A 60,948-nucleotide genomic window follows, 5' to 3' on the forward strand; every position below is an offset into this window, starting at 1 on the left:
AAGCAACAAAGAGGTACAGGGAAAGGGTACAGTGTGGCCGCTGAGGAGGGACACAGCCCAGGAACTGGGCGATGCAAGTGAGAAAGGGATGTCAAGGAGAGTTTAGGATCAGGCTGCTCAAGGAGTAATGGGTTGCCTACAACAAAGACCAGATGGCAGGCCGGGCATGGTGGCTCACACCTGTAATCCCAGCACTTTGGGAGGCCAAGGCTGGCAGATCACAAGGTCAAGAGATTGAGACCATCCTGGCCAACGTGGTGAAACCTTGTCTCTTCCAAAAATACAAAAATTAGCTGGGCATGGTGGCATGTGCCTGTAGTCCCAGCTACTCAGGAAGCTGAGGCAGGAGAATCGCTTGAACCCAGGAGGCAGAGGTTGCAGTGAGCCCAGATGTTGCCACTGCACTCCACTCCAGCCTGGTGACAGAGCGAGACTCCATCAGAAAAAACAAAACAAAACAAAACAAAAAACCAGATGACTGTTTGTCAGGAGGTGGTAGAGAGGATTCAGATTATGGAAGGGTAAATGGATGAGATGACCATTAAGGTTTTGCCGTTGTCCACCAGGGGCGGCTGTCAGTAAGTCTGCAGAAGGGCTGGCAGGCTACATAAGGAAGATCAGAACTAGGGTTGTAAACTCAAAGGACTACAGGGCCAGCAAAAGATGAGAAGGAGGACTGCAGGGCTGGGTGGGGACTGTGGCTAACTGAAGAGGGCACACCTTGTTAAAGGGACCTCAGTGCTCGGCTGTTCCTACAGTGCTGGCCCGGTGTTGCCAAATTGTCTGCCTTCTCAGAGGCCAGAATTCTGACTTTTTACATGAAATAGGATTTTTAAATGCTGGGGATCAGTTCGAAAAACTTAAAAACCCAATATAGGCGAGAGAGGATGCCAGTTTGCAATCCCTGAAGAAGAGAGAGCTCATGCTGGGGAGAACTCTGCCAAGATGCTTTGAGGTGGGATGTATGAAAGTTCTGTTTCCGGCTGGGTGTGGTGGCTCACGCCTGTAATCCCAGCACTTTGGGAGGCCAAGGTGGTGATCACTTGAGGTCAGGAGAACAGCCTGGCCAATATGGTGAAACCTTGTCTCTACTAAAAATACAAAAATTAGCTGGGTGTGGCGGCCCGTGCCTGTAATCCCAGCTACTTGGGAGGCTGAGGCAGGAGAATCGCTTGAACCAGGGAGGTGGAGGTTGCAGTGAGTTGAGATCGCGCCACTGCACTCCAGCCTGGCAACAAAGCCAGACTCCGTCTCAAAAAAAATAATAATAATAATAAAGAAAAGAAAAAGAAAGAAAATTTTGTTTCCCAGAGCCAGGCTGGGCCGGGGGAGGATCCTTGCAGCTGAGGAGGAGAAAAAGCCACTGAGTCCCCTCCCAGAGCGGGACAAACCAGAGACCCTTTGCAGTTGCTGGGTCACCAGCAGGGATGGCATTGAATAAAAACAGTGCAGCTCTTGGCCTGCCAGCAAGACGGATGGTGCCTTCAAAGCAAAGAAAGAGGAAGGGAGGCCAGAGCCAGGGATGCCTTTGCCCATGAGAGTGCCTGTCAAGGAAGGCGCCACAGGTTGGCAGCTCTTCAAACCAGCAGCTCTTGGCCCAGAGCCAGACCCAGCAGGTCCTGGCCAAAGGCACCCTGGGAGTCCAGCTGGTCAGTCCTTTGCCTCCCCAAGTTCCTCCTGGGATCAATGGGCCTTGGGGAGGTGCCTAACCTAACTCCAGCCAGTTTTTCATGGAAAGGAGAGGAGAATAAGAAGCCATCATAGAATATCAAACTAAAGTTCGATCAGACCTTAAAGAAACTCCACTACATGATGGAATAAGGCTGTTTGTCGATGGGTCGTCCCGAGTGATAGATGGTAAAAGACACAACAGCTATGCTGTTATTAATGGAAACAAACAATCCTATGTGAAAAAGGTAGATTACCTAATAGCTGGTCAACCCAAACCTGTGAATTATATGCTCTTAACCGGGCCCTAAAGCTCCTAGAAGGCCAAGAAGGCACTATATACTAATTCCAAATATGCCTATGGAGTAATACACACCTCTGAAAAAATCTGGACAAAGCAGGGCCTAATAAATAGTACTAGAAAGAACTAGTACATGGAGAACTGGTCAAACAAGTTTCTAGAAGCCTCCTGCTTCCAGCAGAGACAGCCATAGTTCATGTAAATGGCCATCAGAAAAGAAACACTATAGAAGCTGTAGGGAACAGGCTTGCGGATGAAGCTGCTAAGCAAGCCTCCCTGGAGGAAGAAGTGAGACTGTTTAGCCCAATACCAGATATCCCTAAGGTGGTATTAAGACCCCAGTTTTCTAAAGAGGAGGAGGAAGAACTGGGCAAGATAGGAGCCACTCAAACTAAGGATGGAAGGTGGGTGCTCCCTAACGGGAGAGAAATGATAAACAAACCCCTTATGAGACAACTAATGTCCATACTGCATAAGGGAAGTCACTGGGGTCCCCAGGCCATGTGTGATGCAATACTCAAAAATTATGGGTGTATAGGGGCTTATACCCTTGCTAAATAGGTGTGTGGGGGTTGTGTAACCTGCCAACAAATAAACAAAAAGGTAGTTAGAAAACAGTACCAGAGGAAGACCTCCTGGGTTAAGACCATTACAAAGCATTCCTGTATTTAGGCAGAACTACTGACCTTCCTACTATGGAAACCAAAGATCAATTTTTAAGAAATTATAGCCTGTAATCCCAGCACTTTGGGAGGCCGAAGCGGGAGGATCACGAGGTCAGGAGATTGAGACCATCCTGGCTAACATGGTGAAACCCAGTCTCTACTAAAAATACAAAAAAAAAAAAAATTAGCTGGGCGTGATGGAGGGCACCTGTAGTCCCAGCTACTCAGGAGGTTGAGGCAGGAGAATGGTGTGAACCCGGGAGGTGGAGCTTGCAATGAGTCGAGATTGTGCCACTTCACTCCAGCCTGAGTGGCAGAGCAAGACTCCGTCTCAAAAAAAAAAAAAGAAAAAGAAAAAGAAATTATACACTGCCCATATCCTCCACCCTATTGTCCCTTAGGTTAAAAAGACTTCTAACTCAAACCCTGCCTCTTGAATTCACAGGTCACCACTTCCAGCATGGCAATTAAAGACGACAATCTCCACCCAAGCTGGGAAGGTTCCTATCAAGTGCTCCTGATCACTGAGACAGCTGTAGGAACGGCTGAACGGGGGTGGACACATACACTCAGATCAAGAGACTGGTAAAAGAAACCCCAGAAGGAAGGGAAAAAGGTGAATGGGAAGTGTATAGATCACCTAAGGAACCCTTAAAGCTAACTCTAAGAAAAACCTAAAAGGAAACTATAAGCAGGCTCCGTCGTTGGGGGTGGATATGGTTAGGATTAATCCTAACACAAGGGGTGAAAGGAGACCTACATATTGAATAGGGCCCAGTACTAGGGGTGAAAAGTGGGGAATATCCAAACTAATAGTCAACAAAACCAAGACCTCCACCCTGCCCCAAACTATGAAATGTAATACCTGCCAAGTCTTACTTTGAGGGAATTTAGGGAACCACAGACTGTTGTCACAAGCAGACAAAGATCTATGTCCTAAAACAGACCGTTATTGGGCCCTCTCAGAAAAGCCCTGTGCTAGCTGGAATCAGGTCTGGTGGACCACTCAATATCAAAGCTGGGTGAATCATTCTTCCAAAAACAAACCCTTATGGAATGAAATACATTTGTGTAAGGGCGCTACGCCACCTAACTGTAGAAATTTAGAATGCAATCCTATATTAATTACCATAAACAATCCAGCTACTCTAGACCAAGAACCTTGGAGGTATGTATTAGGAATAGATATCTCAGGAAGCAATCCCGTGGAACAGTTTACTCTTAGGCTAATCACCAACTCCACCCCGAGCCCACCCAGGATTACTATAACTCCTGGTCCCACTACCTCCTTTAATCCACCAGACAATAACTCTAAAAGAATAAAAATAATTAAGGTAACTGACTTGAGGCAGACTTTAGAAATTGAGACTGAATATAGGAATGTAAATGCCTGGGTTGAATGGGTCAAATATTTGGTACTAGCTCTTTTTTTTTTTTTTTTTTGAGATGGAGACTTGCTTTGTTGCCAGGCTGGAGTGCAGTGGCACGATCTCAGCTCACTGCAACCACCACCTCCTGGGTTCAAGCAATTCTCCTGCCTCAGCCTCCCGAGTAGCTGGGACTACTCAACTACTCGCACACTGCCATGCCCTGTTAATCTTTTTTTTTTTTTTTTGTATTTTAGTAGAGATGGGGTTTCACCATGTTGCCCAGGCTGGTCTCAAACTCCTGAATCAGGCAATCCACCTGCCTTGGCCTCCCAAAGTGCTAAGATTACAGGATTGAGCCACCGCACCCAGCCAGTACTAGCTCTTAATAAGACCAACTGTTACGCATGCTCTGCTGGGCAGCCTCAGGCACAGGTGGCTCCATTTCCCTAGGATGGGATACCAATCCTGACGGAATGTGTTGCATGTTGGCTCTATACCAGGACACGAATGCATGGGGAAAAAAGACTTACAAAAGTCTATCATTGCTGTTTCCTGCCTTGCAGAGATCAGACCCTAGAGCAATCCCCTCATTCTCCAAAGGGAATATGAACCACTCCTCTTGCCTCTCTAGACAGGTGGCAGAGTTCAGCAAGCCCGTGGGAAAACTCTCAGCTTGTACCTACATCCTAAACGTTACTGGTGAGTCAAATAAAGGCAATTACTCAGCATTTCATATACCCCAGGCTGATGTCTGGTGATATTTTGGGAAGAGAAACCTTCCTAACCTGTTACCGTCCACTGGAACTTGTGCTTTAGTTCAAGTGGCCATTCCCTTCACTCTGGCATTCCATAAGATTCCCGAGAATCCACATGGCCACTGAAGTTGGAGAGATCTAACAAATTATTTTAATCCAAGCACTTATATTAACTCAGTAGGAGTCCCTAGAGGAGTACCTAATAAATTTAAGAACCAAAGGACACAAAAATAAATGTGAAAATGGGACCAATAGGAGTAAAAAGAAATAGAGGAGGGAATTGAAGGAAATAATGCATACACTGGTCCATTTCCAAGACAAAGTGCCGTGAATTGGCTTGGGTCAGCAAACTACAGAAGAAACAGGATATACTAGGCCCCTGCTTGGATAGCCAGTGCCTGCTTGTCGGCCTCCCCACCCGCCTGAGTTGCCTTCGCCTGAACCAAAGAAGTTTATTCTAAGATAAAAATTTACTAGTCTGCAAATAGCTCACTTTGTCTGTTTTTATCAGTCTGTCCAGCTACTTAGGTCGTAAGTCAAACACTTAAAGAGCAACATCTGGGAAGATTGTGACCCCATAGTACTCAGCCTATGAGGAACTGGGAGAGAGACCTGTGCCCGAGGGGATAAATTGCTTGTTGAAACTGTGCTGGGTGTACCGGCCTATCAGACACCCAATCTTGTAAGACTGTCATCAAAAGTCTCACTTTCACTGTTCTCTGGGTCTCTGAGGCCATTCTTTGGGTTTGGATGGGTGAGTTTGTTTCTCACACTTCTTCCTTTCTTCTTTCTTTCTATTGCCCAGGTCAGAGTGCAGTGGTATGCTCATGGCTCACTGCAGCCTCAACCTCCTGGACTCAAGCAGTCCTCCTACCTCAGCCTCCTAAAGTGCTGGGATTATAGGCATGCACCATTGCACTTGGCCTAATTCTGGCACCTTTCTACTTCCCTTCCCTACATAGGTGGAAGCACAGCCAAATCATATCATGGAATGAGTGATGAATTGATGACATTGGATTGTGTCTTCATGATGATTAATAGAGGCAAATGTCCCCAATAGTTTTGAGGGATTCCTCCATGTCTTTACTTTGGTTTTCTCCATAATTTCCTATGATTGGCTTCTACCTCCACCCTTGACTAAAATTGCTCTTGGTGAGGTCACAGAGCACCCCTTTCCATCCAAATACAAAGACCACTTCTACTCGCCCTAGAACTCTCCAAAGCACTTAGCACCTTACCTTTCCCTCCTCAAAAACTCCTCCCAGGCTTCCTCAAGGCTCTTTCCACTGCCCTGGGCCATTCCTTGATCTCTTGTCTAACCATCGCTCTTCCTTTTCCTGCCCTCTAGCTTTGGCCAACTGCAGTAGACATTTCTTTTCTGGGAGATGGGGGTGGAGGCTGCTCAGCACATGACAATTTCCCACTTTAAGAATCTTATAGGCCGGGCGCAGTGGCTCACGCCTGTAATCCCAACACTTTGGGAGACCAAGGCGTGTGGATCACCTGAGGTCAAGAGTTCGAGACCAGCCTGGCCAACATGGTGAAACCCTGTCTCTACTAAATACATAAAAACATTAGCTGCTCATGGTGGCGGGCGCCTGTAATCTCAGCTACTTCCGGGAGGCTGAGGCAGGAGAATCGCTTGAACCCGGGAGGCGGAGGTTGCAGTGAGCCAAGATCACGCCATTGCACTCCAGCCTGGGCGACAAGAGTGAAACTCCGTCTCAGAAAAAAAAAAAAAAAAAAGAAAAAAAAAAAGAATCTTATATAGGCCAGACACGGTGGCTCACGCCTATAATCCCAGCACTTTGGGAGACCGAGGTGGGCAGATCACTTAAGGCCAGGAGTTCAAGACCAGACGGGCCAACGTGGTGAAACCCCACCTCTACTAAAAACACAAAAAATTAGCCGGGCAGGGTAACACACACCTGTAATCCCAACTATTTAGGAGGCTGAGGCTGAGACATGAAAGTCAGTTTAACCCAGGAGGCAGAGATTGCAATGAACCAAGATCACACCACTGCACTCCAGCCTGAGTGACAGATCGAGACTCTGTCTCAAAAACACAAACAAAAAAGACCCCAAGAATCTTATATGAAGCAGATCCTACTTATCACTGAAGAGATGCTGAAAACACCAGATCCATGCTTTCCCAGCCTCCTTTGTGGCCAGAGCTGGCACTGTCCTAGGCTGGGCCAATCAGATGCAGCTATCCTAGCCTTTGACTCTGGAGTTAACTGACGAAAATAAGCAGAGTTAAGGGAAGGGTGTTCCTGGTGACAGAAACTTCCAATTTTCATGCAGCTCTAGCAGCAGTGCCAAGCTCAGGTCCCTGGCCTAATGGTGTCAGTGATGTGAGACATGGCATATAGTGGACAGCAGAATCTTCACCAAACACTGTTTTTTGGAGTGGTTTGGTTATGGTTATTATCTGCTTAGGCTCTGAGCCTGGTTCTCCAGGTTTCCCAGTGTTTCTGTGAACTGCTCAGTAGCTTAAATTATTCAGAATCTATTTCCGTTGCTTGCAACTGAGAACTGACAAATATAGCATTTCAGAAAGCTGTCCTCAATTCTCTTTCCCTATACCACCTAAAATCACACCGATCTCTATATTTTCTAAACTTCTATTGCATTATTAAAGAATCCATGCAATTTAGCGCTTTATCATTTACTATCTTACACTTTTTCATTTTCATGTTTATTTACAGTCCCTGTTATATCTGTAAATGATGTCTCTCCAACAATACCATGAATCATGAAAGAAATTAAAATGTCATATCAGGCTGGGTGGGGTAGCTCACGCCTGTAATACCAGCATTTTGGGAGGTCAAGGCGGGCAGATCACTTGAGGTCAGGAGTTCAAGACCAACATGGTGAAATCCTGTCTCTACTAAAAATACAACAAATGAGCTGGGCCTGGTGGCAGGCACCTGTACTTCCAGCTGCTTGGGAGGCTGAGGCAGAAGAATCACTTGAACCTGGGAGGCAGAGGTTGCAGTCAGCCGAGATATCGCCACTGCACTCCAGCCTGGGTCACAGAGGGCAACTCTGTCTCAAAAAAGAAAGAAAAAAGTCATATCAAATATATGTTTAAAATCATGAGAAACTCAAGGCATACTTTAAAAAAAAAACAACCAAAAAGATGCTTTTTGGTATCACAGTATTTAATATTTATTTTTTCCTTCATCAAGTTTTTCAATATTTTGATGCGTATTGAGTGCCAAGTACTGCAAAACTGATAAGGATAGAGACGAATAAGACATGTCTCTGATTTTCAGGAACTTTGCTCTGGTGAAGGAGACAAACATGGACACATTGTGATAGTTCCAGGAAGTGGCCACTTGGAGGTGGTTTCAAAGTGCTGTGCGAATCCACTGGGGATTGCTGGGTATTTCACTATCAAGGGGAGGGAGTTGAGTTTCAGCTTGGTCCTTCAGGACAGCACATGGAAAGGGCATGGGCCATGGTCATGTTTCCATAGGACCAGAGATAGACCTGGGTTCAAATCCTGACTCAAACTACTTATTAGCTTTATGATAATGAGAAAGTTACTTACACTCTCTGAACTTCAGTTTCCTTATCTATGAAATTGAGATGATAGCATTTACATATATTGCTGGTTTATTGCGAATATTTTAAAAGACAGTAATTGTATTAGTCCATTTTTTGCTGCTATGAAGACATACATGAGACTGGGTAATTTATAAAGGAAAGAGGTTTAATTGACTCAATTCAGCATGGCTGAGGAGGCCTCAGGAAACTTACAATCATGGCAGAAGGAAAAGCAAACATGTCCTTCTTCACATGGCGGCAGGGAGAAGAAGAATGAGTGAAAGGGGAAAAGCCCCTTGTAAAACCATCAGATCTTGTGAGAACTCACTATCTTGAGAACAGCATGGAGGTAACCACCCCCATGATTCAATTACCTCCCACTGGGTCCCTCCCATGACACGTGGGGATTATGGAAACTACAAGATGAGATTTGGGTGGGGATACAGTCAAACCGTATCAATAATATATAAAGAATCAAGCCCTCCATAAATAGTTATTAGTAGTACTATTATTGTTGCAGGTCCCATCCTCCAGGGAAACCTTCTTTGATTGCTCTCAATGATCTCTCTCCTCTGAATTCCAGGAAAAGCCATTGTGCTGATCGCTTGGCTTTATTATACACTGCTTTGTATTATTGATATTGTGAGTTTGAATCTCAGTGCACAAACTTATACATGCCGAAAATATCTAATTTCCTCACATTCTAGATATCAAATTAATTTCAACCTTTAGTCTCTATCCCACCAAAATGGCTGTCAATTCAACTTAGGAGGACTTCCCTGAATTGTGCCGTTCTGTGACTCCTGCAGTGATATGGCATTAGAGGAGCCTCCTAATCTACTGTCCATCCAGGTTACCACTTAATGTCCCAGCCCTCATCACCTTGATTCGTGGCTGTACTTCATAGCCTGCCATGCCTAGGGAATCTTTGAGTTGGGAGAATAAGGTTAAGGATGCAGCATCTCTGGGGTCTGACATGGCCATTCATCCTGGAGTCCAGCCACATCACTGGTGTTTTTTCATCTGAAAAATAGTATAATAATAATGAGTTATTAAGCAACTATTATATCCCAGGCAGTTTGCTAGATCTTTTGCATATATTATCTCATTTAATCCTCCCACCAACTCTGTGAAAGAGACTCTACTATTACTTTCAGGAACTTTGCTCTGGTGAAAGAGACAAACATGGACGCATTGTGATAGTACCAGGAGCTGGCCATTTGGAGGTGGGATCTATTATTAACCACATTTAGGACTCTTCAAGCTCAAAGAACTTGCCCAAGCTCACATAGTTACAGAGTAGCAGAGGCAAGATTTTAATCCTTGTCTCCAAAGTTTGGTTGATTAACTACCATGCTCTATACCCAGTTTGCAGGGTAGTTCTAAAGATTAGAACTAATGTGTGAAAGTGCCAAGAACAGTATTGGACACATAATAGGCACTCAATTAGGTACAGATATTGTTGTTATTTTTCAAGGGTGATATTTCTAGCTGCTGCTATGAGCTTGCCCAGTTTCCCACTGCAGGGCTGTTGGGAGAATAGGTGGGAACAAGGAAGCTTTTTATAGGTTGGCCCAGTTTCCCCTATTAATGAGTTCATTTATTCATTCATTCATACCCTGTGTCTACTAAAAATACAAAAAATTAGCCAGGTGTGGTGGTGGGTGACTGTGGTCCCAGCTACTTAGCGAGGCTGAGGCAGGAGAATGGCATGAACCCGGGAGGCGGAGCTTGCAGTGAGCTGAGATCGCACCACTGCACTCCAGTTTGGGCGAAAGAGGGAGACTCTGTCTCAAAAAAAAAAAAAAGCAGCAGTCCCTGTCAGGATCCCAACTGACTTCTCTGGAAATTGACTGATTCTAAAATCCATGTTGAATTTCAAGGGACTCCAAATAGCCAAAATAATCCTAAAAGAGAAGAACAAAGAGTATTCACAATTTCCAAATTTCAAACCTTGCTACAAAAGGTACAATACTGTAGACAGAATAGCAGAAGGATAAGCATGCAGATTAATGGTATAGAGAGCCCAGAACCTGGCCAGATTCTTAGATATGACACCAAACTCACTAGAAAAAAATTAGATAAATTGGACAAATGGGATCTAATTAAACTAAAGAGCTTTTGCACAGCAAAAGGAACTATCATCAGAGTGAACAGGCAACCTACAGAATGGGAGAAAATTTTTGCAATCTATCCAACTGACAAAGGGCTAATATCCAGAATCTACAAGGAACTTAAACAAATTTACAAGAAAAAAGTGGGTGAAGGAGATGAACAGACACTTTTCAAAAGAAGACGTTTATGCGGCCAACAAACATGAAACAAAGCTCATCATCACTGGTCATGAGAGAAATGTAAGTCAAACTACAATGAGATGCCATCTCATACCAATTAGAATGGCGATCATTAAACAGTCAGGAAACGACAGATGCTGGAGAGGATATGGAGAAACAGGAATGCTTTTACACTGTTGGTGGGAGTGTAAACTAGTTCAACCACTGTGGAAGACAGTATGGCGATTCCTCAAGGACCTAGAACTGGAATTACCATTTGACCCAGAAATCCCATTACTGGGTATGTATCCAAAGGATTATAAATCATTCTACTATAAAGACACATGCACATATATGTTTATTGCAGCACTATTCACAATAGCAAAGACTTGGAACCAACCCAAATGTCCATCAATGATAGACTGGATAACGAAGATGTGGCACATATACGCCATGGAATACTATGCAGCCATAAAAAAGAATGAGTTCATGTCTTTTGCAGGGACATGGATGAAGCTGGAAACCATCATTCTCATCAAACTAACACAGGAACAGAAAACCAAACACCACATGTTCTCATTCATAAGTGGGAGTTGAACAATGAGAACATATGGGCACAGGGAGGGGAACATCACACACTGGGGCCTGTCAGGGGGTGGGGGGCGAGGGGAGGGATAGTATTAGGAGAAATACCTAATGTAGATGACGGGTTGATGGGTGCAGCAAACCACCATGGCACATGTATACCTATGTAACAAACCTGCACATTCTGCATATGTATCCCAGAACTTAAAGTATAATAAAAAGATTTTTAAAATTTACATAAATTGGACTTCATCAAAATTAATAGCTTTGGTGTCTCAAAGGACACTATGAAGAATGTGAAAGAAAAATGTGAAGGGCCAGGTGCAGTGGCTCACACCTGTAATCCCAGCACTTTGGAGAGCCAAGGCAGGCAGACTGCTTGAGGTCAGGAGTTCAAGACCAGCCTGGGCAACATGGCAAAACCCCATCTTTACTAAAACTACAAAAATTTGCCAGGTGTGGTGGTGGGCACCTATAATCCCAACTACTTGGGAGGCTGAGGCAAGATAATCGCTTGAACCAGGGAGTTGGAGGTTACAGTGAGCCAAGATCGTGCCACTGCACTCCAGCCTGGGTGACAGAATGAGGCTCTGTTCTAAAAAAAAAAAGTGAAAAGGCTGGATGTGGTACTCACACCTATAATCTCAGCATTTAGGAAGGCTGAGGCGAGAGGATTGCTTGAGCCCAGGAGTTCAAGACCCACCTGGGTAATATGGCAAAGGCCTGTCTCTACAAAAATAAAAAAATTAGCCAGGCGTGGCATGGTGGCACGTACCTGTGGTCCCAGCTATTTGGGAGGCTGAGGCAGGAGGATTGCTTGAGCCCAGAAGGTGAAGGCTGCAGTGAGCCATGTTCATGCCACCACAGTCCAGCCTGAGTGACAGAGAGATACTCATGTGAAAAGACAAACCACAGAATGGGAGAAAATATCTGCAAATCACATATGTGATAAGACACTTGCATTTAGAACATAAAAATAACTCTTACAACTCACTAATAAAGAGACAGCCTACTTAAAAAAATAAGCAAGGGATCTGAATGTGCATTTCTCCAAGAAAGATATACAAATGGCCAATAAGTGGATGAAAAGATAGTAGACATCATTACTTATCAGGGAAATGCAAATCCAAATCACAGTGAGATACCATTACACATCCTAGGATGGCCAGAATTAAAAAGTCAGAAAATAACAAGTGCTGGTGAAGATGTGGAGAAACTGGAACTCTCACACACAACTGGTAGAAATGTAAAACGGTGTGGTTGCTTTGGGAAACAGTCTGGCAGTTCTTCAAATGATTAAACATGGAGTTAACATATGGTCTAAAACTTCAACTCATAGGTATATACCCAAGGAAACTGAAAACATATGCCCACACAAGACTTGTACATGAATATTTACAATAGTGATGGCAGCAGCAGCTCCAGATGACTGGCCACTGCCAAGACGCCATCTGCACCAGGGAGGCCTGGACCCCACTCTGCATGGAACAGGCAGGAGCCCCACCCTCCCAGGGTGCTACTGCAGCAGCCCAGCCCCAGCTGTGGACCCAGGCATCTCTGTGCTCTTGGGGGTCCAGGAGGCCCCCTTCTTCCCTGCAGCCTCAGAAGTGCCTGCTGCTGCTGCCTGCCCTCTCCCTGCTTCCAGCACCAGCTCCAATCATGGGACAAGGTTGGGGCTGAGCCTGGACACTGTGGCAGCCCTGCCAGGTGGATGCACACTCAGGGCAGCACTGACATGCCAGCCCCCTGCTGCCTCGTCCCCCTCCAGACTTTGGGCACCAATGAGCACAGGAGGGAAGCTGAGGGGGTGCTGAGGGCAGCTCAGTGCTGGCCTGCAGGTGCCCTTTGGCACAAGCAACCTGAGTGCCATGGATGGTGGTGGCAAGAGGCAATGGCTACTGGGTAGAATAGGGCAATCCCGGTTAAGCCCCACCTTCAAGCTAGGGGATGCCTGTGGCCTGGGGGCCAGGCTACCAGTCCTGCCAACGGGAGGGGGAACTCATAGTGTTTTTTCCTGGGCCCATACATGGCTGCCCATGGACCAATCAGCATGCACTTCCCCACTGAAGCCCATAAACACCCTGGACTCAGCCAGAGCAGAGCAGATGCCCAGGTGACCAGCAGCAGAGAGGAGCTTCCCACTCCAGGGATGACCTGCCTGCAGAGAGGAGCAACTCACTCCAGGCCCTCTCTGCTAAGAACTGCAGAGATGAGGGGACAACCAGCAGCAGAGAGGAGCCACCCATCCCAGCACCTCGTCCTCTCTGCTGACGGCTGAACACTCATTGGAACACCTTGGCTGCAAAAAGGAGCTACCCATAGCAGACCTCTGAGCTGTTCTACTACTCGATAAAGCTCCTCTATATCTTGCTTACCCTCCACTTGTCTGCATGCCTCCACCCTCCACTTGTCTGCATGCCTCCACCCTCCACTTGTCTGCATGCCTCAGTCTTCCTTGTGGCAGGATAAGAACTTGGGACCCACCAAATGGCAAGCCCTGTAACACAAACAGGGCTGAAACATGCCCCTTGCTCGCCACATTGCAGGTGGAGAAGAGAAGAGCTGCAGCCCTTCAGGGAGCCCAGACCTGGGAGCTCCCCAAGCCAGGGCTGTGACTCCCTCTTTGAGGCCCTGTGGTTCCTGGTGTTTCCAAGCTTCCAGGTGCTACTGCATTCCCAGTGCTAGCCAGGGAAGCAGCCTGCAGTCCATTTGGTCCAGCTGCAGCCTCGCAGACAGCCGCCACCTGTGCCAGCACCTGGAGCTGCCCGCCCCCTGCAGCAGCCAGCATGCCTGACTGTGCACAGTGCCTGGACCCCACGCTCTCTTGCTCACATACCCCTTGCCATTCCACACCTGGCTTACCCTTGGCAGGCATGGGATCCAGACTGGTAGCGTTAAGTCAAGCACAGCCCGACAGCCTGAGTGGGTGGAAGGAGCTGAGCGGGCCTGAGTCAGGCAAAGGTACCACTGGCCCCAGAGGTTTCTGGCCAGAAAAGTGACATCTCAAAGATCCCATAACAATAACATTATTCGGCTGGGCGCAGTGGCTCATGCCTGTAATCCCAGCACTTTGGGAGGCCAAGGCAGGCGGATCACGAGGTCAGGAGATCAAGACCATCCTGGCTAACACGGTGAAACTCCGTCTCTACTAAAAATATATAAAATCAGATGGGCATGGTGGCAGGCACCTGTAGTCCCAGATACTCGGGAGGTTGAGGCAGGAGAATGGCGTGAACCCAGGAGGCAGAGCTTGCAGTGAGCTGAGACTGCATCACTGCACTCCAGCCTGGGCGAAAGTGCGAGACTCCGTCTCAGTAAATAAATACATAAATAAACAATAGCATTATTCATTTGGGCTAACAGATGGAAACAATCCAAATGTCAATTAATAGAGGAATGAGTAAACAAAATGTATAGTCATCCATAACCATCTATAAACAAACGTTGATCCAGACAATGGAATATTATTTAGCTATAAAAAGGAAGTCTGACATGTGCCACAACATGGATGAACCCTGAAATAGGCCAGTTATAAGAGAACAAATGTTGTATGATTCCACTTATGAGGTACCTAGAGCAGTCAAAGTTATAGAGGCAGAAAGTAGAGTGGTAGTTGCCAGGAACTAGAGAGAGACGGAACAGGGAGTTGTTTAATGGGTACAGAGTTTCAGTTCAGAAAGATGAAAAAAATACTGGATCTAGTTTGTCCCTGGATCTAAGAAAAAAGAAGAAAAAGTATGGAAGATGAATGGTGATAATGGTTGTGCAATATTCCGAATATTCTTAATGCGACAGAACTATATGCTGAAATGATTAAAGTGGTTATGCTACATATATTTTACCACACACACACACAAAATGAAAGAGGTACTGATGCCTGCTACGACATGGGTGAACTCCAAAAACATTATTCAAAGTGAAAGAAGCCAGAGCAAAAGACTACATATTGTATGATTCTATACATATGAAATGTCATCTTTAGAAAAGAGAAGCAGATGACAAGCTGGCCAGGCCTAATTCCAGCCTTAAGACTAGCATCGGCCGGATGCAGTAGCTCACGGCTGTAATCCCAGCACTCTGGGAAGATGAGGCGGGCAGACCGCCTGAGGTCAGGAGCTTGAGACCAGCCTGGTCAACATGACGAAACCCTGTCTCTACTAAAAATACAAAAATAGCTGGGTGTGGTGGTGGGTGTCTGTAATCCCCACTACTCGGGAGGCTGAGGCAGGAGAATCACTTGAACCCAGGAGGTGGAGGTTGCAGTGAGCTGAGATTGCGCCACTGCACTTCGAGCCTGGGCAACAGAGTCAGACTGTCTCAAAAAAAAAAAAAAAAAAAAAAAAAACTAGCATAATTGCAGGTGACGTCATAAATGGTGACCCAGATGCCACTACCACCCACTATAATGGGTATAATAATAACTCAAACAATAGGTGTCAGTGAGGATAGAAAGAAATTGGAACCCTTATACATTGCTGGTAGGATTTTATTTTATTTTATTTGTGACACAAGGTCTCACTCTGTCACCCAGGTTGGAGTGCAATGGTGCCATCATAGCTCACTGTAGCCTCGAACTCCTGGGCTGAAGCAATTCTCTTGCCTCAGCATCTTGAGTAGCTGGGACTACAAGTGGGCACCACCACTCCTGGCCATATGTGTGTATATATATATACTTATTTATTTATGTTTGTATATATATAAATATATGTATTTATTATTGTATATATATAGTTTCATTTTGTTTTGTAGCGACCAGGTCTTGCTTTGTTGCCCAGACTGGTCTTGAACTTCTGGGCTCAAGCAATCCTCCTGCCTCAGCCTCACAAAGTTCTGGGATTAAAGGCGTAAGCCACCATGCCCATTTGCTGGTGGGATTTTTAAATGCTGCTGTCACTGTGCAAAACAGTTTGGTAGCTATTCAAAATGTTAAAATTGGAGTTACCATGTGGCCCAGCAATTGCACTCCTAGCTGCAAAAAAAAAAAAAAAAAAAGAAAAAAAGAAATCCTATATCCACAAAAACCTTGTACCTGAATAACTTATAGCAACATTATTCACAATAACTAAAAAGTAGAAACATGAATATTCATCAACTGATACATGGAAAATCAAATGCAGTATATCCGTACAAAGAAACACTATTCAGTGTTAAAATGAAGTACTGACACATGCCACAACATGGATGAACCTTGAAAACATGCTAAGTGAACAAAGTCAGATGCAAAAGGATACACATGTATGATTCTATTTACATGAAATGTTCAGTATAGGCAGGAAAATCTATAGATACAGAAAAGTGTATTCATGGTTGCCAAGCACTGCGGCGGGTGGGTTGAAATGGGGATTAATTGCTAATGGATATGGAGATTTTTTAGGGGGTGATGAAAATCTAAAATTAATTATGGGCTGAGTTTGGTGACTCAGGTCCGTAATTCTAGCACTTGGAGAGGCCGAGGCAGGCAGATCAACTGAAGTCAAGGGTTCGAGGGCTGGGTGCGGTGGCTCACGCCTGTAATCCCAACACTTTGGGAGGCTGAGGCAGGCAGATCACGAGGTCAGGAGATCGGGACTATCCTGGCTAACACGGTGAAAGCCCGTCTCTACTAAAAATACGAAAAATTAGCTGGACATGGTAGTGGGCACCAGCTACTCAGGAGGCTGAGTCAGGAGAATCACTTGAACCCGGGAGGTGGTGGTTGCAGTGAGCCAAGATCACACCACTCCCACTCCCTCTAAGAAAGAAAGAAAGAAAAGAAAGAAAGAAAGAAAGAAAGAAAGAAAGAAAGAAAGAAAGAAAGAAAGAAAGAAAGAAAAGAAAAGAAAAGAAAAGAAAGAAAGAAAGAAGAGAGGGAGGGAGGGAGGGAGGGAGGGAGGGAGGGAGGGAGGAGGGAAGGAAGGAAGGAAGGAAGGAAGGAAGGAAGGAAGGAAGGAAGGAAGGAAGGAAGGAAGGGAAATGAGGGGACCACGTCCTCTCCCAACTACTTCAGAGGGCTGGTAGGACTAGGGTCCTCCCTACCTGAGCACCAGCTTAGAGTGAAAGGGAGGAAGAGGAATCCTTAACAGAAGCATTATCTGTCCCTCTAACCCTCCTTTCAGAAGTGGCCGCTCTAAAAAGTCCTCTTGTCCTCTGACTCTTAGATCCCTCATACTTTTTACCTCATCCAGCTGTATACATGCAGTGAAACACACTTTAACTGTCCCAGATACTTGGGAGGCTGAGGCAGGAGGATCACTCGAGCCCAGGAGGTGGAGGTTGCAATGAGCCATGATCACGGCACTACACTTCAGCCTGGGTGCACAGAGAAAGACCCTGTCTCAAACCAAAACCAAAACTAAAACCAAACAAAACAATAACAACAACAAAACCATACACACATTTTAGGACAGACCTCTGTAGTAGGATGGTGTATTTATGTACAGTGGCTAAAACTCGCAAGGAGCTGCTTACCCAGTCAGCCAGGCAGTCATGGTTTGTTTGTTTTTGTTTGTTTTTGTTGTTGTTGTTGTCGTCGAGACGGAGTTTTGCTCTCATTGCCCAGGCTGCACTGCAATGGCGCCATCTCAGCTCACCAAAACCTCTGCCTTCCGGGTTCAAGCCATTCTCCTGCCTCAGCCTCCAGAGTAGCTGAGATTACAAGTATGTGCCACCACGTCCGGCTAATTTTGTATTTTTAGTAGAGGCGGGGTTTCTCTATGTTGGTCAGGCTGGTCTCGAACTCCCGACCTCAGGTGATCCACCCACCTTGGCCTCCCAAAGTTCTGGGAATACAGGCGTGAGGTACTGCGCCCGGCCACAGCCATGGTTTTTAATCACTAAGAAGAGAAAGGGAGGCTGAGGCAGGTGGATCACCTGAGGTCAGGAGTTTGAGAGCAGCCTGGCCAACATGGTGAAACTCTGTATCTACCAAAAATACAAAACTTAGCTGGCTGGGTGTTGTGGCGCATGCCTGTAATCCCAGCTACTCAGGAGGCTGAGGCAGGAGAATCACTTGAACCGAGGAGATGGAAGTTGCAGTGAGCTTAGATCATGTCATTGTACTCCAGCCTCGGTGACAGAGACTCCGACTCAAAAGAAAAAAAGGGGCCGGGCGCGGTGGCTCAAGCCTGTAATCCCAGCACTTTGGGAGGCCGAGACGGGCGGATCACGAGGTCAAGAGATCGACACCATCCTGGCTAACACGGTGAAACCCCATCTCTACTAAAAAATACAAAAAAAAAAACTAGCCGGGCGAGGTGGCAGGCACCTGTAGTCCCAGCTACTCGGGAGGCTGAGGCAGGAGAATGGCGTAAACCCAGGAGGCGGAGCTTGCAGTGAGCTAAGATCCGGACACTGCACTCCAGCCCGGGCAACAGAGCGAGACTCCGTCTCAAAAAAATTTAAAAAAAATTTAAAAATGGGGGGTTCGTTTTTTTCTAACTTTCTTATTTTCTTGGGTTAAACTAGCACTCTTAAATTAACCTGCCTGCCTATAGGCTTTCCAGACCAGGAGTGATATATATAACTTACAAGTCTTACTGGGGACCTGAAAGCCCCAACATGCTCTGAAGCCTGGAAAAGTAGGTGGAAGAAGGAAAAGATAGAACTTGGCACAGAGAGAAAAAAAACATCTGTGCTGGGCTAAAAAATATATGAGTACGAATGTTAGATTTTGTGAGTTACATCAGGGACACATGTGCATATCTGCATTTGCTGTGTGTGCAATTGTGTGGCCAAGAGGGTGTCTGTGAGTGAGAAGACACATCTAAAGATTTAATGAGAAGAATAATGATTTGGGATCCATCTGCCTTGCTCTCAGTGCCAAGAGGAATAGTAGGCACAGGATTCACTGCAGGGGTAGATGGTGAAAGCAGTCAGAAAGTGATGGGTTGTTTGGGGTACCCCTGAATAATGTCTCCCGCCTAGCTGGCTCTTGCTTGAAATTTAGCAGTTAGCTAACTGTGTCTCTAAGGATTTTAAATTTTTCTTCATACTTTTCTTTATTTCCACATTTTCAAGACATACCCGAGACTGGGTAAGTTATAAAGGAAAAGAGGTTTAATGGACTCACAATTCCACATGACTGGGGAGGCCTCACAATTATGGTGGAAGGTGAAGGAGCAAAGGCACATCTTACATGGTGGCAGGCAAGAAGTGCTGAGGGTATTGCAATTATAAACAAAAGGTTATTAATGTAAAATCATATATTTTAGTACTTGACAGTAGTTCAAATAAAAAGTCTTGAGGGAGGTTCCTGATTCAATTTAGACCATGAGGCCTTGTGTTAAGGGAGTGGATTGGATATTGTTGATTCTGATCTAGAACATGTGCTGTGATGCGTACTAGTTCTATAATCCTGGGCAAGGCTCTTGACATCTGTGGGGCTTAAACCTGAGTGCAAGAATCGCCCAATTGCAGATTGTAGGATCCTCTGCTAGAGAGTCTCATTCGGCAGGTCTAGAGTGGACCCTGGAATGTGCATTTCAATAAGTAGCCCAGGTGACTCCAAAGCAAATGCTATACAGATGACTCTTTGAGACACACTGTTCCATATTTTCCAAATCTCCATTTTAAAAAACTTTATTGTGAAAAAATTTCAAATGTATCAGGCATAACTCATTCACCTGCATCTCACTTTATTGCACTTTGCAGATTACGTTTTTTACAAATAAAAGGTTTGTGGCAACCTGGTATTGGGCAAGTATATCAGCATCATTTTTCCAACAGCTTGTGCTCACTTCGTGTTTCTGTATCACATCTTGGTAATTTTCACAATATTTCAAACTTTTCATTATCACTCTGTCTGTTATAGTGATCTGTGATCACTGTGATCAGTGATCTTTGATGTTACTATTGTAATTGTTTTGGGATGCCACAAATCACACCTATGTAAGACAGAGAATTTAATAAATATGTGTTCTCTGATGGCACCACCTACCAGCTGTTCCCCTATCTCCCTCTTCCTGAGCCTCCTTATTCCCTGATACACCCACTATTAAAATTAGGTCCATGAATACCCTAAAATGAGACCAGGTGGGTGGCTCACATCTGTAATCTCAGCACTTTGGGAGGCCGAGGCAGGTGGATAACTTGAGGCCAGGAGTTTAAGATCAGCCTGGACAAGGTGATGAGACCATGTCTCTACTAAAAATACAAAAAATAGCTGAGTGTGGTGGCATACTCCTGTAGTCCCAGCTACTCAAGAGGCTGAGGCAGGAGAATTGCTTGGACCCAGGAGGTGGAGGTTGCAGTGAGCTGAGACTGTGCCACTGAACTGCAGCCTGGGCGACAGAGCAAGACTCTATCTCAAAAATAAATAAATAAATAACTCTACAATGGCCTCTAAGTTTTCAAGTGAAAGAAAGAATTGCACATTTCTCACTTAAAAAAAAGAGAAGAAAAAAGCTTCTAGGATGGAGAATGTGAGGGGAAAAAAAGCTAGAAATGATTAAGCTTAGTGAGGAAGGCATGTTGAAAGCCAACATAGGTCAGAAACTAAGCCTCTTGGCCAAACAGCAAGTTGTGAATGCAAAGGAAAATTTATTGAAGGAAATTAGAAGTGCTATTCCACTGAACACACAAATGATAAGAAAGCAAAACAGCCTTATTGCTGATATGGAGAACATTTTAGTGGTCTGGATAAGGACCCAACCAACTACAACATCCCCTTAAGCCAAAGTCTAATCCAGAGTAATGCCCTAACTCTTCAATTCTATGAAGGCTGAGAGAGGTGAGGAAGCTGCATATGAAAAGTCTGAAGCTAGCAGAGGTTGCTTCATGACGTTTAAGGAAAGAAGCCTTCTCTATAACATAAAAGTGCCAGTGAAGCAGCAAGTGCTGATGCAGAAGCTGCAGTCAGTTAACCAGAAGATCTACCTACGATCACTGATGAAGGTGGCTACATGAAACAACAGATTTTTTTTTTTCTTTTTTTTTTTTTGAGATGGAGTCTCATTCTGTCGCCCAGGCTGGAGTGCAGTGGCATGATCTTGGATCACTGCAACCTCAGCCTCCCGGGTTCAAGCAATTCTCCTGCCTCAGCCTCCCAAGTAGCTGGGATTACAGACACATGCCACCAAGCCCTGCTGATTTCTGTATTTTTAGTAGAGATAGGGTTTCACAATGTTGGACAGACTGGTGTCGAACTCCTGACCTTGTGATCCGACCTCCTTGACCTCCCAAAGTGCTGGGATTACAGGCATGAACCACCAAGCCTGGCTGAAACAACAGATTTTGAATGTAGATGAAACAGCTTTCTATCAGAAGAAGATGACATCTAAGACTTTCATAGCTAGAGAGGAAAAGTCAACGCCTAGCTTCAAAGTTTCAAAGGACAGGCTGACTCTCTTGTTAGGTATTAATGCAACTGGTGACTTTTAGTTTAAATTAATGCTCATTTACTATTCTGAAAATCGTAGGGCTCTCAAGAATTATCTTAAAGCTTTTTTTTTTTTTTTTTTTTTTTTTGGAGATGGAGTCTTGTTCTGTCACTCAGGCTGGAGTGCAGTGGTGCAATCTCGGCTCTCTGCAACCTCCAACTCCCAGTTCAAGCAATTCTCCTGTCTCAGCTTCTCAAGTAGCTGGGATTACAGGCACGCACCACCACACCCAGCTAATTTTGGTACTTTTAGTAGAGAGAGGGTTTCGCCATGTTGGCCAGGCTGGTCTCAAACTCCTGATCCCAAGTGATCTGCCTGCCTCAGCCTCCCAAAGTGGTGGGATTACAGGCATGAGCCACCATACCCAGCCAAATCTACTTTATCTGTGCCCTATAAATGCAATAACAAAGCCTGGATGACAGCGCATCTGTTTATAACACAGTCTATTGAATATTTTAAGCCCACTTTGGAGGACTACTTCTCAGAAAAAGATTCCTTTCAAAATATTACTGTTTATTGACAATGCACCCATCATTCAGGAGCTCTGATGGAGATGTATAAGGAGATGATTGTTGTTTTTATGCCTGTTAACACAACATCCAGGCCGGGCACAGTGACTCACGCCTGTAATCCCAGCACTTTGGGAAGCCAAGGCAGCAGATCACTTGAGGTCAAGAGTTTGAGATCAGCCTGGCCAACATGGTGAAATCTGTCTCTACTAAAAATACAAAAATTAGCCAGGTGTGGTGGCCCACGCCTGTAATCCCAGCTACTCGGGAGGCTGAGGCAGGAGAATCACTTGAACCTGAGAGGCGGAGGTTGCAGTGAGCCGAGATCGTGCCACTGCACTCCAGCCTGGGCAGCAGAGTGAGACTCCATCTCAAAAACAAAAAAAGAAAAGAAAAGAAAAAAACTACATCCATTCTGCAGTCCATGGATCAAGGAATAATTTAAATTTTCGAGTATTATTTTATTATTATTATTATTTTAAGACGAAGTCTTGCTCTGTCACCCAGGATGGAGTACAGTGGCGTGATCTCAGCTCCCTGAAACCTCTGCTTCTCAGGTTCAAGCAATTCTCCTGCCTCAGCCTCCCGAGTAGCTGGGATTACAGGTACACACCATCACGCCTGGCTAAGTTTTGTAGTTTTAGTAGAGCTGGGTTTTCCCCATATTGGCAAGGCTGGTCTTGAACTCCTGACCTCAGGTGATTTGTTTGTCTCGACCTCCCAAAGTGCTTGGATTACAGGCATGAGCCACTGCACCTGGCCTCAAGTATTATTTTAGAGACAGGTTCTCACTCTGTTGCCCAGGCTAGAGTGCAGTGGCCCAATCATAGCTCACTGCAACCTCAAACTCCTGGGCTCAACCCATCCTCCCACCTCAGCCTCCTGAGTAGCAATGACTACAGCTGGGCACCACCATGCCCAGCTAATTTTTATTTTTATTTCTGTAGAGATGAGGTCTTGCTATGTTGCTCAGGCTGGTCTCAAACTCCTGGCCTCAAGCAATCCTCTCACCTTGGCCTCCCAAAGTGCTAGGATTGGAAGTGTGAGCCACTGTGCTTGGCCCAAGTATTATTTAGGAAATACATTCCATAAGGCTGTAGCTGCCATAGACAGTCATTCCTCTGATGGATCTGGACAAAGTAAATTTAAAACCCTCTGGAAAATAACCTTCTAGATGCCACTAAGAATATCTGTGAGCCAGGCATGTTGGCTCATGTCTGCAATTCCAGCAGTTTGGGAGGCTGAGGCAGGATGGCTTGAGGCCAGGAGTTTGAAACCAGCTTAAGCCACATAGTGAGACCCTGTCTCTATTTAAAAAAAAAAAAAAAAAGAACATTTATGATTCCTGGGAGAAGGACAACGTATATCAACATTAACAGAAGTTTGGAAGAAGCTGATTCCAACCTTCATGGATGGACCTTCAAGATATCAGTGGAGGAAGTAACTGCAGACGTGATGGAAACAGCAAGTGAATTAGAATTAGAAGTGGAAGGCCGGGCGCGGTGGCTCACGCCTGTAATCCCAGCACTTTGGGAGGCCGAGGCGGACGGATCACGACATCAGGAGATCGAGACCATTCTGGTTAACACGGTGAAACCCCGTCTTTACTACAAATATAAAAAATTAGCCGGGCGTGGTGGTGGGCGCCTGTAGTCCCAGCTACTCTGGAGGCTGAGGCAGGAAAATGGCATGAACCCAGGAGGTGGAGCTTGCAGTGAGCCGAGATCACAGCCACTGCACTCCAGCCTGGGCGAAAGAGCCAGACTCCATCTCAAAAAAAAAAAAAAAAGAAAAAGAAAAAAATTAGAAGTGGAGCCTGGCCAGGTGCAGTGGCTCACACCTGTAATCCCAGCACTTTGGGGGGCCAAGGCAAGAGCATCACTTGAGGCCAGGAGTTCAAGACCAGCCTGGGCCAGGTAGCAAGACTCAATTAATTACTAAAGATTGTGAAATGCAAACCTGCATCTCTTAGTTTTTAAAAACAGGAAACTTAATTCTTGACATTGAGGGATATGGGGCTTCTTACTGAGATTAAGTGGGATAACCATAATTGTTATTTGTTTAGCTATTCTTCTTCAAGCACTGTACACACCTATGTAAAGGAAATACCAACACCACGCCTGACAAACAGATAATAAAATAAAGATGCAGAAGTAACTTGCCTAACATCCCTCTGCTAAAAGCATTCAAACTCAGGTCCATATAAAGGTTATGTTCTTCCCACTGCTTCCTTAAAAGATTTACTGGAGGACTACCCTAAGCAAAGCACTTGCCCTAAGCCGGCTAAATTAATTATTCAACTCTCTCAACAGTACTTTAGTACTGGTATTGTCCCTGTTGTACAAATAAAGAAGTTGAGGCTTGGCGGGGCGCAGCGGCTCACGCCTGTAATCCCAGCACTTTCGGAGGCCAAGGCGGACGGATCACGAGGTCACAGACCGAGATCATCCTGGCCAACATGGTGAAACCCCATCTCTACTAAAAATACAAAAAACAAAAACAAACAAAAAACAGCTGGGCATGGTTGCGCGCGCCTGTAGTCCCAGCTACTCGAGAGGCTGAGGCGGGAGAATCGCTTGAACCCGGGAAGCGGAGGTTGCAGTGAACCGAGATTGTGCCACGGCACTCCAACCTGGCGACAGAGCGAGACAGTGTCTCAAAAAAAAAAAAAAAAAAAGTTGAGGTTCAAAGAGGTTAGGTAACTTGTCCAAGGTCATACAGCCCTAGAATGAGAGAAAACGGTTGTGTCTCAAAGCGGCATTATTTGTCCGTGGGACAGGTATGTTTGAATTTCCATCCATCTATCTGGCACTGGGGTCTCTCTATGCTGCTCAGACTGTTCTCGAACTCCTGGGCTCAGACCATCCTCTGGGGATCTACCGGCGGGCAGGCACTACCTGCGCGCAGGGACTACCGGCGCGCGCTACCGTAGTGCGCGGCTCCCCACCTCTTTAAAAAATGGAGATTGCAATGCTTGCGCCAACTAGTAAGCTTTCACAGTTTGGAGCGAATATTCCACGTGAGAGATTATAAATGACGTTGCACTAAGGGAGGGATGGATCCTTAAAGCAAGCCAGGCCACAAAAGCGTGCCGAAACGCAACGGTGCGACTGCGACAGCGCGCCTGCGTGCAAAGGCTAGCCGAAGCAGAGAGCAGTGCGCATGCGTGCAGCTACTCGCATATGGGCGTGGCTAAGAGCGCCGGCTAAGTGTTCCAGCCTCAGGGGTGCACCAGCCGTGGCTGGCGCAGCACCCCGCCCGGGCAGTAGTTTTTTTTGCATACACCAGTATTCAGGATATCGGAATCCGGTGCACAGCAGCTTCTTCAGGTTTGAGGTTCCGGATGCCTGGGGACGGAGAAACGAGAGGGGAAAAACAGATGGAAAGGTGGGTGACCAGCGTCCAGAAATCCAACGGGGAAACCTCCTACCTTTCTACCCTTGGTACCGCGAGAATGGGCGGGGTCTGGCTTCGGGGCGGAAGCGACGGGCGGTCCTGGTTCCGGGGCGGGGCTGGAGGCGGGGAGACCGGGCTGGAAAGCGCCAGCAAAGCCGGCTGTTACTCTGCCCCGCGTTCACGTTCAACTTTGCCTTCAGGTGAGGCGTCCATGGAGCGACTTCTGGCCCAGCTGTGCGGCAGCAGCGCAGCGTGGCCGCTCCCGCTGTGGGAGGGGGACACCACAGGCCACTGCTTCACCCAGCTGGTGCTCAGCGCCCTGCCCCACGCACTCCTCGCCGTGCTCAGTGCCTGCTACTTGGGCACCCCGAGGTGGGTAGAGACAAGCGCAAGGCATCTGTCCGTGTGTGCCTGCAGATCTCACCCGCAACCTACATCTTCCGGCAGTGTCACCAGAATAGCTAGGTCTCTGGAGTAGGGCAGAAGTAGAATAAAATCTAAGCATTACTACTTAGCAGCAATGTGGCTGCTCTTGGGCAAGTACCTGCCTTCTCTGAGTCTCATTCTTGGGAGGTTTAAATGAGATAATTAATTTAAGCATATAGTGCAGTGCCTGGCATGTTTTTAAAGGTCTAATGAGTGTCAGAAATCATCAGAACTGTCCATTTTCAGTTACCCAGACTCAGCTGTCATGAATTGAAGGCAGAATTGGGGGAACAACGTTTTTAGCCAAAAGCGCTGACGTGTTTAAGTTGTAGGCTCAGTTTCTCACCATTTCAACCCATGAAACGTTAGTGTTTCCAGATTAAGAAAAGTATACGTAGGCTCAGCTGAAGGGGAAGCAGTAGATAGACAAGAAGAGCAAAATCAAACATTAAACCTTCCCCCAATTAAGGGCTATAAGGTGTGGATGCTAAACTTACCTTGATTTTGTATTTAGTTCTTTTATGGCTAGAGATGACTAAAGTTAGTCTCATTCTAGCTGCTGAGAAGACAGGAAGGCGGTCTGGTCTCTGGCTTTAGCAGTTCCTAGTCTGATGGGGGAAAGTGTCCCTATCCAAGAGGTCTTGCTTGCTTTCTCATTAGATTGAGTTCCCAAAAGACTGTGCCAATTTTTTTTTTTTTTTTTTTTTTGAGACGGAGTCTCGCTCTGTCGCCCAGGCTGGAGTGCAGTGGCCGGATCTCTGCTCACTGCAAGCTCCGCCTCCCGGGTTTACGCCATTCTCCTGCCTCAGCCTCCCGAGTAGCTGGGACTACAGGCGCCCACCACCTCGCCCGGCTAGTTTTTTGTATTTTTTAGTAGAGAGGGGGTTTCACCGTGTTAGCCAGGATGGTCTCGATCCCCTGACCTCGTGATCCGCCCGTCTCGGCCTCCCAAAGTGCTGGGATTACAGGCTTGAGCCACCGCGCCCGGCCTTGTGCCAATTTTTAATAGCTGCTCCTCTGAGAAGGCTGTGGATGTCTTTGCTAGGTGATTAAACCCTTCTAGACTTTTGTCTCTGTGTAAGAAACAAATCAGAATTCCTCCTAGACCAAGCAGATCCACAGCTTCTCCTATCCAAGGGATTCATCCGCTCCCTGCGAAAGCAAGGAAGACCATCACGTGATCAATAGAAATTGTGCCTCATTTCACTTATCAGCCTTGTGTGTGTTGCTGAGAAGGGTTAGAGAGATCGAGAACCTAAGGTAGGAAAGGGCCTCAGAAGGCTTTTAATTTGAGACTCACTGCTCACTGTGCTGGTGAGGAAAGTGAGATTAAGAGAGGAAAAGAGACTTGGGGTGATGAGGTTGGTTGATGGCCAACTTGGGGCCAGTTTTCTTGGGTCCCCACATCTTAGGAAATATAACTTTTTTTTTTCTTTTCTTTGTGTGTGTGTGTGTGTGTGTGTGTGTGTGCTTTTTTTTTTTTTTTTTTTTTTTGACAGGGTCTCCCTCTGTTGCCCAGGCTGAAGTACAGTAGTGCAATCACAGTTCACTGCAGCCTCGACCTCTTGGGCTCCAGCAGCCTCCCACCTCAGCCTTCTGAGTTGCTGGGGCTGGGGCCACAAGTGCATGCCACCACGCCTGGCTAATTTTTTAAAATTATTTTTAATAGGCCAGATGCAGTGGCTCAAGCCTGTAATGCCAGCACTGTGGGAGGCCAGGAGTTCGAGACCAGCCTGCCGACATGGCAAAATGCCATCTCTACTAAAAATACAAAAAAATTGACCTGCACAGTGGCTCATGCCTGTAATCCCAGCACTTTGGGAGGCTGAGACAGGCGGATCACTGGAAGTCAGGTTGAAACCAGCCTGGCCAACATGGTGAAACCCTCTCTTGAATCACTTGAACCCACGAGGTGGAGGTTGCGGTGAGCCAAGATCGCACCACTGCACTCCAGCCTGGACGACAAAGAGAGATTCTGTCTCAAAAAAAAAAAAAAAATACATATATATAATCTTTGGTAGAAAGAAGGCCTTGCTTTGTCGTCCGGGCTGGTCTTGAACTCTTGGGCTCAAGCAATCCTTCTTCCTCAACCTCCTAAAGTTCTGGGTTTACAGATGTGAGCCACCATGCCCAGCCAGAAACAAATGTTTTTTTTTTTTTTTTGAGACAGGGTCTTACTCTGTCACCCAGGCTGGAGAGCAGTGGCGCTCTGCAACCTCCACCTCCACTGCAACCTCCACCTCTTGGGTTCAAGCGATTCTCCTGCCTCAGCCTCTGGAGTAGCTGAGACTACAGGTGTGTGCCACCATGCCTGACCAATTTCCATATTTTTTACTAGAGATGGAGTTTCACTGTGTTACCCTGGCTGGTCTTGAACTCCTGGCCTCAAGCGATCCACCTGCCTTGGCCTCCCAAAGTGCTGGGATTACAGGCATGAGCCCCCATGCCCAGCCCAGAAATAGAATTCTTTTTTTTTTTTTTTTGAGACGGAGTCTCGCTCTGTAGCCCAGGCTGGAGTGCAGTGGCCGGATCTCAGCTCACTGCAAGCTCCGCCTCCCGGGTTCACGCCATTCTCCGGCCTCAGCCTCCCGAGTAGCTGGGATTACAGGCGCCCGCCACCTCGCCCGTCTAGTTTTTTGTATTTCTTAGTAGAGACGGGGTTTCACCGTGTTAGCCAGGATGGTCTCGATCTCCTGACCTCGTGATCCGCCCGTCTCGGCCTCCCAAAGTGCTGGGATTACAGGCTTGAGCCACCGCGCCCGGCCTATAGAATTCTTAAAGGCTGATTTTTATTCCCATCTAAATCCTTACAAATCAGTGTCATCAGGTGGACTTTTAAGAAAACGCCTAGCTACTAGGGAGGCTGAGGCAGGGGAATCGTTTGAACCTGGGAGGCGGAGGTTGCAGCGAGCTGAGATCCCGCCACTGCACTCCAGCCTGGCAACAGAGCAAGACTCTGCATTTTAGTTTACAAGCAAACTTTTAGTAACCTAGCCCTGCCAACAAAGGGTGTAACAGACTCAGTCCTCTTTATATGAACTTTCAAGACATGCTGACACTCATTGCTGCAGGTATGTTTTCCTGTATTTAATTTTTTTTTTTGGATGGAGTCTCTCTCCGTCGCCCAGGCTGGAGTGCAGCGGCACGATCTCAGCTCACTGCAACCTCCGCCTCCCAGGTTCAAGCGATTCTCGTGCCTCAGTGTCCCAAAGTAGCTGAAATTACAGGTGCGTGCCACCATACCCAGCTAATTTTTATATTTTTAGTAGAGATGGGGTTTTACCATGTTGGCCAGGCTGGTCTCAAACTCTTGACCTCAAGTGATCTGACCGCCTCAGCCTCCCAAAGTGCTGGGATTACAGGCATGAGCCACCGTGACCAGCCCCTGTATTTGATTCTTAATGCAACAGATCACCTTTTGTTTATTAAAAACATTTCTTTGGCCGGGCGCAGTGGCTCAAGCCTGTAATCCCAGCACTTTGGGAGGCCGAGACGGGCGGATCACGAGGTCAGGAGATCGAGACCATCCTGGCTAACACAGTGAAACCCCGTCTCTCCTAAAAAAATACAAAAAAAACTAGCCGGGCGAGGTGGCAGGTGCCTGTAGTCCCAGCTACTCCGGAGGCTGAGGCAGGAGAATGGCGTGAACCTGGGAGGCGGAGCTTGCAGTGAGCTGAGATCCCACCACTGCACTCCAGCCTGGGTGACAGAGCAAGACTCCATCTCAAAAAACAAACAAACAAACAAAATTTCTTTGTATGCCAAGAAGATGTAAACACAAGCAGAAAGAGATATTTTTCTTCAGCTAAAGGAGTCACAAAAGCAATCCACACCACCTTCTACAATCAGTGGAAAGAGAGTAGAATATTCCAAGGCTTTATAAAGTTTAGGCTACCATATTAGAATATAAAAGCTGTATGTAAGTCCAATTTTTATTCATCTAATAGTGCTTCAGGTGAATTTAAGGGTACTCTTAGGTGGATCCTTTTGTAAAAATGAATATGTACCCTTTAGCGGTTATCTGCATGAAAACTTTGGAATTTTTTTTTTTTTTTTTTTTTCCTGAGATGGAGTCTCCTTCTGTCGCCCAGGCTGGTGTGCAGTGGCGTGATCTCAGCTCACTGCAACCTCTGTCTCCCGGATTCAAGCGATTCTCCTGCCTCAGCCTCCTGAGTAGCTGGGATTGCAGGTGCCTGCCACCATGCCTGGCTAATTTTTGCGGTTTTGGTAGAGATGGGGTTTCACCATGTTGGCCAGGCTGGTCTTGAATTCCTGACCTCAGGTGATCGTCCCGTCTCAGCCTCCCGAAGTGCTAGGATTACAGGTGTGAGCCACAGCACCTGGCCTGGATTTTTTTTAAATTTTAGATTCATGAGGGATATGTGCTTGTTTGTAATTATACATGGATATATTGTGTGATGCTGAAGTTTGGGCTTCTAATGATCCCATCACCCAAGTAGCAAACATAGTACCCAGGATTTTTTTTTTCCTAGTGTTCATGTTAAGTACAACCTTACCTCAAAATTGTTAATGTCTGTGGTTAAAAAAAAACAAAAAAAGAGTCAGAAATGGTGTAGGTAGTTAGGCTCAGGTGGCTTGTTAGCTCATTTCGTCAGAAAATGAGTTAGGTTCATCTGGGAAGACTTCCTGGGAGAAAAGACCCTGGGTTCCGAGGTAAAGTGGGGTAGGGATAAGATGTGCAAGGCAGGAAGGGAGTTGATTTCTTAGGTAAGTGAATTTTTGGAGGTGAGGGGTATGTCTGGGTCCTGAGTCAGCCACAGCGTGCCTCCTTGTCTTCCCTCTTGTCCTCAGGAGTCCAGATTACATCCTACCCTGCAGTCCTGGATGGCGCCTCCGACTTGCAGCTTCCTTCCTGCTTTCCGTCTTCCCGCTGCTAGACCTCCTTCCAGTTGCTTTGCCACCAGGGGCAGGCCCAGGACCCATAGGCCTAGAGGTGCTGGCAGGGTGTGTGGCAGCTGTGGCCTGGATCAGCCACAGCCTGGCCCTGTGGGTGTTATCCCATTCCTCTCATGGCCACTCCCGGGGTCCCTTGGCCTTGGCCCTGGTAGCCTTGCTGCCAGCTCCAGCCCTAGTGCTGACCGTGTTGTGGCATTGCCAACGAGGCACACTTCTGCCCCCACTTCTCCCAGGGCCCGTGGCCCGCCTATGCCTGCTCATCCTGCAGCTGGCTGCACTCTTGGCCTATGCACTGGGATGGGCAGCTCCTGGGGGACCACGAGAACCCTGGGCTCAGGAACCCCTCCTGCCCGAGGATCAAGAACCTGAGGTGGCTGAAGATGGGGAGAGTTGGCTGTCACACTTTTCCTATGCCTGGCTGGCACCCTTGCTGGCCCGTGGGGCCTGTGGAGAGCTCCAGCAGCCTCAGGACATTTGCCGCCTCCCCCACAGACTGCATCCAACCTACCTGGCTCGTGTCTTCCAGTCACACTGGCAGGAGGGGGCCCGACTGTGGAGGGCCTTATACAGGGCCTTTGGACGGTGCTATCTGACACTTGGACTGCTGAAGCTGGTAGGGACCATGCTGGGATTCTCAGGGCCCCTGCTGCTCTCCCTACTGGTGGGCTTCCTGGAAGAGGGGCAGGAGCCACTAAGCCATGGCCTGCTCTACGCTCTGGGGCTAGCCAGTGGGGCTGTACTGGGTGCTGTGCTGCAGAATCAGTATGGGTATGAGGTATGTAAGGTAAAACTTCAGGCACGGGGGGCCGTGCTGAACATCCTGTACCGCAAGACTTTACAGCTGGGGCCCAGCCGCCCTCCTACTGGGGAGGCCCTGAACCTACTAGGCACTGACTCTGAACGGCTGCTTAACTTTGCTGGGAGCTTCCATGAAGCCTGGGGCCTGCCCCTACAGCTGGCCATCACCCTCTACCTGCTGTACCAGCAGGTAGGCGTGTCCTTTGTGGGTGGTCTGATCTTGGCACTGCTGCTGGTACCTGTCAACAAAGTGATTGCCACCCGCATCATGGCCAGCAACCAGGAAATGCTACGGCACAAGGATGCGCGGGTTAAGGTGAGGGGGTACTTGGGGTCCCTCAGCTATCTGGAGACCCCACCCAGCCCAGGGCCACAGGTCTTCCTATGCACACTACCTGAGGGAGTGAGAGTGACCTCAAAGTTAAGAGCTGAGACTGGAGAAAGATAGACCTGGGTTCAAATCCTGGCTCTACACTTACTAGTTCAATCACTTCAGACAAGTCACTTAACCTATTTGGGCTTCCCCCCTCCTCGTCTGTAAAATGAGAATAATAATAGCTCACCTTGTAGAGCTGTAAGGATCCCATGAGATAATGCTTAGCATAGTGCCAGTCACAAAGTAAGCTCTGAATACATGTGGCCACCCTGGGAGGTAGGAAGTCATCTCCCTGGCACCAAACAGGTCTGTAGGGCCTGAGCTGGGACCCAAGTCTCCAACCTCTTTACCTAGGGCACAGACCACCCCATGGCTGCATGTAGGGAGACCTAGGAGATCCGCAGCTGCCTCTTTGGATAGGCTGAGGGAAAGGGAATAGGTCACTTTCCTGCCTGGGCCAACTCTAGGTGTTTAGGGTTTGGCTGAATCAGCTCTGGGTTCTGCAGTGATTGTGGGTACAAAGGGGATGGCAGTCCTGGGGGTTCATACAGCATAGTTGTCGACCCTTAGTGGAACAGTTCAGAGTGCTCCTGGAGGGAAGGGAGGTTGATAGATGGTTATGGCATGAGGCCTTTTCCCCTACCTGTGACAGCTACAGACAAGGAGTTTTGGCCCTTGCCCATCTTCCCTGGGCCCATTAGCCTGTTTGACCCTGGGCTGTGGTGTGGCCTCTTATTTCTGTGTACTCCTATAGGATAGTTTCTGTGCCACTCAAGCTGGGGGCCAGAACTGGGGGGCCAGCCCCCGAAGCTCACATCTTTTGGTTTTGGGAGATAGCCTTTTGTCCCTCATCTAATGGGAGGAGTGCTTTTACTCCACTGTGGTGACTTGGCTGCACCTTCCACCACTTCTTCTCCTAGGAAGGTGGGGAATTCCCACTCCAACCTGTCCCCAGCTGGAGCCAGTGGAGAAGTAAAAGAGAGACTGGGAGGGGAAGCAACCCAGGGCTGAAAAGGATTTGAAGGGCAGGATTTCCAGAAAGGATTGAGGTGAGGAAGAAAACCAAGACTAGGGCAGTGCAGAGTATCTAGGAGCTTAGAATACTGAACATTCTGCCAGGAGCCTGGGGAAGGCTTGGCGGACAAGACACACGAGCAGTGCCTCCACTTCACGCCTCTCCCTTGTCTCCTTTCCCTAGCTTGTGACAGAGCTGCTGAGTGGCATTCGGGTCATCAAGCTCTGCGGGTGGGAGCAGGCACTGGGGGCCCGAGTAGAGACCTGCCGGGCTCGAGAGCTGGGGCGACTCCGGGTCATCAAATACCTGGATGCAGCCTGTGTATATCTGTGGGCTGCCCTACCGGTTGTCATCTCCATCGTCATCTTCATCACCTATGTCCTCATGGGACACCAGCTCACTGCCACCAAGGTGAGGACCAGGAAGGAAGGGGACCAGCATCAAGGAGACTTCGGCGAAGTGGAGACGTAGGCTCAGGCCCTCGGTGCTGGCTGAGAAGGAGGGAGGGATCCCTGACTGCCTCTCGACCAAGGGAAAACTGAAGGAAACTTTTTGTGGGGGCCTTGGATATATAACCTTCCCCTCTGTGAAGGATTCCTTTCCTTCCTCTCTTCTACCTTTCACTCCAACTTCTAGTCAGTTCCAGGCTTGGGGTTAGGTCTCTTTATACTCGTTCTAATGGCCTTAGGAAAAAAATCTTTGATCCAGTCCTGCGTCTAGCCAAGGCCAGGTGATGTTGCTACTTGGAAATTCTAAAAAAGTCTCAAAATGGGCCGGGCACGGTGGCTCAAGCCTGTAATCCCAGCACTTTGGGAGGCCGAGACGGGCGGATCACGAGGTCGGCAGATCGAGACCATCCTGGCTAACACCATGAAACCCCATCTCTACTAAAAAATACAAAAAACTAGCCGGGCGAGGTGGCGGGCGCCTGTAGTCCCAGCTACTCGGGAGGCTGAGGCAGGAGAATGGCATAAACCCGGGAGGCGGAGCTTGCTGTGAGCTGAGATCCGGCCACTGCACTCCAGCCTGGGCGACAGAGCGAGACTCCGTCTCAAAAAAAAAAAAAAAAAAGTCTCAAAATGAACTAGGCCTGCCTAGTTAAAAAGATGCAACCTTGGCCGGGCACGGTGGCTCACACTTGTAATTCCAGCACTTTGGGAGGCCAAGGCAGTCGGATCACCTGAGGCCAAGAGTTCGAGACCAGCCTGACCAACATGGTGAAAGCTTGTCTCTACCAAAAATATAAAAACCAGGTGTGGTGATGCATGCCTGTGATGCCAGCTACTCAGGAGGCTGGGGCAGGAGAATCACTTGAACCCTGGAGGTGGAGGTTGCAGCGAGCCAAGATTATGCCACTACATTCCAGCTTAGGTGACAGAGCAAGACCCGTCAAGGAAAAAAAAAAAAAAATGCTGGGTGCAACCTCTATCGCTAGCACACCGGACCTTCTAGGATTCTTTAAGTGACCACCTCTGCCACATCTGCTCCCAGGATTGGCCAGCCAGCCCTTCAGTTCTATCGTTGCCCAGTTCTTTCCTCCACAGACCTGTCCACAGGGCTTCCCTTAGAAACAGGCCCTTAGATAACTCCTGGGGCTTCACCCTCCTCCCACCTCCCTCAGGTGTTCACGGCCTTGGCACTGGTGCGAATGCTTATTCTTCCTCTCAACAACTTCCCTTGGGTGATCAATGGCCTCCTGGAGGCCAAAGTGTCCTTGGACCGGATCCAGCTTTTCCTCGACCTTCCAAACCACAACCCCCAGGCCTACTACAGCCCAGGTAATGGGAAGCTAGTGGGCAGAACCTGGCACAGGGTGAGAAGGGGAGTGGAGCCACTTGGGTACCACGCATAGATGTCACCAAGAGGGGTTAGAGAGAGCGGAATCCAAAACTCAGACTCAGTTAGCTCTGGGCAGGTAGATATGGGGCTGGCAAGTCAATTACATGATTTACCCTCCCCAAGCAGATTGTGGTAGTTTAGGAGCCTAAATCAAGTGGCTTCTGTGTTCAGATCCCCCCACAGAACCATCTACAGTATTGGAGCTGCATGGAGCCTTGTTCTCCTGGGACCCAGTTGGAACCAGCCAGGAGACCTTCATCGGTCATCTCGAAGTGAAAAAGGTTTGTTGAACAGACACCCTGGGAGAGTCCTCAGACTCACAAGAGAGGAACTCATGTCAGAGAAGCAATGACCGAGCCAATCATAGCTGATCGCTCTGCAGCCCTAATTGCTGCAGCAGGGAGAGGCATTTGGTGAGCAGGTTCTCATCCATGAGGAGAGGACACCTCACATCTGAATCTCAGAATAGTTGCACCTCTCTCTGGTCTTTAGGCAGCGTGTATCCATCCAGTCCAGACCAATAGGTGTGTTTGTCTCTCCATGTCCCTCAGAAGCTGCAGCATTCAGAACAGGCCCTGGGGCTTAACTAACATCTCCCCCAGATTGGGGATCTGGGGGAGAGGCCCAGCAAGTGCTTCCAAGAAATATTTTGCAAATGGGGATCCCCTGTTTAGGCTGGTGAAAAGCAGTCACACCCTGTGGCTCATGCTACAGCATACAAAGAACTTAAAATGGGGCATTCCTGGCAATAAGCCAACTCCTGTTCACCTCCTGTCCTGAGTTTTCACTCTCTCCTGACCTTTGTCCAACCCTGTGCCCCACAGCTCAACCCGGCATTCTCTGGTGGTGGCTGAATTGCCTCCACCACATTTGGCTCACGTTTCTGGCTTGGGCTGTGTGTTTTGTTTTTCCTCTTAGTTCAGGCAAGACAAGGCTGGATTTGTACAAAGGAATTTTGCTAACGTGTTAGTTGGGGCTTTTTTGGATATAAGTTACAGAAATGCACTGCAACTAGCTTAAGCAAACAAGAATTATAATAAGGATATAGAGATATGTTGCAGAATCCAAAGGCAGGAACGCAGCTGGATCTTAGAAATAGCCCAGAACCAGGCCTCAACTCGCAGAGCTCTCTGCTTCTGTGTGCCTCTCTCCCTGTGTTTGCCTGGTCCTCTTCTCTCTGTGGACACACCCTCCATTGAGCAGAAGATCTGACTACAGAGAATGCTCAAGTTTACAGATTACAGCCAACAGGGAGAAGCTGTCTCTGGATCCTGGTCCCAAATTCCCAGGGAAAGGCCTCAGAAGTGGTCACTTGTAGATGGGTCGATCCTGGCTGGCAGATTTGGGGCATCACAGGCAGATAGAGCTTCTGAGAGCCCAGTCCCTTCTAGAGAAGGAACTAGGACTTTTGTTTTTTGTTTTTTTGTTTTTTTTTTTTTAGCAGGGAGATAGCTCCATATGTTATGACAAAAAAAAAAAAAAAAAAGGGAAACAGAAAATTTTAAACTATAAGCCCACAGAAATAGGGATGTATGCAAAGCACTGCTTTTTCTCCCAGAGATAGGGGAAGTCTAGCCACAGGTTGACTTAGCCAACCCACCATCCAGGACCTAAAGCCTGGAGTTCTACCCTTCCCTCTCCCATTCTGGGATGCCTGTCTTAGAGCTTACATTGGAAGTTCTTGGGTGGTTTCCTCCCATTCTCTCTGGCATGCTGTTCCCCTTCAGAGGCCCTTCACATAGACAGTGAAACTGATAGCCACTCTGAGTGGAGAAAAAAGCACCCTACTTCTCTAGAGCCAACAGGTCAGCCTGTGAAGTGGAGAATTCTTTCCCTACACACGAAAGAAAGAAAAAAAGAAGCCTCAGTGGGAGGATTGGCAGCCCAGAGTGTCAGAAGGGAGACCACTGCACCCTCTGTCCCATCCCCTACCAATAGCAGACGCTTGTGTGGCTTCTTTGCAGGGTATGCTGGTGGGCATCGTGGGGAAGGTGGGCTGTGGGAAGAGCTCCCTGCTGGCTGCCATCGCTGGAGAGCTCCACAGGTAACCAACCTCTTATGCACCCCGTCCTCACTTTGTCCTTTAGCAAACACTGAGCCCCTGCTATATGTTGGACCCCTTTTGGGGGTCAGGGGTACTAAGAAGAGCAACGCATGGTCCCTTTATTGGGAGAGTTTTCAATCTGGAAAGAAGGAGGTGGCCAAGAAAGCGAATCATTGTAATCATTACACCAGAGTGTTTTAAACGCTATAATAGTGAGCAAAGGAATGGAAACATCCCGTGTCACCTATTCTTTCAGAAATGTGACTGTGCAGGGGAGGGATCCAGAGAGGAGCATAGGTTTGAGGGAGGACCTTGCTTTCAGATGAGAACAAGTACAATGTGGTAGCCATACTCTCTACTGAGCTCCTGACCACATGTAAATACAACAGCTGCTTGGCTGTAGCCAAAGAGCAATTTCTTCCCTTCTCCACCCAGAATGGGCTTCGTTAGGACCCTGTGACCTCAGGAGCTGCCAGCTCAGTCATGTGATATGAAGAGGGACCCTGTGTGGAAGACAGCAGCCTGAGGAGGTTTCTAGGAAGCAAGGGCTGGGCATGGAGGGACCCAGCAGAGAGCTGGTCCCCATATTGCTGGCCTGGCTCTCTGCAGGCTGCATGGGCGCGTGGCGGTGTGGGGGCTGTCCAAGGGCTTTGGCCTGGCCACCCAGGAACCCTGGATCCAGTTTGCCACCATCCGAGACAACATCCTCTTTGGGAAGACATTTGATGCACAGCTGTACAAGGAGGTGCTAGAAGCCTGCGCCCTCAATGATGATCTCAGTGTGAGTGCCTGGCCTTGAAACCTCTTAGCTGCCTGCTTTTCCAGTGTCGCTGACACCTCAAACCAGCGCTTTGCTTTTCCGGAAAGGGGTTGCTTCTGCTCGGGCATCACTCATCTAGGAATGGCCGTCGGACTGTGGTCCTCCCAGAGTGTCCAGCTGCCCCTTCCCATAGGGCCCAGTAGGGTGATGACTATGTGTTCTCCACAGCAGTGGGAAGAGCTCTAAGGCCTCTGGAGGTAGGGAGGGTTCCACTTGTCAGGCTTAGCTCTGCACAGCCGGGCTCCTTGTCCCCTTCTCCATACCCACTTCCCACCGTGAAGGCTTGGAAGAGTCAAGGTCTCATTTGGTTGCAGGTTACCCTAGGGAAACCTGCCAAGCCTATTAGATTTCCCCTTGCCCCCAGTCCAGAGTACTGCATGTATAGGAGAAGAGATTCCAGATTTCTCCCCTGACTTCCCACCCAATCCCGCTGTCCCCTTCAAGAATGTCACCACCACTACCCTACCCAGGTAAATGTAGAATGTCCCTGAAAAGGAGCACCTTTAACCTTGACCATGGGGCATCCTGTATCCAGCTGTCATTCTTTTTATTCCTCTTTATTTATTTATTTTTTGAGATAGGGTCTTTTTTCTGTCCCCTAGGCTGGAATGCAATGGCGCCATCTTGGCTCACTGCAGCCTCTGCCTCCTGGGCTCAAACGATCCTCCCACCTCAGCCCCTCAAGTGGCTGGGACTACAGGAGTGAGCCACCACACCCAGCTAATTTTTGTTTTGCTTTGTTTTGTTTTGTTTTGCTTTTTTGAGATGGAGTCTCACTCTGTCACCAGGCTGGAGTGCAGTGGCACAATCTCGGCTCACTCTAACCTCCGCCTCCTGGATTCAAGCAATTCTCCTGCCTCAGCCTCTCGAGTAGCTAGGACTACAGCTGCATGCCACCACGCCTAGTTAATTTTTGTATTTCTAGTAGAGATGGGGTTTCACCATGTTGGCCAGGATGGTCTCAATCTCCTGACCTTGTGATCTGCCCACCTCAGCCTCCCAAAGTGCTGGGATTACAGGCGTGAGCCACCATGCCTGGCTTCCTACCCTGTCTGTTTAACAGGCAAGGTAGTAAGATATCTTGGGCAGATTTGATGTAAAAGCTTTTATAAGTTTTTACTTTTTTGTGCGTGAGAGACAGAGTCTTGCTCTGTCGCACAGAGTGGAGTGCAGTGGAGTGATCTCGGCTCACTGCAACCTCTGCCTCTCGGGTTCAAGCGATTCTTCTGCCTCAGCCTCCCGAGTAGCTGGGACTACAGGTGTGAGCCACCAAGCCCGCCTAATTTTTGTATTTTTAGTAGAGACGGGGATTCACCATGTTGCCCAGGCTGGTCTCAAACTCTTGGGCTCAAGTGATCCGCCCGCCTTGGCCTCCCAAAGTGCTGGGATTACAGGCCTGAGCCACCATGCCCAGCCCAGCTTTCGTAGGTTTTCAGAGAAGGAATGTACTACTTCTAAGCCTTCTCGTGGCCTCAGGAATGGTCTACTAAGCAAAGGGATTCCCTTCCTCATGCAGAGGAAGCACCTGTGATCCACTACATGGTGAGTCCCTGAGCTAAAAGCTTTGTTGTTCATCTCTTTCCTTAGTGCCTACAACAGTACCTAGGACCTAGCAGACTTGGGAAAGCTTGATGTAGCAATGAATGATCGGCCAGGCGTGGTGGCTCATGCCCGTAATCCTAGCATTTTGGTAGGCCAAGGTGGGTGGATCGCTTGAGGTCAGGAGTTCAATACCACCCAGGGCAGCCAGGCTTACAGTGGTGGCTCACGCCTCTAATCCCAGCACTTTGGGAGGCCGACGTGGGCAGATCACGAGGTCAGGAGTTCGAGACCAGCCTAGCCAACATGATGAAACCCCGTCTCTACTAAAAATACAAAAAATAGCTGGGCGTGGTGGTGGGCACCTGTAAACCCAGCTACTTAGGAGGCTGAGACAGGAGAATCAGCTTGAACCCAGGAGGCGGAGATTGCAACGGGTGTGGCAGCTCACACCTGTAGTCCTAGCTACTCTGGAGGCTGAGGCAGGAGAATCGCTTGAACCCAAGAGGTAGAGGTTGCAGTGAGCTGAGATCATGCCACTGCACTTCAGCCTGGGCGACAGAGCAAGACTGTCTCACAAAAAAAAAAAGTAAAAACATAAAAGCTTTTACATAAAATCTGCCCAAGATATCTTACTACCTTGCCTGTTAAAAAGACAGGATAGTAGGCCAAGTGCAGTGGCTCATGCCTGTAATCGCAGCACTTTGGGAGGCCAAGGTGGGCAGATCACGCGGTCAGGAGATCGAGACCATCCTGGCTAACATGGTGAAACCCTGTCTCTACTAAAAAATACAAAAAACTAGCCGGATGAGGTGGCGGGCGCCTGTAGTCCCAGCTACTCAGGAGGCTGAGGCAGGAGAATGGCGTAAACCCGGGAGGCGGAGCTTGCAGTGAGCTGAGATCGCGCCACTGCACTCCAGCCTGGGTGATAGAGTGAGACTACGTCTCAAAAAAAAAAAAAAAAAATAGAATCTGAACTCGTGGCCAGGCACAGTGGCTTATGCTTGTAATCCCAGCACTTTGGGAGGCCGACGTGGGCAGATCACGAGGTCAGGAGTTCGAGACCATCCTGACTAACATGGTGAAACTCCGTCTTTACTACAAATATAAAAAATTAGCCAGGCATGGTGGCGGGCGCCTATAGTCCCAGCCACTCGGGAGGCTGAGGCAGGAGAATGGCATGAACCCGGGAGGCAGAGCTTGCAGTGAGCGGAGATTGTGCCATTGCACTCCAGCCTGGGCGACAGAGCGAGACTCCATCTCAAAAAAAAAAAAAAAGAAGAATCTGAACTCGTGTCCTGCCCCTTACTAGCTGTGAGCCAGCTAGTTAATCTGTCTGAGCTTTGGTTGCACGTGAGAAACGGAAATGATACCATGATACCATCTTCATAAGATTATCATGGGGCTTGAATGAGAGAATGCCTGCAAAGTGCTAGGCACATAGTAAGTGTTCGATAAATGCTCAATGTTGTTGGAAGTGTGTCTTGTCTTATCTGACTAGCTCACCCCAAATTTAAGTGTACTCTCCTCAAGCTCCCTACTTCTCTTGACTCCCACTATCTCTTTCCTGCAAAGGGATAAGAAGTGGGCCAGAAGATAATGGGGAGCTCCTTGACCCACTGGGGAACTTGTTCCATCAGATCCTGCCTGCTGGAGACCAGACAGAGGTGGGGGAGAAGGGTGTGACCCTAAGCGGGGGACAGCGTGCCCGGATTGCCCTTGCTCGTGCTGTCTACCAGGTCAGTTAAAGATGGAGGTTACAGTGGCAGGGAGGTGGGGGGAGCCTTGGGAGCGTGGCTGAGTTAGGAGGATAGGAATATTTTCCTTAGCATCTGGTTCCTTCCCTCCTCTGTTGCATGTTCCTGAGGTATTGGCCATCCCATCCCCGTTTGCAGATTTAAAGCAGAGTTCAAGGCCCTTTAAAAAGTATTTGTGGCCGGGCGCGGTGGCTCACTCCTGTAATCCCAGCACTTTGGGAGGCCGAGGCGGGTGGATCACCTGAGGTTGGGAGTTCAAGACCAGCCTGACCAACATGGAGAAACCCCATCTCTACTAAAAATACAAAATTAGCCAGGCATGGTGGCACATGCCTGTAATCCCAGCTACTCGGGAGGCTGAAGCAGGAGAATTGCTTGAACCCAGGAGGCGGAGGTTGTGGTGAGCCGAGATCGTGCCATTGCACTCCAGCCTGGGCAAAAAGAGCGAAACTCTGTCTCAAAAAAAAAAAAAAAAAGTATTTGTAGGCTGGGCGTGGTGGCTTAGGTCGTAATCCCAGCACTTTGGGAGGCCAAGGCAGGAGGATTGCTTGAGCCCAGGAGTTCAAGACCTGTCTGGGTAATGTGGCAAAACCCTGTCTCTACAAAAAATAATTTTTTTTTTTCTTTTTTTTTGAGACGGAGTCTCGCTCTGCCGCCCAGGCTGGTGTGCAGTGGCCGGATCTCAGCTCACTGCAAGCTCCGCCTCCCGGGTTCACGCCATACTCCTGCCTCAGCCTCCTGAGTAGCTGGGACTACAGGCGCCCGCTACCTTGCCCGGCTAATTTTCTGTATTTTTTAGTAGAGACGGGGTTTCACCGTGTCAGCCAGGATGGTCTCGATCTCCTGACCTCGTGATCTGCCCGTCTCGGCCTCCCAAAGTGCTGGGATTACAGGCTTGAGCCACCGCGCCCAGCCTACAAAAAACAATTTTAAAGTTAGTTGGTGTAATCCTAGCACTTGGGGAAGCCAAGGAAGGTGAATCACTTGAGGTCAGGAGTTCGAGACCAGCCTGGCCAACATGGTGAAACCCCATCTCTACTGAAAAACATACAAAAATTAGCTGGGCATAGTGGCGCATGCCTGTAATTCCAGCTACTCAGGAGGCTGAGGCAGGATAATTGCTTGAACCTGGGAGGCAGAGGTTGCAGTGAGCCAAGATCACACCATTGCATTCCAGCCTGGGTGACAAGAATGAAACCCTGTCTCCAAAAAAATTTAGTTGGGCTTGATAGCGTGCACCTGTAGTCCCAGCTACTCAGGAGGTTGAGGTGGGAAGGATTATTTGAGCCTGGGAAGTTGAGGCTGCAGTGAGTGGTGTTCATGCCACTGCACTCCAGTCTGGGCAACAGAGCAAGACTGTGTCTTTTTTTTTTTTTTTGAGACGGAGTCTCGCTCTGTTGCCCAGGCTGGAGTGCAGTGGCCGGATCTCAGCTCACTGCAAGCTCCGCCTCCCAGGTTTACACCATTCTTCTGCCTCAGCCTCTCGAGTAGCTGGGACTACAGACGCCTGCCACCTGGCCCGGCTAGTTTTTTGTATTTTTTAGTAGAGACGGGGTTTCACCGTGTTAGCCAGGATGGTCTTGATCTCCTGACCTCGTGATCCACCCGTCTCGGCCTCCCAAAGTGCTGGGATTACAGGCTTGAGCCACCGCACCCGGCGACTGTGTCTTTAAAAAAAAAAAAAAAAAAAGCGTTATGTGGGCTGAGGGCCTGGGAGCTAGGAAAGCTGAGTGCTGGCCCTGGGGGTGCTGTTCTTTCTTGCCTGAAGGGATGTCCACCCTCAGGTCTCACCTCTTTCTCTGCTAGTGTAGGGGTAGCCCCCAGAGTTTATCTCAACTGTCTTCTCTGACCACTTGGAGATCTTCCCAGGAGAGCCTTTGGGTCCTGGTGCCCACAGTACCCTCACGTCTCTCTAGGAAAAGGAGCTCTATCTCCTCGATGACCCTCTGGCCGCTGTGGATGCAGATGTGGCCAACCACCTGCTGCACAGGTGCATCCTGGGCATGCTAAGCCACAGCACACGGCTGCTGTGCACCCACCGCACCGAGTACCTGGAAAGGGCTGATGTGGTGCTGCTAATGGAGGCCGGGCGCCTCATCCAGGCTGGTAATGGGGGCAGGAACCGCGCGTGAGGGAGGTATCTGCCCAGGTATGGCAGGGGATTGTGAAGTATAGACTCTGCCACCTGCTGCATGTGTGGCCTGAGCCAGTCATTGCTGCTTCCTGCCTTCACAGAACTGGTGTGAGGAACTGGGAGAACAGGAGGGAAAAGGAGCACGCTGGTGAAATGCCAGTGTATTTGGGACTCATGGGCTTTGTGACTGGATGCTCTTGGGAATTTAGAGGCCCAGGGTCTCTGAGAACAGTCTCATATCTTCAGAGAAGATAAAGAGTCAGGTTTAGAATGGTCTTTTTGTAAAAACAAAAATTTTTAAACTCTGAAAGATTTTTTTTTTTTTTTTTTGAGACGGAGTCTCGCTCTGTCGCCCAGGCTGGAGTGCAGTGGCCGGATCTCAGTTCACTACAAGCTCCGCCTCCCGGGTTCACGCCATTCTCCTGCCTCAGCCTCCCGAGTAGCTGGGACTACAGGCGCCCGCCACCTTGCCCGGCTAGTTTTTTGTATTTTTTAGTAGAGACGGGGTTTCACCGTGTTAGCCAGGATGGTCTTGATCTTGTGACCTCGTGATCCGCCCGTCTCGGCCTCCCAAAGTGCTGGGATTACAGGCTTGAGCCACCACGCCCGGCCACTCTGAAAGATTTTTATGCAGAGGGACGTGACCACCTGCAAGTTCACTGGGAGAGAAATAGGAGGAAATGAAGCTCCAACCAGATATTAGGAATTGAGTGAAGCATAAGAAAAAGCTCTGCAGTAATGAGAAGTAACCCTGGACAGAGGGCAGGCATAGTTCTGGCTGTCCTCTTGGGGATGGACATTCGTCCCTCTCTGCTGGTCAGAATCGAGGTTTACAAGGATGGACTTGAGTCCTGCTCGAGGTCTAGGGGTATCCAGAGCAGGATGGGTTAGGGAAGGAGGCCTAAGAGTCCTGCTCGAGGTCTAGGGGTATCCTGCTAGGGTGGCTTAGAGAGGGAGACCTAAGAGGATGGGAGGTAGGATCTGTACACGCACTGAGAAAGGCATAGTATAGACTCAGAACAGCCCCCTCCTAATCTCCCCTTCTACCCTCCAGGACCTCCCTCTGAGATTCTGCCACTGGTACAACCTGTCCCCAAAGCCTGGGCTGAGAATGGACAAAAGTCTGACTCAGGTATGGCTCCCCAGTGGGAGAAAAGAGCTTGCTTTTCACTGCCACACTGTAGAGCTTTTTCTACAAAGGCTGGCCGCTCCTCTGAAATACTGAGTTTTCAACTGGCACCCTGCAAGCTTAATTCCTCCATGACCCCTGATTCTCACAGCCACAGCCCAGTCAGTACAAAACCCAGAGAAAACAAAGGAGGGGCTGGAGGAGGAGCAGAGCACATCTGGTGGCCTGCTGCAGGAAGAAAGCAAGAAGGAGGGCGCCGTGGCCTTGCATGTGTACCAAGCTTACTGGAAGGCTGTGGGCCAGGGCTTGGCCTTAGCCATCCTCTTCTCTCTGCTCCTCATGCAAGGTGAGAGTGTGCCTGGGAGTCTCTTACACCATGACGGCTATGCTGTCCAGGTGCCCATTACCTTGCACTAATCATTATAAGGCCCAGAGACTCACCAAGCATGAGTCACAGCTGGGACAAAAGCCATACTTCTATTTCTGAGAGATGCCCAGGGGCCAGAGGCATGTGCTCTATAGCTGGCTTCCATTCTGCCCCCCAGGTTAGCTCCCATTCTGCAAGTCTGAGATCCTGTTCTCCCCAGAGCTGAAGGGTGACCGGCCTATGAGAGAAGCCCACATTAGGGAGGACTGGGGTAGTGGCAGGGTGGGAAGGCCAGGCCAGGGGGATGGAGATGGGCAGGAACCAGAGGCAAGGGTGGAGAAAGGGGGTATTGGAATAGAATGAATGAGGGAGAGGAGCCTCTTACAGCTTTTTCCTTCCTGTACCCACCCAGCCACGCGGAACGCTGCTGACTGGTGGCTCTCTCACTGGATCTCTCAGCTGAAGGCTGAGAATAGCTCCCAAGAGGTGCAAGCCTCCACCAGCCCAGCTTCTACGGGGCTCTTCTCTCCGCAACTGCTCCTCTTTTCCCCTGGAAACCTCTAGTGAGTGGCTGGGGCTGGGGGTGGGCCTGGTGCTCTCAGAGTGGTCGCCAGGCAGGGAGTGAGGGTTGGGGCCGGTATTCCAGATGCTGTGGCTTCTGGAGGGTGGGAGAGATGGGGGAGGAGAAAGGACCCCTGAGTGGCCCTACTTTTGGTTACCCAAAGCCCCCCTCCTCACCACCCAGCACCCCAGTGTTCCCACTGCCCAAAGTTGCCCCCAATGGCTCCTCAGACATCCGTTTCTACCTCACCGTATATGCGACCATTGCTGGTGTCAACTCCCTCTGCACCCTTCTCCGGGCAGTGCTCTTTGCAGCAGGCACCCTTGAAGCAGCTGCCACCCTGCATCGACGCCTGCTGCATCGAGTCCTTATGGTGAGGGGCTGGGACCTCAAGGGTAGGGGAGCGCAGTCCTAGCCCTGTGGAATGTCCTCCCAATACTCGGGCTCCACTGGGGATGGGAGAGTCTTTCCTGCCCTGGGATATTCTTCCTCAAGCTCTGCCAATCTCTCCTCTCTGCCCCCAAATTCTGGGGATATTTTAGTCCTTCCCTATTCTCTATCTTAGGCCTTCCCCTCCACCCCACCTCCCCCAGGGCTGCCCACCAACCCCTTTTCTGTCAGACTCTGCCCTGGCCCAATCAGCGTCCTTCTCCCAGGCACCAGTAACTTTCTTCAATGCTACACCCACGGGCCGGATCCTAAACCGCTTCTCCTCTGACGTGGCCTGTGTGGATGACAGCCTGCCCTTCATCCTCAACATCCTCCTGGCCAACGCGGCAGGCCTGCTGGGGCTCCTGGCCGTGCTGGGCTCTGGCCTGCCCTGGCTGCTGCTGCTGCTGCCGCCTTTGAGCATCATCTACTATCACGTGCAGCGCCACTACAGGGCGTCCTCACGGGAGCTGCGGCGCCTGGGCAGCCTCACCCTGTCTCCACTCTATACCCATCTGGCTGATACCTTAGCTGGCCTCTCTGTGCTCCGGGCCACAGGGGCCACCTACAGGTGTGTGAACCAGAGCCCAGGGGGATGAGGTGTTGAGGGGAGAGGAAAAGAGAAACCCCTGAGAAGAGGAATATGCAGGGTATGGTTGGTTCAGCCCTCCTGGGGACAAGGGGTGGGGAAGGAGGAAAGCAACAGAAGAAGGACATAGGGAGGCAGAGCAGACACCCACTTTGAAAGAGCACACTGGCATCTGCAGCCCTGCGGGAGGCCTGTGGGTATATAGATCAGCTGCCAAGAAGGAACTGCCCAAGAGGGCCTTCCCTGTGGAGGCCCTAAGGCTGGGTGGCTCAGGGCAGCAGTGGAGTGGCCGGCCTCACATCTATCTGGCCTTCCCTAGGTTTGAGGAGGAGAACCAGCGACTCCTTGAGCTAAACCAGAGGTGCCAGTTTGCCACCAGTGCCACAATGCAGTGGCTGGACATTCGGCTACAGCTCATGGGGGCAGCAGTGGTCAGCGCTATCGCAGGCATTGCCCTGGTGCAGCACCAGCAGGGCCTTGCTAACCCAGGTGCCACCCAGGACCCCTCACCCCTACCTCACCCGCAAGTTGGTCCACCCTTCTCCCAGATCTCTCCCTGCACTGTCCCCCCAACATTTTTGCCTCCCACCCAGGGTTCCTTGTGAGGGTGTATCATGATTGTCATCATCACCCCCGTTTGGAGTTGAGTGACAGTCCCCAGGTGGTGGTGGCGGCTCGGGGACTAGAATGAGTTTTCTGAGCTGCTGGTCTCAGTCCCTTTCCTGCTTTCACCCCGTCCCCACCACACTGCCCCAGCCCACTTCAGTATCCCACATGCCATCCCTCCCAGCTTCTCCATGCCCACCCTGTGCCCTGCATCCAGCCTCCTGTGCTCCAGGCTAGGTCCTGTCACCCTCCTGCTTCTCTGTCTGTTGCTTCCTTTTTTTTTTTTTTTTTTGAAATGGAGTCTTGCTCTGTTGCCCAGGCTGGAGTACAGTGGCACGATCTCAGCCCACTGCAACCTCTTCCTCTTCCTCCCAGGTTCAAGCAATTCTCCTGCCTCAGCCTCCTGAGTAGCTGGGATTATAGGCACGCACCACCACGCCTGGCTAATTTTTGTATTTTTAGTAGAGACGGGTTTCACCATGTTGGCCAGGCTGGTCTCAAACTCCTTACCTTGTGATCCACCCGCCTCGGCCTCCCAAAGTGCTGGGATTACAGACGTGAGCCACCGCGCCCAGCCTCTGTTGCTTCCTTTAAATGCCCGCAGTCCACAGCTTGGGGAGTCTCCCATACACATCCCAGTGTCCAAGCTCTCCCAGCAGCTGTTATCCTCTCCCCCAGGGCTGGTGGGCCTGTCGCTGTCTTATGCCCTGTCCCTGACGGGCCTGCTCTCGGGCCTGGTGAGCAGCTTCACACAGACAGAGGCCATGCTGGTAAGCGTTGAGCGGCTGGAAGAGTACTCCTGTGACCTGCCCCAGGAACCCCAGGGCCAGCCACTGCAGGTAGGCCTGTACCCCGACCCCAGGCCAAAGCTCTGGAACCCTGAAGGCCCCAGCCTCCCCCGCAATTTCTTTTTACCCACCCATCTTTCTCAGCTCCCATAACCTCTCTTCATGATGACCAAAATTCTTCACCATGTCCCTTCTTCCCCATCTCTTATTCTCTCACCTTTCCTCTCACACTGTTCATTTCTCATTATTCTCCCCTCCTCACCATTGCTCCTCATCTCCCCCATCTCCCTCTTCCCCTCTATCTCCCACCCATGGACTCCACCAGTTGGGCACCGGCTGGCTGACCCAGGGGGGCGTGGAGTTCCAGGACGTGGTGTTGGCGTACCGGCCAGGGCTGCCAAATGCCCTGGATGGAGTGACCTTCTGCGTGCAGCCTGGAGAGAAGTTGGGCATCGTGGGCCGCACGGGCTCCGGCAAGTCCTCCCTGTTGTTGGTGCTCTTCCGGCTGCTAGAGCCCAGTTCAGGGCGAGTGCTGCTGGATGGCGTGGACATCAGCCAGCTGGAGCTGGCCCAGCTCAGGTCTGGAGGAGATGGACTTGGGAGGGGAAGGGGGAACCAGAACTACTAGCACTTAGAGGAGGGCACAGCTAGGAAGGCTTTATATAAACTCAGGGCAACTAGGGCTGATCAAGGGGCTGAAACGGAGGACAGGATGAGCAGGCGAGGACAGAGAACTCCTAGTGCCCAGGTCCAGATTCATGGCTGGTGATCTCAAGGTCGTCCTTGCCCTGACCCTTTCCAGCTGCATCTTTCTTGTACTTCCCACCACACATCCTCCACTCTTGTGCCCCAAGATACTGATCCCTTGAGCCCTCAGGCTCAGCAGGCAGTGCTTCGGACAGCTTGAGACCTGAGCCAGTTGCCCTTGGCTTCAGGTGGCCCCACTGGAGGGTATACATCCCTCCTCTACCCTCAGGTCAACCTAATATCATTTTCTGTGAGTACAGTGACATGGAAAAGGTAGGGAAGCTGTATCCTAAAGCCCTAGGCCTGCCTCTTCTACCTTCTCTTCTAAGCTGTGGTGGCCCTACCTTATAACTCTACTATGTCTTCAGGACCCAATTATAGGCCCACTCCAACCTTGAAGTGTCACCTGCCCTTTCATTCGCTCTGGTCATTCCCTGCATAGCCACTGCTGCCCCTGGAGTCAGTGCCACACAGTTTAGCCCATTTGTTTTCTCTGGTTTGTGTGTGTACACCTCCGTGAAATGTAGGCTCCTTGAGGACAGAGTCCAGCCCTTTGGTTTCTTTGGTATTGCTTATAGCATTGGCACAGTTCTAGGTACCCAGCTACTAGCGGATCATTTGGTGGGGAGCAGAGTGGGGTTATGTTCAGGTCTCATCCCCAGGCTTTCGTGGAGGTGCTAGTGCTGTAGTCAGAAACTGAGCTGGGAGCAGAAGTGGCTGCATCTCCAACCGCTGGACTCCATGTCATTGTCCCTCAGATCCCAGCTGGCTATCATCCCCCAGGAGCCCTTTTTGTTCAGTGGGACTGTTCGAGAAAACCTGGATCCCCGGGGCCTACATAAGGACAGGGCCTTGTGGCAGGCCCTGGAGCAGTGCCACCTGAGTGAGGTGATTACCTCCATGGGTGAGTGCTGGACCCTTACCCTAGAGCAAGAAGGGGGCAGGGAGGGCCTGGGCCCTGCAGTGAAGATGCTTTCCTTGCAGGTGGTCTGGATGGTGAGCTGGGTGAGGGGGGCCGGAGCTTATCTCTTGGGCAGAGGCAGCTGTTGTGTCTGGCCAGGGCTCTCCTCACAGATGCCAAGGTAAGGTGAGAGAAAGAGACAATAGAGAGGGCCAGGAAGGAGGCGGGGGGCAAGGGGGTGGGGAGGTGGAGTCCGGAGAGGTTTTAGGGGACCAAGTTCATTTTCCTATTAGAGCTAAAAGTGTGGTAGGGGCTGTTGCTTGGGCCAGGCCCAGCCCACCCTACAGCCTCTCCTTTGTTATCCCCTACCGCATTCCCATATTCCAGATCCTGTGTATTGATGAGGCCACAGCAAGTGTGGACCAGAAGACAGACCAGCTGCTCCAGCAGACCATCTGCAAACGCTTTGCCAACAAGACAGTGCTGACCATTGCCCATAGGTGTGCAAACACCCAGTGACAGCCTAATCAGGGACTGTGGTAGCATGCACCCAGAGCCTCCATTGCTTTCAGGGACCCCAGTGGTCAGGGCCTTAGAGATCCTGCCCCCCAAATCTCAGCTCTTCCTTCTCCAGGTACTGCCTAGGGCCCTTTATAGCACATTATCTGAGGGACTTTGCAGTCCCTTCCCCAGCACCAAGCCAGGGGCTAAAGCCTGTGGGGACAGACCTGTGGTGTCCCGAGGGGAGAGGAGGGAAAGCAGGTCAGTGTTCTCACTTAGGTCATTGTCCCTTATCCCTTACACTGACCATCTTCCCCATCACAGGCTCAACACGATCCTGAACTCAGACCGGGTGCTGGTGCTACAAGCGGGGAGAGTGGTAGAGCTGGACTCCCCGGCCACCCTGCGCAACCAGCCCCACTCGCTATTCCAGCAGCTGCTGCAGAGCAGCCAGCAGGGAGTCCCCGCCTCACTCGGAGGTTGCTGAGCTCCATCCCACACCGTGCAGTGTTCTCCCCTCTCTCTGATCCAGGCCGGGCCTGTATAGAGGTGCTGTCTGCTTGTTTACATTCTCCTCTGGGGCTCTACCTCTCCACACTTCCCCGGAAGGGAAAAGGGCACCCTGGGTTACTCTTTGGAAATCACTCCTTGGTGGGCAGCATCCTGAGGCTTCCCCAGAACCAGGCCTCTGCTCTGGCCCTCTTGCATCTGGAACGCCAGGTGGGTTTTTCTGGCATAGGAGCCCACTTGCATTTTCATAGTTTTATTTGATAAAATCCCATCTTACATTCTGTGTATTAAAAAAATAGTATTTCTGGTGTGAGGCTGAGGTCTCCTCTGTGTGTGTACCCAAGCTGAAGGGTGGTGAGAAAGGACCACTCCAGTCTGAGGGGTGGAAGAGGTGAGGAAGGGGGCCGGAAAGCCCCCACCTCCATCACAGTGCTGTGGTCTTTCCAGGCTCAGGGGGCAAGTCAGGTGGCAGGGGGAGCCCTGCCGGCAGCATGCTAACCTGACACTCCTGGTCCTGGCATGCTGGAGCATAGTGTGGGGCAGGGTAGCAACAGGGTCCAGGGGGGCAGACACCCCGGCGCCAGGCCCTCAGGGTCAGCAACACAGTAGCCAGAACCAAGGCAGCAGTGAGGGCCCCAAACACCACCAGGGCTACCAAGCTAGGCTCACCTAGCCCAGCCTCTTGCCTCCGCACCACCTCCTTCACTGAGATCCGCAGCAGACCAGCCCCCGCACTGTGGGGGGCTGGCCCCGTGGCAGGTACCACCACAGCTGAGGTGGGCCCTAGAGGGGTGTCCACTGTGGTTGGGGGGTGTGGGACAGGTAAGACAAGCTCACAAGTCTTGCCACCATAGCCACTGGGGCAGAGACAGTCGAAGTCATGGACACGGTCCCGACAGCGGGCCCCTCTCTGGCATGGGTGGCTGGCACAGTCATCCAGGTTGATGGTGCAGAAGCGTCCAGCAAAGCCCTCAGGACAGAGGCAGGAGAAGCGGTTTATGCCATCAAGGCAGGTGGCACCATTAGCACAAGGCCGCATCAGGCAGTCATCCACGTTCACCTCACAGCGGGCACCCACAAAGCCCACCAAGCAGCGGCATGTGAAGTTGAGGGCAAAGCCCTGGTCATCCTGGCACTGCCCGCCATTGCGGCATGGGGAGCTGCAGTAGGGGTGGGAGAGGACATGAAAGCAACTTAACACCTGTAGGGTAGCCCAGGTCCGTATCCTGACCTCTGCTCACCATGTCACCTTGGGCGACACTCTCCGAGCCTCAAATACCTCATTTTATTTTTTATTTATTTATTTTTGAGACAGAGTCTCGCTGTGTCGCCCAGGCTGGAGCACAGTGGCGCGATCTCAGCTCACTGCAAGCTCCGCCTCCCAGGTTCACGCCATTCTCCTGCCTCAGCCTCCTGAGTAGCTGGGACTACAGGTGCCTGCCACCACGCCCGGCTAATTTTTTGTATTTTTAGTAGAGACGGGGTTTCACTGTATTAGCCAGGATGGTCTTGATCTCCTGACCTCGTGATCCGCCCGCCTCGGCCTCCCAAAGTGCTGGGATTACAGGCGTGAGCCACTGCGTCCGGCCAAATACCTCATTTTAAAAATGAGAATAAAAACAGTACCCAGCTTCCCTAATTGTGAGGGTTAAGTGAAATAATCAATATCAAGCAGTTAGCACAGGGCCCAGCCGGAAGGCAAGGCTCAGGATAAGTGTGCTATTATTATCCTTGCAGGCTTCTGGGCCTGATGTGGAAATGAGGACAAGTCCAGCCCTGCAGGCTGTTTCCTCATCCCTACTGTGACGCAGAAGGGTACAGGCCAATGTTCAGGAGAGGATGAGGGGAGACCTAGGCCCCTCAACCTCCCCACACCCCACCCTCCCCAACCAGAGCAGTCACACGTTTGTTACCTCTCTAGCTCCTATAGATTGTTGAAGAAATGGCTCAGAAGGTACAAGAAAAGAGTGGAGAAACCCAGAACTAGGAACACTTTGGCATGCAGGGGTTTTATCTGAGTGTCCCTGTGTGGTCTGACCCTCAGTCCCCTACCCTCCCAACAGTCCTGCCTCTTTTCTCATCCCATCACCAGGTTCTGGTCTAACCTTCCACTCACCCCGAGGGCCCAGCACTCACCCTGCCTGTTCACAGGGTCCAGCCTTGCGCTCGCAGTCACGCCCATGGAAGCCTGGTAGGCACACACAATGGTACTCACCGCCCCCGTCATACATGCACTGGCCTCCATTCTGGCAGGGGGACTGTGTGGTACAGATATGTTCATCTGGAGAAGGGACAGGAAAGGCTCTGGGATAACCCCTCCCATCTGGTCCCCAGACCAGACTTGTCCACGCCTTCCAGGCCTCAGGTTCTATGGGTGTGGCTATACTACAAACCCAGCCCAGGCTGGTGTGGTATACTAGGGAGAGACAACAACACTGAATTTGGAGTCAGGAGGCTCCTGGCCCTGGCTCTCAGTCTGTCTCAAACTGACCTTGGGCTGGGTACAGTGGCTCATGTCTATAATCTCAGCACTTTGGAAGACCAAGGTAGGCAGATGGCTTGAGGTCAGGAGTTCAAGACCAGCCTGGCCAACATGGCAAAACCCCATCTCTACTAAAAATACAAACATTAGGCCGGTGCAGTGGCTCACACCTATAATTCCAGCACTTTGGGAGGCCGAGGCAGATGGATCACTTGAGGTCAGGAGTTCGAGACCAGCCTGGCCAACACGGTGAAACCGTATCTCTACTAAAAATACAAAAATTTGCCAAAGTGGCAGGTGCCTGTAATCCCAGCTACTTGGGAGGCTAAGGCACGAGAATTGCTTGAACCTGGGAGGCAGAGGTTACAGTGAGCTGAGATCGCACCACTGCACTCTAGCCTGGGTGACAGAGTGAGACTCCATCAAAAAACAAAACAAACAAAAAAACAAACCTGACTTTGAGCAGGTTATAGCTCTGCTGTGGGCCTTAGTTTCCTGATCTGTAAAATGAGTACAATTTTTAGCAGCTGTGTTTCCTACCCCATGGGGTTATGTTGAGGATCAATTCAGACAACACATAAAAAGTCTAAGATAAAAAAAATGATAAAATACCATGTATTTGAGGATTTGACAAGGACACAATAGGCACTCAATAAATACTGATGGCTGTTCCCCTAAAAACCTGGGGTTCCCAACCAACAACTACCCTTCCTCCCCCCTACCTTTGTCACAGAACTTGCCTGCCCAGCCACTGTGGCAGATGCACTGCCATGGCTGGTGGCAGGTACCATGCTGGCAGCCAGGCATCCTCACACAGCGCTCACAGTGCAGCCCCTCCCAGCCCGGGTCACACCTGATGGGGAGAAACACAGGGTCAGGGTTCTGGGTTGTGGATATGAAGAAATGGAGGAGACAGAACCAGAGCTTCTAGAAACCAAGAGGACATATGACAGCCCCTAAGGGAAAGCAGACCTGTCCCAGGTAGGTGTAGGACTGTGCAAGGTCATAGGACACATATATGGAATCAGACCATCAGACACCAGCTCTCAAACCCTGGTTCTGTATTTTAACCTGAGCCTCAGTCTTCTCATCTGTAAATTGGGTATACACCTTGCAGGGTTGAGTAGAGGAAGAAATAAGATGTCTATAAATGCCTCCAGTACCCCTCCTGGCATGTCTGAGGTGCTCACAAACATTTAAAGAAGAATGACCTTGAAAGGCCATCAGGGCCGGGTGCAGTGGCTCACGCCTGTAATCCCAGCACTTTGGGAGGTCGAGGCGGGTGGATCACTTGAGGTCAGGAGCTCAAGACTAGCCTGGCCAACTGGGTGAAACCCCGTCTCTACAAAAAAATACAAAATATTACCCGGGCATGGTGGTGCGCGTCTGTAATCCATTATTGAGGAGGCTGAGGCAGGGGAATCACTTGAACACAAGAGGCAGAGGCTGCAGTGAGCTGCAATCGCACCACTGCACTCCAGCCTGGGCAACAAAGCGAGGCTCCGTCTCAAAAACAAAACAAAACAAACAAAAAAAAGTCATCAAGACTATCCTCCCACCATGATTCCAGGGCAAACGCTTGACCCATATTTTAAAAGCCTTCCAGGGATGAAGAATTTCAAAGACCCCCAGCCAATTGAACTGCCTGCCCCATCAGCTCATTTCCTTATGTCCACTTTCCTCCTGCTACAGAATGTGCCCAATCTCCACTCTCCACCCCAGTGAGTCAACTACTCAAACTCATCAAGGAAGATACTCTTTCATTGTAAGTGTTTCTCCCCAGCAACTCTCCCTGCAGCATTTCTTTTCCAGGCTAAACAATTTCCCTTTCTCTCTTTCCTTTATCTTTCCATTTCCTCATGGCACCCAATCCCCAAGCTCTCTAAAGCTTTAGGTCTCTCTCCCTGTATCTTGAGGAGCAATGGTTCAGACAATCCCTGGATCAGATTTGGGAGATTAAAGAAGTGGGGAAATAAAAACTGGAAGAAGCAAGAAAGCTGAGGTAAAGGGGAAATGGGGGCTAGCCAGTCAGCCATAGGATTGATGACGCATGAAGAGTAGAGTGTGAAGCCCCTAGACACTCTGTTGTGCATGTGAAGGGCTTGGAAATGGGTACCAAAGGGTTTGGGGGCACGTGCTCAGGACAGGTACCTGCAAGAGCCGTCAGGTGCACAGCAGCCGTGGGCCAGGTCACAGTGGGAGCTGCAGTCATCGGCTGCAAGAGATTGATGTGGGAGGGGTGAGTCTGAGTCAGGGCACAGCTCGCTGGGATGCGGGACTCAGGAGAGGATTGGGGTTCCGGTAACTGAGTGGACTCAGCCCTAGGGCAGGACATAACACAGAAACCCATCCCATTCCAAAGAGGCAACCTGGTCTTCCTTGCCTCGCGGGTCGGAGCGACTGCAGTGCCGTCTCCGGCCGGCAGAGGTCAACGTGCAAGCGAGGACGGCTGGACAGGGCCGCGACTGGAGCCCGGTGGACGCGCTCACCTCGGACAGGCTGACCGGGAGCCCCCAGAATGCACAACAGGCACACAAGATGCAGGCAGCGGCAGCCGCTGGGCATGGTCAGCGCCGGCACCAGGGGGGACGGACGGATGGACGGCCGGACGCGTGAACACCTGTGGGACGGCACCAGTTGGGAGGCGGTCAGACGCGGAGATAGCGGCACGGATACGGGTTCCAAGTGACAGGAGCCGCCGATGGAGAGGAGCGCCGGGACAGAAGAAGGGGATGGGGGTAGCGGGAGGGTGGGGGCAGGGAAGGGTTGAGCAGGCGAGGAGCGCGAGAAGAGCGAAGACAGGAACCCGGGAGCCAGGTCTGCAAGAAGGAGGCGAAAGATGGGCAGCGTGGAGCGAGGCCAGGCGCGGGAATGGCTGGGGCTGGGATCGCAGTCAGGACAGAGGGGTCTGCGGGATGGGGACAGCGCCAAGAGGCGGCCTCGAGCACCGAGGGAACGCGGGGGCCGGAGGGAGGGACGGTTCCCGGCAGCGAGCAGTCTCCGCCCCACGGCTCCGACAGCCCCCCCACCACTCTCTCCCCACGTCCCCTTCCTATCTCCGCCGCGCTGGGCTCGGCGGCAGCGCGGGGCCTGGAATCCCCACCGCACCCGTAGCCCCGCGCGCCCTGTCCCCTCAGTCCTCACCTCCGGCGGGGAGGTGCCGCGCCCCGGGGCGCAGAGCGAGGCGGGATCCGACGGGCGCCGCCGAGGGGCCGTGGGGGAGTGCGGAGCCGCCCCTAGCTGGCCGCGGGGCCGGGCGCCGAAGCGGCTGCCATACGAGCCGAGCGCTCAGGAATCTGGGGCTCCAGGCGACCCCGAGCGGCGGCGGCGGCGGCTCCTCGCGCGCGCTTAGGCCCCCTGCCAGGGGCGGAGCCCGCCCCCGCCCCCCCTCCCGCGACGCACGGCGCACACCTAGCACCCGGAGCTCCCCGGGGCCCCGGCTCTTCGCGGCCACCCAACGCCCCGGACCCAGCTTCCTTCCACGAGAGGAGGAAATCCTGAGTCTCAATTGGAGCAAACTATTAAGCCAGAGGCGCGCGACCCCGTTATTCTCCCATCTCCCATGCCCACTTTCCCGACCAGCGCTCCGCGGCCCACGCCCCAGCCCTGCCCTAGCCTGTCCGCCGCTCATCACGCTTCTCATATAGATTCATGCACACGCAGGCAATCGCTCCCCTCCCTCCGCCTGTCACCAGCCCACGCCTCCCCGCTTGTAAAGCCTTCATCACCGGCTTCATCTGTGTGCTCCTCTGGTCCTCCTCGCCCTCCGCTTCTTCCTGTCCATGTCGCCGTCTCCAGCCTTCCAAGATCAACCTATCCCTATATAAATATAACCCGATCCATCCACCCATCCACACCCTGGCCCTACCCCCACCACCCTTCCCTCCCTCAAGTCTCAGCCCTTCCACCGCATTCCTTTTTGTGACTGCATCCGAGAATCCTTTCTGGACTGGGAATGTACCTGACTGTAAATGTGAGCACAAAACCCCCTCCACCGCCGAGTTCCTTCTCCCGTACCCTATCACGTTCGTCCTTGGCCTCAGGCTAATCCTCAACTGCCCAAACCTGGAGCTCAGATTGAGAGTAACGGAGGGGGTGTGGGGGAAGGCTGTCCTCCAGGCCTCTTTGCCGCCCCTGGCTAATGGCTCAGAGACACATTTCAAGACAAGGACCCAGCCAAGCGCGGTGGGCTCACGCCTGTAATCCCAGCACTTTGCGAGGCTGAGGCGGACGGATCACCTGAGGTCAGGAGTTCGAGACCAGCCTGGGCAACATGGTGAAACCTGTGTCTATTAAAAATACAGAAATTAGCCAGGCGTGGTGGCGCGCGCCTGTAATTCCAGCTACTCGGAAGGCTGAGGCAGGAGAATCGCTTGAGAACCTGGGAGGCAGAGGTTGCAGTTAGCCGAGATCGCGCCACTGCATTCCAGCTTGGGGGACAGAGCAAAACTCCTACCCCCACCCCCACCCCCCCACACACACAAAAAGACAAGGACCCAAAACATAATATCTAGTTTGTGGAGGACAACAGGGCAGAGGTCAGGAACGCTAGCGTCCATCTCTAGTCCTTCAGATTGCGATTTCACCATCTTTAAATTCAAAACATTGGAAGGAGCAGTCCCTAGTCCGTGCAGAGCAGCTTCCCACCTTCACATAGCCACCTCCACAGGCACAGAGCCCCTGGACTCATTTTTCCTGCAGTCTCATTGGACATAACACTCACACCCACACAGCTCCCTAGCTGGCCTCCTCTCAACTGTGATCGCCTCTTCCCTGAAAAGCTCTCTGAATTTGAGTAATGACATGGCTCTACCATTCATTTTGTTTTAAACACATTTTTTTTTTTCGGTAAAAAATTGCAAACAACCTATAATTCAAAAATTACTGTAGGCAAATAAATTATGCCACATCAACACTACGTGACTGTTAAAAATACTTTTTTTTTTTTTTTTAGACAGGGAGTCTGCGCTCTGTCGCCCAGGCTGGAGTGCAGTGGCGGATCTCAGCTCACTGCAAGCTCCGCCTCGGGTTCCTCCTGCCTCAGCCTCCCACGGTAGCTGAGACTACAGGCGCCGCCACCAGCCCGGCTAGTTTTTGTATTTTTGAGTAGGCGAGGTTTCACCATGTTAGCCCATGTTGGGATGGTTCGATCTCCTGACCTCGTGATCCGCCGATCTCGGCCTCCCAAAGTGCTGGGATTATTACAGGCTTGACCACCTTGACCTTAAAATATTTTTTTTTTGGCCGTCTAAAGATGTTCAAAAAAATCTAAGGATATCTTAAAGTGGAGTGGGGGCGGAAACAAAGAAAGAATGTATTATTTCAACATTGGCAGTGCTTTCTCTGGATGATTGAATTGTGGGGTTTTTTTTTTTTTTTTTTTTTCTTATTATTGGTACTTTTCAGCATTAACACTTTTTTTTTTGAGATGGAGTCTTGCTCTGTAAGCCCAGGCTGGAGTGCAGTGGCTGATCTAGGCTCACTGCAAGCTCCGCCTCCTGGGAGTTCAAGCCATTCTCCTGCCTCAGCCTCAGAGTAGCTGGGACTACAGTGCCCGCCACCACACCCAGCTAATTTTTTTTGTATTTTTAGTAGAGCCGGGGTTTCACTGTGTTATGGGATGAGATGCCAATCTCCTGACCTTGTGATCCGCCCACCTTGGCCTCCCAAATGCTGGGATTACAGGTGTGAGCCACCAGCCGGGCCTTTTTTTTTTTTAACAATGAACACCTGGCGGGCCGCGGTGGCTCAAGCCTGTCCCAGCACTTTGGGAGGCCGAGGGCGAGGCGGATCTGCGAGGTCAGTGAGACCATCCTGGCTAACACGGTGAAACCCGTCTCGTAAAAAAAAAAAAAAAAAACTAGCGGGCGAGGTGGCGAGTAGCCTGTGGTCCCTGGGAGGAGCTGAGGCAGGAAGAATAGCGTGAACCGAGGCAGAGCCGCAGTGAGCTGAGATCGACCACTGCGCTCCAGCCTGAAGCGACGAAGCCGAGACTCGATCTCAAAAAAAAAAAAGAACACCTATAACTTGTTTTTTGTTTTTGTTTTGTTTGTTTGTTTGTTTTTCCTTGAGATTGAGCATCACTCTGTCGCTCAGGCTGGAGTGCAGTGGTGCAACCTTGGCTCACTACAACCTCGTCTCAGCCTCCGGTATAGCTGGAATTGCAGGCGCAGCACCACCACACCCAGCTAATTTTTGTTTTGTTTTGTTTTTTGAGACATTCAGTGCTTTTCTCTGTCAGATATCATTATCTGACATTATGTTAAATATTTATTTGTTTATTGACCATCTCCCCACTACAAAGCAGACTCCAGAGGTCTGGGATGTTTTCTTGCTCTTCACAGCATCCCCAGTGTCTAAAACAATGCCTGGCGTAGTAGGTATTCAATAAATTTTTTTAAGTTCTGGCTTGTTTAATTAATTATTATTATTATTATTATTAGAGACAGGGTCTGGCTCTGTTGCCCAGGCTGGAGTGCAATGGCTTCATCTCAGCTCACAGCAACCTCCATCTCCTGGGTTCAAGTGATTCTCCTGCCTCAGCCTCAGCCTCCTGAGTAGTTGGGATTATAGGCGCGTGACACCATGTCCAGCTAATTTTTTGTATTTTTAGTAGAGATGGAGTTTCACCATGTTGGCCAGGCTGGTCTCGAACTCCTGACCTCAGGTGATCCACCTGCTTCAGCCTCCCAAAGTGCTGGGATTTCAGGCGTGAGCCACCATGCCTGGACCCGGCCTTGTCTTTTATTTGTTGATTCTATCTCCTTTTCACCATCCCCTATCCCCATTACATCCACCCTTCCCCTTCCTCAGCTTTGATTCCATGCCTCATCATTATAATTAGTCGCTTGCATATATACTTAACTCCCCGGCCCCTTCTCTGTCCATCATATTCATGTGGCAAAACTCCACTGCTGTGACTTCTTCTTTTTTTTTTTTTTTTTTGATATGCAGTCTCGCTCTGTTGCCCAGGCTGGAGTGCAGTGGTGCAATCTCGGCTCACTACAACCTCCGCATCCCGGGTTCAAGCAATTCTCTTGCCTCAGCCTCCCGAGTAGCTGGGATTACAGGCTCCTCATTCCACCACATCTGGCTAATTTTTTTTTTTTTTTTTTTTTTGTATTTTTAGTAGAGACGGGGTTTCACCATGTTGGCCAGGATGGTCTCAATCTCCTGACCTTGTGATCCACCTGCCTCGGCTTCCTAAAGTGCTGGGATTACAGGCGTGAGCCACCACGCCCAGCCACTGTGACTTCTTCAACCTTCACCCAAACAGCTAAAGAAACATCCCTCCAAACTAGCTGGTCTCACTTAAATTCATGACTCTCAAATACTGTTTGTGTTGATCACCAATGCTCTCGGATGTCCTTAGTTCTGCACACTCCTCCACTCACCCCAACAACTATTTTATTATCCTCTCTCCTCCAACTTCCACCCCCTCCTCCTCTCTGCTCACTCTGTTGATGGTCTTGCTCTCAACTTCAAGGAGAAAATAGAAGCAATCTGAAAGAATTTCCACATGCCCCCACCACCTACCTGCATCTGTCTCCATATACTCTGACATCCCTCTTGTTACTGTACATGAACTGCCTGTGTTCTTACCTAAGTGAATTCCTTCACCTGGGCACTAGTTCACATCCTCTCTCACCTGGGTAACTTCAGGGCTCTCCAATTCTCTCCATCTCTTCTGCATCATCAGTTTGCCTGCCTCTATGAGAGCATTGTCATCAACCTCTCTCAGATCTTAAATAAATAAGTAAATCACCTCCCTCAACCCCCTACATTTGTCTGCTCTTCTTTACTGAAAACTCTTCAAAAATATTAGTCTATCCTTGCTCTCATCACTTCTCCTCTCATTCTGTCTTGAACCCACTCTCACCCCACCATTCCAGAATCACTCTTGTAAAGGTCACCAGTACCCTCACCACTGCCAAATCCAATGATCAATTCTCAGTCCTCATCTCATTGGCTCTGTTAACTGCATTTGCCAGTTTACTGGGTTTCTGGGATCACTCACTAGCTTCTTCACCTCTGCAATGGCCACCCCTTCTCGGTCTCCTTTGCATCCTCCTCATCTTCTCAACATCTTCCTCAGCCCCAGGGCTCCATCCTCAGACCTCTTGTCTTTTCTGTCTTCACTCACTCCTTTCATGATCTCATCCAGCCTAAGTTTTGGGAATGCTAGCTGTAAGTTAATGACTCCCAAATTTATATTTCCAGTCAAGCTTTCTGCCTGAAATCCA

The 60,948-nt window shown here is 50.0% G+C and overlaps 2 protein-coding genes across 13 annotated transcripts; one reads left to right on the forward strand and one right to left on the reverse strand.

Annotated features, from left to right (window-relative positions):
* Positions 1 to 25,211: 25,211 nt before the first annotated feature.
* On the forward strand, positions 25,212 to 50,537 carry ABCC10 (ATP binding cassette subfamily C member 10). Of its 10 annotated transcripts, none has more exons than XM_021937315.2 (23): positions 25,214 to 25,420; positions 25,630 to 25,801; positions 30,668 to 31,886; positions 33,145 to 33,372; positions 34,583 to 34,739; positions 34,972 to 35,081; positions 36,765 to 36,844; positions 37,454 to 37,625; positions 40,844 to 40,942; positions 42,877 to 43,066; positions 44,149 to 44,226; positions 44,375 to 44,569; positions 45,003 to 45,153; positions 45,336 to 45,525; positions 45,809 to 46,152; positions 46,490 to 46,659; positions 47,455 to 47,615; positions 47,890 to 48,143; positions 49,070 to 49,129; positions 49,175 to 49,215; positions 49,296 to 49,393; positions 49,600 to 49,712; positions 50,038 to 50,537. In XM_021937315.2, the coding sequence occupies exons 2-23, from the start codon at positions 25,641 to 25,643 to the stop codon at positions 50,198 to 50,200; spliced, it is 4,434 nt and encodes a 1,477-aa protein (XP_021793007.2). In that variant the 5' UTR covers positions 25,214 to 25,420; positions 25,630 to 25,640; the 3' UTR covers positions 50,201 to 50,537. The 10 variants fall into 10 exon arrangements, 9 of the variants coding, with proteins under 9 accessions (XP_003897683.2, XP_021793007.2, XP_021793010.2 ...); XM_021937318.2 differs by having other exon boundaries at positions 49,175 to 49,199; XM_003897634.5 differs by having other exon boundaries at positions 25,212 to 25,420; positions 49,070 to 49,215.
* DLK2 (delta like non-canonical Notch ligand 2) lies at positions 50,461 to 56,802 on the reverse strand. Of its 3 annotated transcripts, none has more exons than XM_009205233.4 (7): positions 56,723 to 56,802; positions 56,434 to 56,524; positions 55,195 to 55,325; positions 54,857 to 54,920; positions 53,428 to 53,558; positions 52,360 to 52,504; positions 50,461 to 51,383 (listed from the first exon to the last, which is right to left on the reverse strand). In XM_009205233.4, the coding sequence occupies exons 3-7, from the start codon at positions 55,268 to 55,270 to the stop codon at positions 50,648 to 50,650; spliced, it is 1,152 nt and encodes a 383-aa protein (XP_009203497.1). In that variant the 5' UTR covers positions 55,271 to 55,325; positions 56,434 to 56,524; positions 56,723 to 56,802; the 3' UTR covers positions 50,461 to 50,647. The 3 variants fall into 3 exon arrangements, with proteins under 3 accessions (XP_009203497.1, XP_009203496.1, XP_009203498.1); XM_009205232.4 differs by having other exon boundaries at positions 56,667 to 56,756; XM_009205234.3 differs by lacking the exons at positions 56,434 to 56,524; positions 56,723 to 56,802 and having other exon boundaries at positions 55,195 to 55,668.
* Between the last annotated feature and the right edge of the window lie 4,146 nt (positions 56,803 to 60,948).

The sequence above is a fragment of the Papio anubis genome, chromosome 6 (genome assembly GCF_008728515.1).
Source record: "Papio anubis isolate 15944 chromosome 6, Panubis1.0, whole genome shotgun sequence".
NCBI lineage: Eukaryota > Metazoa > Chordata > Mammalia > Primates > Cercopithecidae > Papio > Papio anubis.

Excerpts from the sequence above, each read along its gene's own strand:
- ABCC10 (XM_003897634.5), top strand. The coding sequence starts at position 25,641 with ATGGAGCGACTTCTGGCCCAGCTGTGCGGCAGCAGCGCAGCGTGGCCG. Across the intron at positions 46,660-47,454 it reads GCAGGGCCTTGCTAACCCAG|GGCTGGTGGGCCTGTCGCTG; the intron begins GTGCCACCCAGG and ends CCTCTCCCCCAG. Across the intron at positions 49,713-50,037 it reads GTGCTGACCATTGCCCATAG|GCTCAACACGATCCTGAACT; the intron begins GTGTGCAAACAC and ends TCCCCATCACAG.
- DLK2 (XM_009205233.4), bottom strand. The coding sequence starts at position 55,270 with ATGCCCAGCGGCTGCCGCTGCCTGCATCTTGTGTGCCTGTTGTGCATT. Across the intron at positions 54,921-55,194 it reads TCCCGGTCAGCCTGTCCGAG|CCGATGACTGCAGCTCCCAC; the intron begins GTGAGCGCGTCC and ends AATCTCTTGCAG. Across the intron at positions 53,559-54,856 it reads GCACCTGACGGCTCTTGCAG|GTGTGACCCGGGCTGGGAGG; the intron begins GTACCTGTCCTG and ends TCTCCCCATCAG.